The sequence below is a fragment of the Canis lupus genome, chromosome 1 (genome assembly GCF_011100685.1).
Source record: "Canis lupus familiaris isolate Mischka breed German Shepherd chromosome 1, alternate assembly UU_Cfam_GSD_1.0, whole genome shotgun sequence".
Lineage (NCBI taxonomy): Eukaryota > Metazoa > Chordata > Mammalia > Carnivora > Canidae > Canis > Canis lupus.
In genome coordinates, this window is record NC_049222.1 from 103458513 (window position 1) to 103520991 (window position 62479).

General features: G+C 43.0%; 1 protein-coding gene and 1 pseudogene across 1 annotated transcript; one reads left to right on the forward strand and one right to left on the reverse strand.

The window, feature by feature from the left end:
- Positions 1 to 13719: 13719 nt before the first annotated feature.
- On the reverse strand, positions 13720 to 24718 carry FCAR (Fc fragment of IgA receptor). Its single transcript, XM_038525528.1, is given in 5 exon segments — positions 13720 to 13883; positions 16033 to 16065; positions 16068 to 16178; positions 16181 to 16318; positions 24691 to 24718. Coding segments are annotated over 5 exon segments (474 nt in total).
- Positions 24719 to 34997: 10279 nt separating this feature from the next.
- LOC100688493 lies at positions 34998 to 42703 on the forward strand (annotated as a pseudogene).
- The last annotated feature ends 19776 nt before the right edge of the window (positions 42704 to 62479 follow it).

Genomic DNA, 62479 nt, shown 5'->3' on the forward strand with positions numbered 1-62479 from the left:
TGACACGTTCTTTATCTTTCATACATCAATGGATCCTTAGGTTGTCTCCTTATCTTGGTTATTGTGAATAATGCCGTCATGAACATAGGGATGCAGGTATCTCTTCAAGATACTGGTTATGATATGAACCTGGATATGAACCTAAACCTAGGATTGCTGGTAATATGGTAAATCTACTTCCACTTTTTGGAGTAACTGATGACAATTACTGATAACTATTTTCCAAAATGGCTGTCAAAACAGTGTGCAAGTGTTCCTTTTCTTTCACACCCTTGCTAACACTTATTATCTCTGCCTTTTGGATGCAAATCTTCCTAACAGGTGTGAGGTGATATCTCATTGGTTTTTATTTTTTTTTTTGTATATTTTTAAATTGGAGTTCTATTTGCCAATATATAGTATAACACCCAGTGCTCATCCAGTTAAGTGCCCCCCTCAGCGTCCATCATCCAGTCACCCCATTCTCCCGCCCACCTTCCTTTAAATCCACCCCTTGTTCGTTTCTCAGAGTTAGGAATCTCTCATGTTCTGTCACCCTCTCTGATATTTCCCACTCAATTTCTCTCCTTTCCCCTATAATCCCTTTCACTATTTTTTATATTCTCTGTATGAATGAAACTATAAAATGTTTGTCTTTCTCTGATTGATTTACTTCACTCAGCAGAATCCTCCAGTTCTATCCACGTTGAAGCAAATGGCGGGTATTCATCATTTCTAATGGCTAAGTAATATTTCATTATATCACTGGGTTTTGATTTGAATTTCTCCCTGATCACGAGTGATGTTGGGCATGTTTATGTGTACATTGACCATTTGCATGTCTTCTTTGGAAAAATGACCATCAAGGTCCTTTGTCCTTTTTGAAATTGGGTTTTTGTTATTTATTATTTGCTGTCAAGATGCATGAGTTCCTTACACATTTTAGATATTAACCCCTTATCAGATATATGGCTTGCAATTATCTCCCAGTCTATAGGCAGTCCTTTTGTTCTGGTGATTGTTTCCTTTGCTGTACACAATCTATTTAGTTTGATGTAGTCCCACATGTTTATTTTTGCTCTTGTTTCCTTTACTTTTCATGTCATGTCCAAAAACAATCATTGACAAGATCAATGTCAAGGAGCATTTTAGGATTTTAAAATTTTAGGATTTAAGGTATTGCACTTAAGTTGCTAATCCATTTAATTTTTAATTTTGGGGTACAGTGTAAAATAAGGGTCTAATTTTATTCTTTCACAAATATTTTCTCCCAGCCTGAGTCTTTCCCCTAAGATCAGGAACACGACAGGGATGTCCACTCTCACCACTGCTATTCAACATAGTATTAGAAGTCTTAGCCTCAGCAATCAGGCAACAAAAAGAAATAAAAGGCATTCAAATTGGCAAAGAAGGAGTCACATTCTCCTTCTTCACAGATGACATGATACTGTACATAGAAAACCCAAAAGACTCCACTCCAAGATTGCGATAACTCATACAGCAATATGGCAGAGTGGCAGGATACAAAATCAATGCCCAGAAATCAGTGGCATTTCTCTACGCTAACAATGGGGCTGAAGAAAGAGAAATTAAGGAGTCAATCTCATTTACAATTGCACCCAAAAGCATAAGATACCTAGGAATAAACCTAACCAAAGAGGTAAAGGATCTATACCCTAAAAACTACAGAATACTTCTGAAAGAGATTGAGGAAGAGACAAAGAGATGGAAAAATATTCCATGCTTATGGATTGGAAGAATTAATATAGTGAAAATGTCAATGCTACCCAATGTCAATGTGTACCCAATGCTACACATTCAAGGCAATCCCTATCAAAATACCATGGACTTTCTTCAGAGAGTTGGAACAAATCATCTTAAGATTTGTGTGGAATCAGAAAAGACCCCGAATAGCCAGGGGAATTTTAAAAAAGAAAACCATATCTGGGGGCATCACAATGCCAGATTTCAGGTTGTACTACAAAGCTGTGGTCATCAAGACAAGTGTGGTACTGGCACAAAAACAGACACATAGATCAATGGAACAGAATAGAGAACCCAGAAGTGGACCCTCAACTCTATGGTCAACTAATATTCAACAAAGTAGGAAAGACTATCCACTGGAAAAAGGACAGTCTCTTCAATAAAGAGACTGGGAAAATTGGACATCCACATGCAGAAGAATGAAACTAGACCATTCCCTTATACCATACACAAAGATAAACTCAAAATGGATGAAAGATCTAAATGTGAGACAAGATTCCATCAAAATCCTAGAGGAGAACACAGGCAACACCCTTTTTGAACTTGGACACAGCAACTTCTTGCAAGATACACCCATGAAGGCAAAAGAAACAAAAGCAAAAATGAGTTATTGGGACTTCATCAAGATAAAAAGCTTCTGGAGGGGCAAGATGGCGGAAGAGTAGGGTCTCCAAATCACCTGTCTCCACCAAATTACCTAGAAAACCTTCAAATTATCCTGAAAATCTATTAATTCGGCCTGAGATTTAAAGAGAGACCAGCTGGAATGCTACAGTGAGAAGAGTTCGCGCTTCTATCAAGGTAGGAAGACGGGGAAAAAAGAAATAAAGAAACAAAGGCCTCCAAGGGGGAGGGGCCCCGCGAGGAGCCGGGCTGAGGCCGGGGCGAGTGTCCCCAGGACAGGAGAGCCCCGTCCCGAGGACGCAGGAGCTGCACCAACCTTCCAGGGCGGAAAGGGGCTCGCAGGGAGTTGGAGCAGGACCCAGGAGGGCGGGGATGCCCTCGGGTTCCCTGGGACAGTAACAGAGCAACTGCGAGCCCAGGAGACTGCCCCGAGCTCCCTAAGGGCTGCAGCGCGCACGGCGGGACCCAGAGCAGCTCGGGGGTGCTCGGGCGGCAGCTCCGCGGAGGGGGCTGCGCGGCGGCCCGGGAGCGCGAATCCAACAGCGCAGGCCGGGAGCACAGGGTGCCGGGACACAGCCCAGGATCCGGCCTCCCCCAGGACAGGCAGAGGCCGGGAGGGCCCAGGACCGCAAGGACGCTCCTGCCCCGAGCTGAGCAGATCAGCGGCCCCGCCCCGGAGCCTCCAGGCCCTGCAGACAGAGACCTCCGGAGTTCCTGCCGGAGCTGAATCCAGGTTTCCAGAGCTGGCCCCGCCACTGGGGCTGTTCCTCCTGCGGCCTCACGGGGTAAACAACTCACCAGGCAGGTGGCAGAGCAGCTCCTCCAAGTGCTAACACCTGAAAATCAGCACAACAGGCCCCTCCCCCAGAACACCAGCTAGACGGACAAGTTCCAGGGGAAGTCAAGGGACTTAAAGTATACAGAATCAGAAGATACTCCCCCGTGGTTCTTTTGTTTGTTTGTTTGTTTTGTTTTGCTTTTTGATTTGTTTCCTTCCCCCACCCCCTTTTTTTCTCCTTTCTTTTTCTTTCTCTTTTTCTTCTTTTTTTTTCGTTTTTTTCTTCCTTTTTTTTCTCTTTCTCTTTTCTTTCCTTCTTTCTCTCCTCTCTTTTTCTCCTTTTCCCAATACAACTTGCTTTTGGCCACTCTGCACTGAGCAAAATGACTAGAAGGAAAACCTCACCTCAAAAGAAAGAATCAGAAACAGTCCTCTCTCCCACAGAGTTACAAAATCTGGATTACAATTCAATGTCAGAAAACCAATTCAGAAGCACTATTATACAGCTACTGGTGGCTCTAGAAAAAAGCATAAAGGACTCAAGAGACTTCATGACTGCAGAATTTAGAGCTAATCAGGCAGAAATTAAAAATCAATTGAATGAGATGCAATCCAAACTAGAAGTCCTAACGACGAGGGTTAACGAGGTGGAAGAACGAGTGAGTGACATAGAAGACAAGTTGATAGCAAAGAGGGAAACTGAGGAAAAAAGAGACAAACAATTAAAAGACCATGAAGATAGATTAAGGGAAATAAACGACAGCCTGAGGAAGAAAAACCTACGTTTAATTGGTGTTCCCGAGGGCGCCGAAAGAGACAGAGGGCCAGAATATGTATTTGAACAAATTCTAGCTGAAAACTTTCCTAATCTGGGAAGGGAAACAGGCATTCAGATCCAGGAAATAGAGAGATCCCCTCCTAAAATCAATAAAAACCGTTCAACACCTCGACATTTAATAGTGAAGCTTGCAAATTCCAAAGATAAAGAGAAGATCCTTAAAGCAGCAAGAGACAAGAAATCCCTGACTTTTATGGGGAGGAGTATTAGGGTAACAGCAGACCTCTCCACAGAGACCTGGCAGGCCAGAAAGGGCTGGCAGGATATATTCAGGGTCCTAAATGAGAAGAACATGCAACCAAGAATACTTTATCCAGCAAGGCTCTCATTCAAAATGGAAGGAGAGATAAAGAGCTTCCAAGACAGGCAGCAACTAAAAGAATATCTGACCTCCAAACCAGCTCTGCAAGAAATTTTAAGGGGGACTCTTAAAATTCCCCTTTAAGAAGAAGTTCAGTGGAACATTCCACAAAAACAAGGACTGAATAGATATCATGATGACACTAAACTCATATCTCTCAATAGTAACTCTGAATGTGAATGGGCTTAATGACCCCATCAAAAGGCGCAGGGTTTCAGACTGGATAAAAAAGCAGGACCCATCTATTTGCTGTCTACAAGAGACTCATTTTAGACAGAAGGAACCTACAGCCTGAAAATAAAAGGTTGGAGAACCATTTACCATTCGAATGGTCCTCAAAAGAAAGCCATCCTTATATCAGATAAACTAAAATTTACCCCAAAGACTGTAGTGAGAGATGAAGAGGGACACTATATCATACTTAAAGGATCTATTCAACAAGAGGACTTAACAATCCTCAATATATATGCCCCGAATGTGGGAGCTGCCAAATATATAAATCAATTATTAACCAAAGTGAAGAAATACTTAGATAATAATACACTTATACTTGGTGACTTCAATCTAGCTCTTTCTATACTCGATAGGTCTTCTAAGCACAACATCTCCAAAGAAACATGAGCTTTAAATGATACACTGGACCAGATGGATTTCACAGATATCTACAGAACTTTACATCCAAACTCAACTGAATACACATTCTTCTCAAGCGCACATGGAACTTTCTCCAGAATAGACCACATATTGGGTCACAAATCGGGTCTGAACCGATACCAAAAGATTGGGATAGTCCCCTGCATATTCTCAGACCATAATGCCTTGAAATTAGAACTAAATCACAAGAAGTTTGGAAGGACCTCAAACACGTGGAGGTTAAGGACCATCCTGCTAAAAGATGAAAGGGTCAACCAGGAAATTAAGGAAGAATTAAAAAGATTCATGGAAACTAATGAGAATGAAGATACAACTGTTCAAAATCTTTGGGATGCAGCAAAAGCAGTCCTAAGGGGGAAATACATCGCAATACAAGCATCCATTCAAAAACTGGAAAGAACTCAAATACAAAAGCTAACCTTACACATAAAGGAGCTAGAGAAAAAACAGCAAATAGATCCTACACCCAGCAGAAGAAGAGAGTTAATAAAGATTCGAGCAGAACTCAACGAAATCGAGACCAGAAGAACTGTGGAACAGATCAACAGAACAGAGTTGGTTCTTTGAAAGAATTAATAAGATAGATAAACCATTAGCCAGCCTTATTAAAAAGAAGAGAGAGAAGACTCAAATTAATAAAATCATGAATGAGAAAGGAGAGATCACTACCAACACCAAGGAAATACAAACGATTTTAAAAACATATTATGAACAGCTATACGCCAATAAATTAGGCAATCTAGAAGAAATGGACGCATTCCTGGAAAGCCACAAACTACCAAAACTGGATCAGGAAGAAATAGAAAACCTGAACAGGCCAATAACCAGGGAGGAAATTGAAGGAGTCATCAAAAACCTCCCAAGACACAAGAGTCCAGGGCCAGATGGCTTCCCAGGGGAATTTTATCAAACATTTGAAGAAGAAACCATACCTATTCTCCTAAAGCTGTTTGGAAAGATAGAAAGAGATGGAGTACTTCCAAATTCGTTCTATGAGGCCAGCATCACCTTAATTCCAAAACCAGACAAAGACCCCACCAAAAAGGAGAATTACAGTCCAATATCCCTGATGAACATGGATGCAAAAATTCTCAACAAGATACTGGCCAATAGGATCCAACAGTACATTAAGAAAATTATTCACCATGACCAAGTAGGATTTATCCCTGGGACACAAGGCTGGTCCAACACCCGTAAAACAATCAATGTGATTCATCATATCAGCAAGAGAAAAACCAAGAACCATATGATCCTCTCATTGGATGCAGAGAAAGCATTTGACAAAATACAGCATCCATTCCTGATCAAAACTCTTCAGAGTGTAGGGATAGAGGGAACATTCCTCGACATCTTAAAAGCCATCTATGAAAAGCCCACAGCAAATATCATTCTCAATGGGGAAGCACTGGGAGCCTTTCCCCTAAGATCAGGAACAAGACAGGGATGTCCACTCTCACCACTGCTGTTCAACATAGTACTGGAAGTCCTAGCCTCAGCAATCAGACAACAAAAAGAAATAAAAGGCATTCAAATTGGCAAAGAAGAAGTCAAACTCTCCCTCTTTGCCGATGACATGATACTCTACATAGAAAACCCAAAAGTCTCCACCCCAAGATTGCTAGAACTCATACAGCAATTCGGTAGCGTGGCAGGATACAAAATCAATGCCCAGAAATCAGTGGCATTTCTATACACTAACAATGAGACTGAAGAAAGAGAAATTAAGGAGTCAATCCCATTTACAATTGCACCCAAAAGCATAAGATACCTAGGAATAAACCTAACCAAAGATGTAAAGGATCTATACCCTCAAAACTATAGAACACTTCTGAAAGAAATTGAGGAAGACACAAAGAGATGGAAAAATATTCCATGCTCATGGATTGGCAGAATTAATATTGTGAAAATGTCAATGTTACCCAGGGCAATATACACATTTAATGCAATCCCCATCAAAATACCATGGACTTTCTTCAGAGAGTTAGAACAAATTATTTTAATATTTGTGTGGAATCAGAAAAGATCTCGAATAGCCAGGGGAGTTTTAAAAAAGAAAACCATATCTGGGGGCATCACAATGCCAGATTTCAGGTTGTACTACAAAGCTGTGGTCATCAAGACACTGTGGTACTGGCACAAAAACAGACACATAGATCAGTGGAACAGAATAGAGAACCCAGAAGTGGACCCTGAACCTTTTGGTCAACTAATATTTGATAAAGGAGGAAAGACTATCCATTGGAAGAAAGACAGTCTCTTCAATAAATGGTGCTGGGAAAATTGGACATCCACATGCAGAAGAATGAAACTAGACCACTCTCTTTCACCATACACAAAGATAAACTCAAAATGGATGAAAGATCTAAATGTGAGACAAGATTCCATCAAAATCCTAGAGAAGAACACAGGCAACACCCTTTTTGAACCGGCCACAGTAACTTCTTGCAAGATACATCCACGAAGGCAAAAGAAACAAAAGCAAAAATGAATTATTGGGACTTCATCAAGATAAGAAGCTTTTGCACAGCAAAGGATACAGTCAACAAAACTAAAAGACAACCCACAGAATGGGAGAAGATATTTGCAAATGACATATCAGATAAAGGGCTAGTTTCCAAGATCTATAAAGAACTTATTAAATCAACACCAAAGAAACAAACAATCCAATCAAGAAATGGGCAAAAGACATGAAGAGAAATCTCACAGAGGAAGACATAGACATGGCCAACATGCACATGAGAAAATGCTCTGCATCACTTTCCATCAGGGAAATACAAATCAAAACTACAATGAGATACCACCTCACACTGGTGAGAATGGGGCAAATTAACAAGGCAGGAAACAACAAATGTTGGAGGGGATGCAGAGAAAAGGGAACCCTCTTACACTGTTGGTGGGAATGTGAACTGGTGCAGCCACTCTGGAAAACTGTGTGGAGGTTCCTCAAAGAGTTAAAAATAGACCTGCCCTACGACCCAGCAATTGCACTGTTGGGGATTTACCCCAAATATACAGATGCAGTGAAACGCCGGGACACCTGCACCCCGATGTTTATAGCAGCAATGGCCACGATAGCCAAACTGTGGAAGGAGCCTCGGTGTCCAACGAAAGATGAATGGATAAAGAAGATGTGGTTTATGTATACAATGGAATATTACTCAGCTATTAGAAATGACAAATACCCACCATTTGCTTCAACGTGGATGGAACTGGAGGGTATTATGATGAGTGAAGTAGTCAGTCGGAGAAGGACAAACATTATATGTTCTCATTCATTTGGGGAATATAAATAATAGTGAAAGGGAATATAAGGGAAGGGAGAAGAAATGTGTGGGAAATATCAGAAAGGGAGACAGAACGTAAAGACTGCTAACTCTGGGAAACGAACTAGGGGTGGTAGAAGGGGAGGAGGGCGGGGAGTGGGAGTGAATGGGTGACGGGCACTGGGGGTTATTCTGTATGTTAGTAAATTGAACACCAATAAAAAATAAATTAAAAAAAAGGATAAAAAGCTTCTGCACAGCAAAAGAAACAGTCAACAAAACTAAAAGACAACCTACAGAATGGGAGAAGATATTTGCAAATGACCTATCAGATAAAGGGCTAATATCCAAGATCTATAAAGAACTTATTAAACTCAACAGCAAAGAAACAAACAATCCAAACATAAAATGGGCAAAAGACATGAACAGAAGTTTCACAAAGGAAGACATAGACATGGCCAACAAGCACATGAGAAATTGCTCCACATCACTGGCCATCAGGGAAATACAAATCAAAACCACAATCAGATACTACCTCACACCAGTGAGAATGGGGAAAATTAACAAGGCAGGAAACAACAAATGTTGGAGAGGATGTGGAGAAAGGGGGACCCTCCTGCACTGTTGGTGGGAGTGAACTGGTGCAGCCACTCTGGAAAACTGTGTGGAGGTTCCTCAAAGAGTTAAAAATAGATCTGCCCTTCGACCCAGCAAATGCACTGCTGGGAATTTACCCCAAAGATACAAATGCAGTGAAACGCCAGGACACCTGCACCCCGATGTTTATAGCAGCAATGTCCACAATAGCCAAACTGTGGAAGGAGCCTCGGTGCCCATCGAAAGATGAATGGATAAAGAAGATGTGGTCTATGTATACAATGGAATATTCCTCAGCCATTAGAAACGACAAATACCCACCATTTGCTTCGACATGGATGGAACTGGAGGGTATTATGCCGAGTGAAGTAAGTCAATTGGAGAAGGACGAAGACAAACATTATATGGTCTCATCCATTGGGGAATATAAAAATTAGTGAAAGGGAATAAAGGGGAAAGGGGAGAAAATGAGTGAAAATATCAGTGAGGGTGACAAAATATGAGAGACATCTAACTCTGGTAAATGAACAAGAGGTAGTGTAAAGGAAGGTGGGCGAGGGTTTGGGGTGACTGGGTGATAGGCACTGAGGGGGGCACTTGACAGGATAAGCACTGGGTGTCATGCTATATGTTGGCAAATTGAACTCTAATAAAAAATAAAATAAATAAATAAAAAATTTTAAAATAAAAATATTTTTTTTCCAGTCTGTAGTTTGTCTTATAATTCCCTTGACATTGTTTTTTTTATTAGTGTTCTTTTTAAGTTTTTAGTTTTAATAAAGTTCAGCTTATTTCTTGAAGTTTGATTGTTTCATAGTTTGTATCTTTGGTGTTGTATCTGAAAAGACATCACTATGGGGCACCTGGCTGGCTCAGCGGAGTGTGTGACTATTGATCTCAAGGTTGTGAGATTGAGACCCACATTGGGTGTACAGATTATATAAATAAACAAACAAACAAACTTGAGAAAAAATCAGTTGACTATATTTATGTGGGTTCTATTTCTGGGGTCTCTACTCAGTTCCATTGATCTATTTGTCTATTATTTGGCCAATAGCACACTGTTTTGATTATTGTGGCTTAAAAAAAAAGATTATTTATTTATTCATGAGAGACAGAGAGAGAGAGGCAGAGACATAGGCAGAGGGAGAAGCAGGCTCTCCATAGGAAGCCTGATGCAGGACTCCATCCCAGAATCCCGGGATCACACTCTGAGCCAAAGGCAGATGCTCAACCACTGAGCCACTCAGGAGTCCAACAGAATCATCTTTGAAGGTATGGTTTGTGTTATCCAGTCTTGAAATTGTTTACTATGTATCAGGCTTTGTTTTGTGTTGTTTGCAACCATTAACTAACTCTTTGAAACCTCATGATAACCCAGTGAAGTTGGTAGCATTTATCCCCTCAGTTTGCAGACAAGAAACTGAGGTATGGGATGCCTGGGTGGCCCAGTGGTTGAGCATCTGCCTTCAGCCCAGGGCGTGATCCTGGGGTCCCAGGATCAAGTCCCACATCGGGTTCCCTGCAGGGAGCCTGCTTCTCCCTCTGCCTGTGTCTCTGCCTTTCCCTCTCTCTCTCTCTCTCTCTCTCTCTGTCTCATGAATAAATAAATAAAATCTTTTTTTTAAAGAAACTGAGGTATGAAGAAGTTAAGTAAATGGCATGTTTTATCCAGCTAATTAGAGGTGTTGTATGATTGCTTTAGGGGGATATGCCCCTCAACCTTCAGCGTCTTCCTTGGACACCACATACTATGGTAAACCATACCATCCTCTTCACGAAGTTTGTTTCTGGTTTCTCATAAAGTCTTCTTAGGCTCACACTCATACTCCTGGGACAATCTCTGTTTAGAGACTGTAAGCCATGTTGGAGATGATGGATTTCAAACCATCACTCAATCACTTAAAGGGTGAGCAACACCCAGTATGTCACTAACAATTTATTCATTTTTTGGCACTTAAAAAAACTTTTTGAGATATAACTCACACACCATACAATTTACCCACTTAGAGTGTATAATTTAATGATTTTTAGTATATTCACAGAATTGCTCAACCGTTACCACAATGTAATTAAAAATTTTTTTTACTACCACAAAAAGAAACCCCATGCCTGCTGGTCATTGATGCCTATTTTCCCCTCACTCTGCCAGCCCCAGGAAACCAGTAATCTACTTTCAGTCTCTACAGACCACAAAGAACTAAGAGCTTTTCACAAATTGTAGTAAAAAATATATATAATTTTTTTATCATTTTAACTATTTAAAAATTTTTCTTTATTGTAGTAAAAAAATATAACATGAAATTTACCATCTTTACCAATTGTACAGTAGTGTGCAGTACATTCACACTGTTGTGAAGTGAGGCTCCAGAACTTTTTCATCTTTCAATACTTAAACTCTATACCCCCAAGGGGAATTGTTGCTTGACAGATAGGGTTTCATTTTAACCATTTTTTTTTGTATGGTTCAGTGTCATTAAGCACATTCACACTGTTTTGGGACCATCACCACCATCCCAAACTGAAACAGAATCCATATATTTGTATCATTATTCAAATCATAACATTTTAAAGTTTTTGTTTATTTACTCTTAAGTAGTCTCTATACCCAGTGTGGGACTCAAACTCACAACCTCAAGATCAAGAGTCTCATGCTTTACCAACTGATCCAGCAGGTGCTCATCAAATCATATCATTTGTGAGTGTCTGTTTGCTCACATGAGAGGTGGATTGAATAGAATAAAATTCACAGCCTTGAAGTATGCTCCTATAAATGAAGTGACTAGCATAAAGCCTAACATAGAAGTGAAGGTCCTGGTATATAAGTCCCCATACTCTTCCCCTAAGCCAAGCCTTAGGGGTAACCTAAATCAACCCAATATATGAACTATCAGAGGCTAATGCACTCACCATTCAGTCCTTGAAATAAAAAAAAGGCAAAGCAGAATTTATTTTTGCTATGTTGAGGGAGAGTGATGCTGGCCAGACATGGTGTCTGGTGTCTTTGAGCCTCTGAGCAGAGCCTACAGATGACCCTAGACAGGGTTTTTGGGAAATGTGGTTTCTCAGGGCCTCTTGTAGTTTGGTATCATCTGTAAAAATGTTTTTTTGAGGGGGACTCTGATTGGCTGCCATTCAAGGTATGTTTACGGGAGTAAACTTGTTTCTGATTGGCTGATATTTAAATGCAAGGAGCTGATTGGTTGAATTGCCAAGGCATTTTCACTGAGGTGAGTGCTCCTTGACAATGGGTGAAAAATTGGTTCTGGTGGCTCCTTGTCATCATGGCTACAGGATAATATAGTCTTTTCCTAGGATGGGAGGATGCTTTTATTCCCAAGGTTATAGTATGCTTTCCAAACAAGGCTCTTATGTGGAAAAAACCAAGCGTGTGAGGCTAATCTTATCCCTCTGTCAGGATCCAGCCCCATTGCATCCTGGCTCTGCTGTAAAGTCTCTGATTAGCCATCCTCTGAAACTGTGGCACTTACTCATAGTTTTGTCTGGCCCAATCACTAACATTTTCTCATCAACTTATTCATTCATAATCTCACTAAATATTTATAATATTTTATGCCTTGTAGACCTCATGATAAATACTACAAAGGGATGGATCAATAGACTAACCAGTCTATTGAAAATTCACAGAGGAGATGCTTATTGGAGCTATTTTCACTAGTCTATTGACTTTGCATTAGAGACATGAGACATTTTGAAATGTTACATATATACAATGGAATATTGCTCAGCCATTGAAAAGAATGAAATCATATATATCATATATATATGATATATATATATATATATTTATTTATTGGAGTTTGATTTGCCAACACATAGTCTAACACCCAGTGCTCCCATCAAGTACTCCCCTCACTGCCCAGGCACCCACTCAATCCATCCCCTTGCCATTTGCAATGATGTGGATGGAATTAGAGGGTATTATGCTAAGTGAAATAAGTCAATCAGGGAAAGACAAGCATCATGATTTCACTCATAGTGGAAATTAAGAAACAAAACAGATGAACATAGCAGAAGGAGCTATGAAAAGGAACGGAAGGAGCTAGGGAAAAATAAAATAAGATGAAATCAGAGAGAGAGATAAACCACAGAGACTCTTAACTATAGGAGACAAACTGAGGGTTGCTGGAGGGGATGAGGATAGGGAAATAGGGTAACTGAGTGATGGGCATTAAGGAGGGCACTTGATGTGATGAGCACTGGGTGTTACATGCAACTGATAAATCACTAAACTCTACCATTGAAACTAATAACACACTATGTTAATTAATTTATTTTAAACAAATAAATAAAAAGAAAAAATGTTAGTTTCTTAACAATGGGGAAAACATGACTAGGTGATGGGACACCAGAAGCACATATGTCATGGAATATATGGTATGATGAGTGGACAGTGTTAATAATTAATTAGTAGTATTAATAATGAGTGGAATTCTAAGTGTTAAGGTTTTACCTAGAAGGATATGAGGGGATCTGGTTTTGCTGCTAAATTCAAGACAGAATGAAGTTTTGAGCCAGATCTTCTTACAGAGGCTGGGAGAAAAATAGCAATGAGAACTGAGAATTCTTTTTCATGCTTTTTATCACAGGAAATGAGTTAAGCCAAGACTATACCAAGAATTTTCTCACCAACATCTAGAAAGGTGGTGTACAACGATACCAGATATGTATAAGAAAATACCATTGGATTGGTTTGAAAGTGGATCCAAAATTCTTAGTGCCTCATTCTCTTTTGTTCTCCCAGTAGCTCTGCAGGACTCCACAGTGCTGACTCACTTCTGCTTCACTGACAGGTATCTACCTTGTGGGTGTTAGGAGTTTGTCCAAAAGTCCATTCTGTCTAACATTCCTGTTTACTCTGGCTCAGTTCAGGAAAATCTGGCCAGTTTTCCTTGTTTGGAGCGTGATGACTATGCCAATTTTCAACCAGTATGGCCAGGAGAGCCAGCCCAGCTACACTCATTCAGATCAAATTCCCCATCGTGTAATCTTGGTTCACTAGATCTACAGACATAATTCAAAGGAGATGAGCAATCACTGGTCATGTTCCATTTCATCCCAACCCCAGAGCCCTGAAAGGGGAACTCATTTCCCTATTTGTGATTACAGTCAGAACCCCTCCTCAACAAGCTTATGCATTCATGAGCACCATACTTAATCTTTGAGCCTGGGTCCAAGGGGGAGTCTTGTGAACTGCAAAGGAGGTGATCATGTGAATGTTGTATTTGCTTTTCATTCCCTCTTTATGTGGTGATTTCCCTGAAAGTCTAGTCATATCCTTACAACACCTCCACATATTCAGAACCCTAAATTTTCTCCTCTACATTTTCTTCATCTCACATATGACTTGTGTTCCTCTTTCATACGTGAAAAAGGATAGCACTATTCATATCTGGGAAGCAGCTTGGAGAAAATTTTCAGATACTTTTAGGTAAAATGTATCTCCACTATTGTATGACTGTTTACTAGACATTGCTGTTCTCTGAATCTTTAAACACATTTCTTTATTTGTTATATGGACTTTCTGGGCCTATGTCCTTTCAAGGATGTAATAAAATACTGTGAGATGACAATGCTCAGAAATCATAGTAACTCTCTCTTGTTAAAATACAGAAATTAATTTCAAATGGATTTGGAATTTCAAATTAGTTCCTAATTGCAAAGTGCAAAATATTTTGAGTTTAAGAAAATAATACAGGGTGGTAGTATCCTGATACTGGATTAGATGATTTCTAAAACAAAATACGGTGACTATCTGCTCTAAAGAAAAAGACTAATAAATTCACTCCTTCTCCATCAATGCCTAATTATCCATGCATTGTTAAATTAAAAGAGCACTCTAGCCTGTATGATCTTACACTGCCATGACTAGTATTTGTGCTCAGTTTGTTGAGTGACCCAGACAAGGTGGGCATGAGAGATTAATGTGGTTTCCCTGTTCAGTGATTAGCAGTCGCTTCCCTTTGCTGTAACCTGTCTTCTGCTGAGCAGAGAGATGCAAACACTATGATAATGTGGCTTGTGTTAGAGTTTTTAGAATTCTTCTCACAAGCTGTAAGTTACCAGCCGATCACTCAGAGTGGAGCCTAGTACTGAAGATTAGTTTAAGGGTTTCCAGATACAACTAAGCATGTGAAGATGAGAAGTGGGTTAGTTTGAGGTGGGGTCTGGGATCTATTGTCTCAACAATGCTCCTTGATGTGATTCTGAACATTGGTCACTCTATTCTTAACAAACCAAATATATTTTTTAAAGATTTTATTTATTTATTCATGAGAGACACAGAGAGAGGCAGAGACATAGGCAGAAGGAGAAGCAGGATCCCCATGAGGAACCTGATGTGAGACCGATCCCAGGACCCTGGGATCACGACCCGAGCCAAAGGCAGACACTCAACCCCTGAGCACACATGTTCCCTGGACCAAATATTTTTATTTATTTATTTATTATTATTATTATTATTATTTTAAATAAATTTATTTTTTATTGGTGTTCAATTTGCCAACATACAGAATAACACCCAGTGCTCATCCCGTCAAGTGTCCACCTCAGTGCCCATCACCCAGTCACCCACACCCCCCACCCACCTCCCCTTCCACCACCCCTAGTTCGTTTCCCAGAGTTAGGAGTCTTTATGTTGTCTCCCTTTCTGATATTTCCCACTCATTTTTTCTCCTTTCCCCTTTATTCCCTTTCACTATTTTTTATATTCCCCAAATGAATGAGACCATATAATATTTGTCCTTCTCCTATTGACTTATTTCACTCAGCATAATACCCTCCAGTTCCATCCACATCGAAGCAAATGGTGGGTATTTGTCATTTCTAATGGCTAGGTAATATTTCATTGTATACATAAACCACATCTTCTTTATCCATTCATCTTTCGATGGACACCAAGGCTCCTTCCACAGTTTGGCTATTGTGAACATTGCTGCTATAAACATCGGGGTGCAGGTGGACCAAATATTTTTAAAAGGCACTGTCTGGAGAACTCTAGGAGAGGATGTGGAAGTTGAATGGGGTGTGGATGAAAGTCTTTCTTTGCAGTCTCTACTGCCCCACTGTTCTTTCTCAGTGCATCTCTTTGCATTCCTGCTGGATGTGAAGGCCCTGAGGAGAAGGACACAGGGCTGGGTTGGGGTGCACCTACCTGTGACCACAAGCTGCAGGGCATCACTAGGGCTGACCACACATAAGGGCTGCCACTGTGCCAATCATAGCACCTGTAGTTCCCTGAGAAGCTTTGGTTCACAGGACCTAGAATAAAGGTGCCTTGATGTTCCCCATTTTGGGTTATGAAAGGGTGGATCCTCCTTCCCTGGTCAGTGAAAATATATCAAGTGGGATGTGTGCTGAATTTCACTGTAATGAGATCTTCTCCCCTAGCTTCACCAAGGCGCTCTGGGCAGCAGAGAGGAAGGGTTTGTCGTAGAAACCTAAAAGAGAAGAGAGTAAGCTATTAGCAAGGTTTTTCTTCCTTTCCCTGTTATCATCACCCCCACCCTTTTCTTTTTATTTTTTAAATTGAAGTTCGATTTGCCAACATATAGTATAGCACTGGGGAGTCTCTCATGTTCTGTCACCCTCTCTGATTTTTCCCACTCATTTTCTCTCTTTCCCCTTAATCCCTTTCACTATTTTTTATATTTCCCATATGAGTGAAACCATATGATGTTTGTCCTTCTCTGATTGGCTTATTTCACTCAAAATAATACCCTCCAGTTCCATCCATGTTGAAGCAAATGGTGGGTATTCATCATTTCTAATGGTAGAATAATCTTCCATTGTATATATAGACCACATTTTCATTTATCTTTTCATGGACACCAAGGCTCCTTCCACAGTTTGGGTATTGTGGGCATTGCTGCTATAAATATTGGGGTGCAGGTGTTCCAGTGATTCACTGCATCTGTATCTTTGGGGTAAATTCCCAGCAGTTCAATTGCCAGGTCATAGGTAGCTTTATTTTTAACTCTTTGAGGAACCTCCACACAGTTTTCCAGAGTGGCTGCATCAGCTTGCGTTCCCACCAACAGTGCAAGAGGGTTCCCCTTTCCACATCCTCCCCAAAATTTGTTGTTTCCTGTCTTGTTGATTTTTGCCATTATCACTGGTATGAGGTGGTATCTCATTGTGGGTTTGATTTGTATTTCCCTGATGGCAAGTGATGTGGAGCATTTTCTCATGTGCTTGTTGGCCATGTGTATGTCTTCTTTTAAAAAATTTATTTATTTATTTATTTATTTATTTATTTATTTATTTATTGGAGTTCAATTTACCAACATATAGCATATCACCCAGTGATCATCCCATCAAATGCCCCCCTCAGTGCCTGACACCCAGTCACCCCAACTCCTTGCCCACCTACCTTTCCACTACCCTTTGTTCGTTTCCCAGAGTTAAGAGTCTCTCATGTTCTATCATCCTCACTGATATTTTCACTCATTTTCTCTCCTTTCCCCTTTGTTCCCTTTCATATTGCCAAAATGAATGAGACCATATAGTGTTTGTCCTTCTCCAATTGACTTACTTCACTCAGCATAATATCCTCCAGTTCCAATCACATTGAAGAAAATGGTGGGTATTTGTCGTTTCTAATGGCTGAGTAATATTCCATTGTATACGTATACCACATCTTCTTTATCCAGTCATCTTTTGATGCACACTGAGGCTCCTTCCACAGTTTGGCTATTGTGGACATTGCTGCTATAAACATTGGGGTGCAGGTGTTCTGGTGTTTCACTGCATCTGTGTCTTTGGGGTAAAACTCTAGCAGTGCATTTGCTGGGTCATAGGGCAGATATATTTTTAACTCTTTGAGGAACCTCCACACAGTTTTCCAGAGTGGCTGTACCAGTTCACATTCCCACCAACAGTGCAGGAAGGTTCCCCTTTCTCCACATCCTCTCCAAAATTTGTTGTTTCCTGCCTTGTTAATTTTCCCCATTCTCACTGGTGTGAGGTGGTATCTCATTGTGGGTTTGATTTATATTTCCCTGATGGCCAGTGATGCAGAGCATTTTCTCATGTGCTTGTTGGCCATGTCTATGTCTTCCTTTGTGAAACTTCTGTTCATGTCTTTTGCCCATTTCATGATTGGATTGTTTGTTTCTTTGCTGTTGAGTTTAATAAATTCTTTATAGATCTTAGAAACTAGCCCTTTATCTGGTAGGTCATTTGCAAATATCTTCTCCCATTCTGTAGGTTGTCTTTTAGTTTTGTTGACTGTTTCTTTTGCTGTGCAGAAGCTTTTTATCTTGATGAAGTCCCAAGAGTTCATTTCTGCTTTTGTGTCCCTTGCCTTCGTAGATGTATCTTGCAAGAAGTTGCTGTGTCCAAGTTCAAAAAGAGTGTTGCCTGTGTTCTCCTCTAGGACTTTCATTGACACCAGCGTTTTTTTTTTAAATTTATTTATGATAGTCACAGAGAGAGAGAGGCAGAGACATAGGCAGAGGGAGAAGCAGGCTCCATGCACCGGGAGCCCAACGTGGGATTCGAACCCGGGTCTACCAGGATCGCTCCCTGGGCCAAAGGCAGGCGCAAAACCACTGTGCCACCCAGGGATCCCGACACCAGTAGTTTTATAATTGTACTTCTGAATTGAAAATCTGACATTGTACTGAAATCCAAATTCTGTAGCTCTGTGGCAGAGAGTACTTTTTTCATTTCTTTTTTTTTCTGTGGTTATTTCTTCCTCTAGTCTTTTTGTCCAGTGCAGAGTGTATGTATGAGAGGGATGAGTCAAAAATCTCAACCATGACCGAAGCCAAATATACCCTAGATGATTCTGAAGAGGTCAGAGACCAGAAAATAAAAGAAAAAGAAGAACAGAATAAAATAAAATAAAGGTTCACTAAAGTGAAAAAACAATTTTAAAACAAAGAAGTAAAAATTAAAAGCCAAAGCCAAAAACAAAGAAGATGAAAAAAGAAAAAGAAATAGAAATAACATAAAGATAAGAAATAATGAAAAGGATTATAAGGGAAAGGAGGGAAAATGAGTGGGAAAAATTACAGAGGGAGACAAACCATGAGAGCCTCCTAAATCTGGGAAATGAACAAAGGGTTGTGGAAGGGGAAGTGGGTGGGGGGATGAGGTAACTGGGTGACAGGCACTGAGATGGGCACTTGATAGGATGAGCACTGGGTGTTATACTATATGTTCACTAATAGAACTGCAATAAAAAAAGAAAACACAAAAAAGGGGGAATGGTGGTGGTGAGTAAGTGGTAGTAGAGAGAGAATGTAGTCTACCTGAGGGCTTGTAGAGGGTGATCCTCTTGGTTCTAAGTTTATTTTGCTCTGTATGTTAGAAGATGCTCAACCCCAAATTTATATAAATCAGTAATACTTATATAAAGCCCTAACATTGACCACAAAAACATAAAGAAGATAACGGGGGTGGGGGTAAGAATGGGAAGAAAGGGAGAATATAATCACACAGAATGATCCAGCAAGGTGTTCCCCTTTGTTCTGGGTGTATGTTGGTAGTGTTTTAGAAGAAGCTAACTTCCACCATTGTATTTCAAAACGAGGCAGAAACAACAAAAAACAAATACCCATGTCTTGCATATCTACCAAAATTAAATTGACTATGTTGAAGGGAATCCAGAAGTGAAAAATACATCTAAAACATTTAAGTATTATTTATATTATTTATATTCCCCAAATGAATGAGAACATATAGAAGGGAAGGGAGAAGAAATGGGTAGGAAATATCAGAAAGGGAGACAGAACATGAAGACTCCTAACTCTGGGAAACGAACTAGGGGTGGTGGAAGGGGAGGAGGGTGGGGAGTGGGGGTGAATGGGTGATGGGCACTGAGGCGGGCACTTGAAGGGATGAGCACTGAGTGTTATTCTGTATGTTGGCAAATTGAACACCAATAAAAAATAAATTTATTATTAAAAAAATGGAAAAAAATTTATTATTAAAAAAATAAAATAAGTCTCTTGTAGACAGCATAAAGTTGGATACTGTTTTTTAATCCACTCTGACTATCTATGTATTTGATTTGGGTGTTTAATCCATTTATATTTAAAGTAATTACTGACAGGGAAGTATTTGCTTTAGGATTTTGTTGTTTTCTGTATGTTTTATAGCTTTTTTGGTTCCTCATTTCTTCCATTACTATCCTCATTTGTATTTAGTTGATTTTTGTTGTTGTTATATATTTTCATTATCTTCTTTTTCCTTTTGTATATATTCTAGAGATATTTTCTATGTGGCTATGGTGGGGAATACATATAGCATCCTGATATTATAACATAGTAATATAAATTGGAAGTAACTTAATTTCAATCACATATAAAAACTCTACTTTTACAGGTCAACCCCCTAACTTTATGTTATTAATGTCACAGATTACATTTTTATATATTGTGTGCCCATTAAAATATATTCATAATGAATTTTTGTGCATTCATCTTTTAATTCCCATCAAAATAAAGGATGGAGTTACACACCAAAAAATAAAAAATAAAACATGTAAGTGTAGAAATATGAAAGTCAAAAAGGCCAACAGGAAATACAAATCAAAACCACAATGAGATACCACCTCACACCAGTGAGAATGGTGAAAATTAACAAGACAGGAAACAACAAATGTTGGAGAGGATGTGGAGAAAGGGGAACCCTCTTGCACTGCTGGAGAGAATGTGAACTAGTACAGCCTCTCTGGAAAACTGTGTGGAGGTTCCTCAAAGAGTTAAAAATAGAGCAACCCTACAACCCAGCAATTGCACTGCTGGGGATTTACCCCAAAGATACAGATGCAGTGAAAGACCAAGACAACTTCACCCCAATGTTTATAGCAGCAATGTCCACAATAACCAAACTGTGGAAGGAGCCTCAGTGTCCATCAAAAGATGAATGGATAAAGAATTTATGGTATATATATAATATAATATAATATAATATAATATAATATAATGGAATATTACTCAGCCATTAGAAATAACAAATACCCACCATTTGCTTCGATGTGGATGGAACTGGTAGGGTATTATGCTGAGTGAAATAAGTCAATCAGAGGACAAAAATTATATGGTTTCATTCATATGGGGAATATAAAAAATAGTGAAAGGGATTAAAGGGGAAAGGAGAGAAAATGAGTGGGTAATATATGAGAGGGTGACAGAACATGAGAGACTCCTAATTCTGGGAAATGAACAAGGGGTAGTGGAGGGGGTGATGGGTGGGGGGATGGGGTGGCTGGGTGCTGGGCACTGAGGGGGGCAGTTGACGAGATGAGCACTGGGTGTTATGCTATATGTTGGCAAATTGAACTCCAATAAAAAAATACACAAACACACAAAAAAAAAAAACCCAAAAAGGAAAAACTTAAAAATGAAGGATTGGTAAAACATTGTAGTTAAGGTGAGAAAAGAGAAAAAATATTGGAGATTTTTAGTTTGATATAAAAATGAATCATAATGGAAAAAGAAAAAAAAAGAAAAAATGAGAAAAAAATGAGAAAAAGGGACCCTGTAGTTCTACATCCTATTTTCCCTCAGTCCTGGAGGTTCCCAACGCTGCTTGGTCAATAAACCTGCTCTTCCTTTGTCCTTCCAGCTGGTATGGGGGAGGGGTCTTCTGAGAATCAGTTGTTGTGCCTGGGGGGTAAATGCCCTGCCCCTTGCCAGGTGCTGGGCTCAAAGTGAGTTGTTTATCCTGTGAGGCCTTTGTTCTCTAGAGGCCCCACCTCTCCCAGGCACAAGGTGAAACAAAGAGGAAAAACAACAATGGTGTTGGCTAAATTTCCAGGTCTGGAGTCAGCTCCCTGTGAGTAACTAACTGTAGTCTCCCAGTCCACACTGGCCTAGATGCTCCAGGGGGCAGGTGTTGGTGCATTGATCTCCATAGTTTGCGGGGTGCCCAGTTGCAGAAAAGTTCTCGCTTTCTTGTGTCCTCCCCACTTTTGCCTGTCCCAGGGGGGAATGGAGGATGGCTGGCTTTGTCTGCTTGGGCACCCTGGATCTGGGACCCTGTGCTGCTGGACCTGTGCTCCTGGGGACAGCCTCTCTTGAAGGGAATAGGATAAGCCACCTCTGTCCAGAGCCTGGCCACCTAACCTATTGGTTTCTCCCAAATGTCCTGGAGGGCTGTGGCACTCCAGCCCTTTACTGATAATCTGACCACGGTTTGGGGTGAGCTTTACCCTGGTTGCTTCTCCTCTTCTAGTGACTCTGGGAATCTTGAGGCTTCACTGCCCCTCCTGCAATTCTGCCCAACTTCCTTGCTAATCATTTTTCTGTTAGGGAAAACTGTGTGGATTTTTAAAGTTCCTGCTTCTCTAGGGCTCTGGTTCCTGTCCCAGAGCCGTTCACTGCTTTAGCCTGGCTACTTGTGGTTTCTCTCCCTTACTTTATTCTTTTTTATTTTATTTTTCGCTTTTCTACCTTATTGGAAGTGAAATCTTTTCCACTGTAACATTCCAGATCTTCTCTCTTTAAGTCTCAGGTCAAATTCATAGGTGTTCAGGTTGTTTTGAAAGTTATCTAGGGAAGTGTGTGGGTCAGGTGAGTTGAGGACCCCTACTCTTCTGCCATCTTGCCCCCCTCCCTTAATTAAAATTTAAACATTAAGAAAAATTAATCTCAACAGATATAAACCTTTTGATAAAACACATCAATTCCTAATGAAAAGAAAAACTTGTCAGAAATGAAGGGGGTTTCCTTCAATTGATGAAGGTATTGTTGGCAATCAGCACCTAGACATCATCTTTCAAGGGAAGAACTTGAAGTCCTACTCTCTGTGATGGGGAAGGATCCAAGTATCTTTCCTATGACCATCTATTCAGCACAGCATTCTATGCATTTAATTGGAGATGCCAACCAATCCAGTGAAGCAAGACAAAGTGATAAGCATTGAAATAGATAAGAATAATACTTGCATTGCTGTGTGATTACACCATTGTGTGCATAGAAAATTAAAAATATAATATAAAGATGTATTACCAGGGTTTTCCAGAATTACTGGATACGTGGGCAATATTTACAAGTCCATTGCATCAGGCTTCTGGTTCTGGATACAGATGAACTAGGTGAATGTCTCCCTCATGAGACCGGTTTTGCACTTCTGACCTCCAGAATTATAAGAGAATAAATTTATGTTGTTTGAAGACACCAAGTTTGTGGTCATTTGTGATGGCAGCAATTGGAAGCTCTTTCAACCACTTAAATTTTTTAAAATAGTTTCTATAGCACAACTTTTCTTCCTTCTACTTTTTCAATGTGGTTGAATATATATTACACACAATTTACCATGTTAAACATTACTAAGGTATGTAATTCAGTGGCATGAAGTACATGTACCATATTAGACAAACATCACCACTTTCCATTTCCAGAATATTCTTATTACCCCAACAGAGATTCCCTACCCATTACATAGTCACTCCCATGTGCCTTTGTCACCAGCCCCTGTCAATCTCTATTCCAAGGCTTGTCTCTTGAATTTGTATATTTGATTCCTATAAGTGGAATCACACAATATTGACCTTTGTGTCTGGATTTCTTTTTTTTTTTTTTTTGTAAGTTTTTAAATTTAAATTCGATTTGCCAACATATAGTATAACACCCAGTGCTCATCCCAAGTACCCCCATCAGTGCCTGTCACCAAGTCACCCCATCCCCCTGCCCGCCTCCCCTTCCACTACCGCTTGTTCATTTCCCAGAGTTAGGAGTCTCTCATGTTCTGTCACTCTCTCTGATATTTTCCAGTCATTTTGTGTCTGGATTTCTTAGCACAGTGTTTTCAAAGCTCAGTCACGTTGTTCATTCTTTTACTTTTAACCTATTTACATGATTATGTTTGAAGTGAATTTCTTATGCTGAGTAAAATAAGTCAATTGGAGAAGGACAAACATTATATGTTCTCATTCATTTGGGGAATATAAATAATAGTGAAAGGGAATAGAAGAGAAGGGAGAAGAAATGGGTAGGAAATGTCAGAGAGGGAGACAGAACATAAAGACTCCTAACTCTGGGAAATGAACTAGGGGTGGTGGAAGGGGAGGAGGGTGGGCGGTGGGGGTGAATGGGTGATGGGCACTGAGGTGGGCACTTGAAGGGATGAGCACTGGGTGTTATTCTGTATGTTGGCAAATTGAACACCAATAAAAAATAAATTTATTATTTAAAAAAAATGAAGTGAATTTCTTATAGAATGCAAATAGCAGATTCTTGTTTACACTTGTTTTTCTTAAACTCATCTTACAATCTTTGTCTTTTAAGTGTTGTGTTTATATCATTTATATATATATAATGTAATTAGTGAAGAGATTGTAATCAGATTCATTATTTTATTTTTGCTCATCCTCTCTTTTGCTTGTTCTTCTATTTCCATTTTCTGCCTTTTCTTGGCTTCAAGAAATATTTTTGGTATTCCAATTTCATGTCCCTGTTGGGGTTTGGGTGTCTTTAAGTGGCTGTCTAGACATCATATACATACCTAAGTTTACTTGGTCAGGCTAGAAGTAGTATTTTCCCCCTTCCCATGAAATATGGGAACCCTACAAACATCTAAATGACTGTCCTCAACCCTTTACATTGTAGTTGGTACATGTTTTGTAATTAGGACACATCCAGGGCTGTGTTGGAGCTGAAGGATGGAGGATAGGCAGATGAGTCCTCCCCAGACTACCTGCTTCTGCCCAACAACCCCTGGACAGCTGGGGGTGCAGAGAATGTCAGGGCTGATTGTGACTAGTGTGAGAGGGGCCTTGGTGTGACAGGTGGAAAAATGAGGGGAGAAGGGCACCCTTGCAACTCCCTATCTGTTTCCTTTCCAGAGACCCTCCCCAAACCCTCCATCTGGGCTGACCGAGCCCCCATGGTCAGTGAGGAGAGGCCTGTGACCATCTGGTGTCAGGCGTCTCTGCAGGCTGATGTCTACTCTCTGTATAAAGAGAGGGTCTCTGGATCCTTGTCTGTGAAGATCTCACAGGATTCTAGCAACAAGGGCTTACTCCGTTGAATCCATGAACCCACATGATGCAGGGCAATTTGAGTGTGCATATCAGAGCAGGAACAGCTGGTCATAGCAGGGTGACCTCCTGGCCCTGGTGGTGACAGGTAAGGACAGGAGCTGGCTCATCCTCCCTGAGGCATCTCCTCCAGGCAGAAGGGAATGGAGGATGATTTCAGGGGACCCCTCCACATAGTCTACAGTACATGGGGTACCTGGGGTAATGGCCCTCTTTAGCAAAGCTTCTCCTCCAGGACTGTATAGAACAACACATTTTTTTTCATTTCTTATCAATCACCCTATCTATTTTTTATTTAAATTTAATGAGATAACATATACTACATCATTACTTTCAGATGTGGAGTTCAATAATTTATCAGTTGCTTAGAACACACAGTGCTCATCACATCCCGTGCGCTCCTTAATGGCCATCACCCAGCTGCCCAATCCTCAAAACCCTCTGCTCTAGCAATGCTCAGTTTGTTTCCTAAAGTTAAGAGTTTTTCATGTTTTTTTCTCCATTTCTAATACCTTCCCATTCAGTTTCCCTCCCTTCCCCTATGATCCTCTGTGCTGTTTCTCATATTCTCCATTTGAGTGAAAACACATAAGTGTCCTTCTCTGATTGACTAATTTTGCTTAGCATAATACCCTCCACTTCTATCCAAATTGATGTAAATGATAAGAATTCATTCTTTCTGATGGTGGAGTAATATTCCATTGTGTGTGTGTGTGTGTGTGTGTGTGCGTGTGTGTATAATATATCACATCTTCTTTATCCACCCTATCCAGATGACAAACTGAATGAGTAATTGGAATTTATGTTAGCTGTGGTAATCCTTACTCCAGATAGATTGCATGGTGGGTTGCAGAGACTCCATCATGTTATCCCTTAAATAATAGATTGCTAGACTGAAGACTAGAAAGTGCTGAGGAAATATATAATCATAAGTCAGGGAGCAGAAGGAGCTGGCTGGTATGCAGAAATGAAAGACAGACCTGCATTTCACTCCTCCATGTTCCTCATTCTCGGGACAAAATGAAGCCTCAGATGTTTATATTGGCCTCTCAATTAGATGGAAGGTGAGACACCAGAGATGCTCACCTCAAGGGATTGAGATGGCTTTAGTTAGTTTCAGAGACTTCCTGGACATGAGGGATGGGATTATTTAAGCATTCCTATATCTCCTCACCAACAGGCTCTATTTTTGACTCTCAGGAATAGCTGATACCCTCAGACCATCGCAAAAGAAGTTAGAGTCCAAGAGAGATGATTAAGGAGAAATTCTCAGTTTTGTGATGGTCTCACAGGATCACATCTTCTTAATAAATGCAGGAGGATGGACATGCAGGGATCCCAGGGTGAATTCATATTACCCTGACCTCCACAACTTCTTTCTCCACAAACTCTAGCCTCCAAAAGTCACGATTACGCAGTGGAGAATCTCATTGTGTTGTCATGTCTGCTTAGATCTTGAGGGTTCTCAGGATGCAGCTATTTCAAGCTCAGCAAGTCAGAGAAGACTTGCTGGTGCAGCCAGGACATAAATATGAGAGAGAGAAGCCAGCCATTCAGCAAGACAGGTCCTCATGACTGAGTGAGGGAAATTATGCAAGAAAATCTGGAGCTTACCCTGAGGAAACAGTGTGTTGAGAAGGTCCAGAGGAGTAAATGTGGCTTGCATGTAGGAAATGTGTGGAGAGAATATTTCTTGCCTGGAGAGGGCTTTTGTGCAATGAAGCTGGTAATTTACCTCCCTATCAATATTGATTTTCTCTGACTGATTCTCACCTTTCTCATTCCTATGACATGAGACTGCATTCTTGTCCCAGGTGCGAACCCATACCTACATACCCCTTCACGGACTGGTCCACTTTTATGTATATACACATTCTCCCTTATTTTTATTTTTCTAAATATTTGATTTGTTTATTCATGAGAGACAGAGAGAGAGAGAGAGAGGCAGAGACATAGGCAGAGGGAGAAGCAGACTCCCCACAGGGAGCCTGATGCAGCACTCCATCCCAGGACCCCAGGATCACGACCTGAGTCAAAGGTAGACGCCCTACTGCTGAGCCACCCAGGCGCTTCTCTCCTTTATTTTTATTAACCATAATCTTGGAAGTATATTTGTGTTCTGAGTGGAACACAGAATCTGTTTCTGAATATTTGAATGGATGAGGTAAAAATACGGTCTACCTGGAAACAGTGATGGAATACCATTCCTTAAATTTTTTCTGGACGCATAGAGATCTTCTCTACTCATCCAACAGCACATGTATCATTTTCCAGAAATACCATCAGTTTGAGTGAGCTCTGGGGTGTTTGAAGTGACAGCCTGGTATGAGCTTCTACACTGGCTCTAAGAATTCATCATTTTTAAACAGCTGTCATTCATGACATTTGCCCATTTCTTTGGTGTAAACACTCCCATCATGGCCAACATCAAGGAGTCGTGTGAATGCACCGTATGCAGAGGTGGGAGTCCTGGATTCGCAGTCTTTCACAATGGAGTGTGATCGAGATGTGTGTGCACCTCACTGGCGACCCCAACAGGCATGTATGCCTCCTTTTATTCTATTAAGTTTTTCCCTTTCTTTTCTAAATAGGTTCCATGACTGACATGGAGCCCAACAGAGAACCTGAAATCACAATCTCAGGATCAAGACCCGAGTTGAGATCAAGAGTCAGATGCTGGAGGAAGGGGGCAAGATGGTGGAAGAGTAGGGTCCCCAAGTCACCTGTCCCCACCAAATTACCTAGATAACTTTCAAATCATGCTGAAAACCTACGAATTTGGCCTGAGATTTAAAGAGAGAACAGCCAGAATGCTACAGTGAGAAGAGTTCGTGCTTCTATCAAGGTAGGAAGCCGGAAAAAAAAAAAAAGAAATAAAAAAGCATCCAAGGGGGAGGGGCCCCCGTGAGAAGCCAGGCTAAGGCCACAAGGCGAGTGCCCCCAGGACATGAAAGCCCCGGCCCAGAGAAGCAGGAGCTTCACCAATCTTCCCAGATGGAAAGGCGCTTGCAGGGAGTTCGAACAGGATCCCAGGAGGGCGAGGATGCTCTCAGGCTCCCAAGGGCACTAACAGAGGACGGGGCCCTTGGGGGAGAGCACACCACACACCGCGGCAGGCCAAGCTCCCTAAAGGGCTACAGCGCGCGCCAGGCTGGGCCAGGAGCAGCTCCGAGGCGGCTCCAAGCTCACAGCGCCCCGGGAGCGCGATTCCAGTGGCGCAGGCCCCGGAACCTGGGGCGCCGGGGGGACACAGCCCAAGATCCGGCGCTTCCCCCGGGACAGGCAGAGGCCGGGAGGGCCCAGGACAGCCTGGACGCTCCTGCCGCCGGGTGGCCCCGAGCTGTGCAGATCACAGAGGTTGGAGAACCATGTATCATTCAAATGGTCCTCAAAAGAAAGCAGGGGTAGCCATCCTTATATCAGATAAACTAAAGTTTATCTTGAAGACTGTAGTAAGAGATGAAGAGGGACACTATATCATACTTAAAGGATCTATCCAACAAGAGGACCTAACAATGCTGAATATTTATGCCCCTAATGTGGGAGCTGCCAAGTATATCAATCAGTTAATAACCAAAGTTAAGACATACTTAGATAACAATACACTTATCCTTGGTGACTTGAACGTAGCGCTTTCTACAATCGACAGGTATTCTAAGCACAACACCTCCAAAGAAACAAGAGCTTTAAATGATACACTGGACCAGATGGATTTCACAGATATTTACAGAACTATACATCCAAACGCAACTGAATACACATTCTTCTCAAGTGCACATGGAACTTTCTCCAGAATAGACCACATACTGGGTCACAAATCAGGTCTTAACAGATACCAAAGATTGGGATTGTCTCCTGCATATTTTCAGTCCATAATGCTTTGAAATTAGAACTAAATCACAAGAGGAAGTTTGGAAAGATTTCAAACTCGTGGGTTAAGGACCATCCTGCTAAAAGATGAAAGGGTCAACCAGGAGATTAGAGAAGAATTAAAAAGATTCATGGAAACTAATGAGAATGAAAATACAACTGTTCAAAATCTTTGGGATACAGCAAAAGCAGTCCTGAGGGGGAAATACATCGCAATACAAGCCTCCATCCCCAAACGGGAAAGAACTCAAATACAAAAGCTAACCTTGCACCTAAAGGAGCAGGAGAAGGAACAGCAAATAAAACCTTCACCCAGCAGTAGAAGACAGTTAATAAATATTCGAGCAGAACTCAATGAAATAGAAACCAGAAGAACTGTGGAACAGATCAACAAAACCAGGAGTTGGTTCTTTGAAAGAATTAATAAGATAGATAAACCATTAGCCAGCCTTATTAAAAAAGAAGAGAAAAAGACTCAAAATAATAAAATCATGAATGAGAAAGGAGAGATCACCACCAACACCAAGGAAATACAAATGGTTTTAAAAACATATTATGAGCAGCTATAAGCCAATAAATAAGACAATCTAGAAGAAATGGATGTATTTGTGGAAAACCACAAACTACCAAAACTGGAACTGTAAGAAAGAGGAAACCTGAACAGGCCAATAACCAGGGAGGAAATTGAAGCAGTCATCAAAAACCTCCCAAGACACAAAAGTCCAGGGCCAGATGGCTTCCCTGGGGAATTGTATCAAACGTTTAAAGAAGAATCCATACCTATTCTACTAATGCTGTTTGGTAAGATAGAAAGAGATGGAGTACTTCCAAACTCGTTCTATGAGGCCAGCATCACCTTAATTCCAAAACCAGACAAAGACCCCACCAAAAAGGAGACTTATAGATGAATATCCCTGAGAAACATAGATGCAAAAATTCTCAACAAGATACTAGCCAATAGGATCCAACAATACATTAAGAAGATGATGGGCACTTGATGGGATGAGCACGGGGTGTTATTCTATATGTTGGCAAATCGAACACCAATAAAAAATAAATTTATAAAAAAAGATTATTTACCATGAGCAAGTGGGATTTATCCCCGGGATGCAAGGCTAGTTCCACACTCGTAAAGCAATCAATGTGATTGATCATATCAGCAAAAGAAAAAACAAGAACCATATGATCCTCTTATTAGATGTAGAGAAAGCATTTGACAAAATACAGCATCCATTCCTGATCAAAACTCTTCAGAGTGTAGGGATAGAGGGAACATTCCTCAGCATCTTAAAAGCCATCTACAAAAAGCCCACAGCAAATATCATTCTCAATGGGGAAGCACTGGGAGCCTTTCCCCTAAGATCAGGAACAGGACAGGGATGTCCACTCTCACCACTGTTATTCAACATAGTACTAGAATTCCTAGCCTCAGCAATCAGGCAACAAAAAGAAATAAAAGGCATTCAAATTGGCAAAGAAGGAGTCAAACTGTCTCTTTGCAGATGACATGATACTGTACGTAGAAAACCTAAAAGACTCCACCTCAAGATTGCTAGAACTCATACAGCAATTTGGCAGTGTGGAAGGATACAAAATCAATGCCCAGAAGTCAGTGGCATTTCTATACACTAACAATGAGACTGAAGAAAGAGAAATTAAGGAGTTGATCCCATTTACAATTGCACCCAAAAGCATAATATACCTAGGAATAAACCTAACCAAAGAGGTAAAGGATCTATACCCTAAAAAGTACAGAACACTTCTGAAAGAAATTGAGGAAGACACAAAGAGATGGAGACATATTCCATGCTCATGGATTAATTAATATTAATTAAGAATTAATATTGTGAAAATGTCCATGCTACCCAGGGCAATTTACACATTTAATGCAATCCCATCAAATACCAAGGACAAATATTATATGGTCTCATTCATTTGGAGAATATTAAAAATAGTGAAAGGGAAAAAAGGGGAAAGGAGAAAAAATGAGTGGAAATATCAGAAAGGGAGACAGAACATGAAAGACTCCTAACTCTGGGAAACGAACTAGGGGTGGTGGAAGGGGAGGTGGGCAGGGGGTGGGGGTAACTGGGTGACGGGCACTGAGGTGGGCACTTGACGGGATGAGCACTGGCTGTTATTCTATATGTTGGCAAATTGAACACCAATAAAAAATAAATTTATATATAAAAAAACAAAATATCATGGACTTTCTTCGGAGAGTTGGAACAAATCATCTTAAGATGTGTGTGGAATCAGAAAAGATCCCGAGTAGCCAGGGGAATTTTAAAAAAGAAAACCATATCTGGGGGCATCACAATGCCAGATTTCACATTGTACTACAAAGCTGTAGTCATCAAGACAGTGTGGTACTGGCACAAAAACAGACAAATAGATCAATGGAACAGAATAGAGAATCCAGAAGTGGACCCTCAACTAATGGTCAACTAATATTCAATAAAGGAGGAAAGGCTATCCATTGGAAGAAAGACAGTCTCTTCAATAAAGAGACTGGGAAAATTGGACATCCACATGCAGAAGAATGAAACTAGACCATTCTCTTTCACCATACACAAAGATAAACTCAAAATGGATGAAAGATCTTAATGTGAGACAAGATTCCATCAAAATCCTAGAGGAGAACACAGGCAACACCCTTTTGAACTCGGCTACAGTAACTTCTTGCAAGATACATCCACCAAGGCAAAAGAAACAAAAGCAAAAATGAACTATTGGGACTTCATCAAGATAAGAAGCTTTTGCAGAGCAATGGATACAGTCAACAAAACTAAAAGACAACCTACAGAATGGGAGAAGATATTTGCAAATGACCTACTAGATAAAGGGCTAGTTTCCAAGATCTATAAAGAACTTATTAAACTCAACAGCAAAGAAACAAACAATCCAAACATAAAATGGGCAAAAGACATGAACAGAAATCTCACAGAGGAAGACATACACATGGCCAACACGCACATGAGAAAATGCTCCGCATCATTGGCCATCAGGGAAATACAAATCAAAACCACACTGAGATACCACCTCACACCAGTGAGAATGGGGAAATTAACAAGGAAGGAAACCACAAATGTTGGAGAGGATGCGGAGAAAAGGGAACCCTCTTGCACTGTTGGTGGGAATGTGAACTGGTGCAGCCACTCTGGAAAACTGTGTGGAGGGTCCTCAAAGAGTTAAAAATAGACCTGCCCTACGATCCAGCAATTGCACTGCTGGGGATTTACCCCAAAGATACAGATGCAATGAAACGCCGGGACACCTGCACCCCGATGTTTATAGCAGCAATGTCCACAATAGCCAAACAGTGGAAGGAGCCTTGGTGTCCATCGAAAGATGAATGGATAAAGAAGATGTGGTTTATGTATACAATGGAATATTCCTCAGCCATTAGAAACGACTAATACCCACCATTTGCTTCAACGTGGATGGAACTGGAGGGTATTATGATGAGTGAAGTAAGTCAATCGGAGAAGGACAAACAGTGTATGTTCTCATTCATTTGGGGAATATAAATAATAGTGAAAGGGAATAGAAGGGAAAGGAGAAGAAGTGTGAGGGAAATATCAGAAAGGGAGACAGAACATAAAGACTCCTAACTCTGGGAAATGAACTAGGGGTGGTGGAAGGGGAGGAGGGCGGGGGGTGGGGGTGAATGGGTGACGGGCACTGAGGGGGACACTTGACGGAATGAGCACTGGGTGTTATTCTGTATGTTGGTAAATTGAACACCAATAAAAAATTAATTTATTAAAAAAGAAGATGTGGTTTATGTATACAATGGAATATTACTCAGCCATTAGAAACGACAAATACCTGCCATTTGCTTCGACGTGGATGGAACTGGAGGGTATTATGCTGAGTGAAGTAAGTCAATGGGAGAAGGACAAACATTGTATGGTCTCATTCATTTAGGGAATATAGATGATAGTGAAAGGGAATAGAGGGGAAGGGAGAAGAAATGGGTAGGAGATATCAGAAAGGGAGACAGAACATGAGAGACTCCTAACTCTGGAAACGAACTAGGGGTGGTGGAAGGGGAGGAGGGCTGGGGGTGGGGGTGACTGGGTGGCGGGCACTTAGGGGGACACTTGACGGGATGAGCACTGGGTGTTATGTATATGTTGACAAATTTAATTCCATTTAAAAAAAAGAGTCAGATGCTTAGCTGACTGAGCACCAGATGCCCCTCCTTCTATTATAAATATTTATTTTATTTATTTGACAGAGAAAGATAGAGTAGGGGGCGGGGCTGATGGAGAGGCAGAGGAAGAGGGAGAAAATTTCAAATAACTCACCTGTGAGCACAGCCACACAGAGCTCAACCTCATGACCCTGAGACCATGACCTGAGCTATAACGAAAAGTCGGACAATTAACTGACTCGGTCACCCAAGTGGCCCTCACTCTGAAGCCCTGAATCTCTTTGTCTTAGGGATGTGTGACCTGCTGACCCTTTCACCTTTGCCCCTATATTCTCCTTGAAAGTCAACTCCATTAACATCCTTCACCACACCATGAGATATGGAGACATAGATTTCAGGGACATGTCCATGCATACCAGCACCTGCCTGCTCTGGCTGCTCCTCTGTGAACCAGAGATGCAGAAATCAAATTCCACCACTCTGTGCTGATCCCAGGCACTGATGTTCACTCAGGTTTGGCTTCTGTTTCTCTTGTAGTCCGTCTCAATTCCAGAAAATTTCATTTCTCTTTCCTACAATTGGCTGTTGCCAAGAATTTCAGACATATTATAAATAGCATTTCTCAGCTTTCAGGGAACATGAGATGTCTCAAGAGGATGCATTACTGGATCATACTCAGTGTAGGGTCTGACACTTGGACCTCTCTTGTCCCAACCACAACCCTCTTAATCAGGTCGGGCAACTGACAATGATTGATCCTACTCCTGTTCCAGTCCCACCTACCCCAAAGCCAATCTGAGGAGTGGGGATCAGACAGCATGCTACAGGCCTGGTCACTCTGCTCAAGGTCACCTAGGCAGTGGACACTGGCATAAGATTTATTTATTTATTTATTTATTTATTTATTTATTTATTTATTTATTTATGTATTTATTTTAAATAATAAATTTATTTTTTATTGGTGTTCAATTTGCCAACATACAGAATAACACCCAGTGCTCATCCCGTCAAGTGCCCCCCTCAGTGCCCATCACCCATTCATCCCCACCCCCTGCCCTCTCCCCCTTCCACCACCCCTAGTTCGTTTCCCAGAGTTAGGAGTCTTTATGTTCTGTCTCCCTTTCTGATATTTACTTTCTTCTCCCTTCCCTTCTATTCCCTTTCACTATTATTTATATTCCCCAAATGAATGAGAACATATAATGTTTGTCCTTCTCCAATTGACTTATTTCACTCAGCATAATACCCTCCAGTTCCATCCACGTTGAAGCAAATGGTGGGTATTTGTCATTTCTAATGGCTGCGTAATATTCCATTGCATACTTATTTATTTTATTTTGTTTTTTTTTAAGATTTTATTTATTTATTCATGAGACACAGAGGCACAGACACAGGCAGAAGGAGAGGCAGGCTCCATACAGGGAGTCTGACGCGGGACTCCATCCCAGGTCTCCAGGATCACATCCTGGGCCAAAGGCGGCACTAAACCACTGAGCCATCTGGGCTGCCCAATTCTAACATTTGATGACAGCACAATGAATAACTAATTTGTGGTATATACATAAAATGGATCTGTCCACAGACTTGAGAATGAGCACTCTAGAACTACCTATAACAACACATCAGCTAAAAGAAGCCAGACAAAAAAATACATATGGCATAGTATTTATATGAGCATTAGCTTTGTTCCCCAAATCAGAGCATTAACCCACATATTATCTCCTGCATTTTGGAATTAAGACACCAGTGTAGGGAGGTCAGCTCTGTCCAGGACAACGGGCACTGATGAGCCGGGAGTTTTCACAGATGTGTTCTCATGAACCGGATGTGGATGATGTCACAGGAAAACAGAGACATCAGCAGAGGCTGTGACAGAAAGAAAGCCCACACCCAGAGGCCAGAAGAGGGGCTGGATTTCCTTCCCTATTTGCCTGCACTTCTCTTTTGGGCTCATTGCCACAGTGACCTCAACCCGTGCTGAGCAGAGATGTCACGAGTCTTTGCCCTCAGGAACCCATGTTCCCTGCAGAATCTCTGGGTCTGAGGAACCTGTAATGGTGAGGACCCCAGGGATGTGCTGAGAATGAAGGAGACCCCATGGGGGAGGCTCTGGGAGGAAGGATATGTCCTGGTCTCCTCATTTGGTTAGGATTTCTCAGGAAACCTGAGTTCAATTTGCTGCCTCGAATGGACACCTCACTAGGGGCAGGGGAGGGGATGTTCCCCTTCCTTTAGGGATGCTGACAATGTCATCTTGACAGGCAGGACTGGCTTCCGACTGGCCACACTCTGTGTGTATCTTTGTCCTGTGAGCACCATGGTCCCACTATCTGAATAGCTTAGCCAGAGACAGAAGACACCATGACCCCCAACCTCACAGCCCTGCTCTGTCTAGGTGAAGTCTGAAGAGAGGGGGGATGCCCTAGTCTGGGAGGGGCCTGTCACATAGCCAGGCCCTGGTCTGTCAGAGACCCCAGGTTTAGGAGGCTCATGGGGAGGAGGTGTTCTGCTCAGGATTTGAGGCAAACCTCTCACAGGGACTCTCTTCCAGGCCTGACTGTGGACTCCAGGACCCGAGTGCAGGCAGGTGAGTCTGTCTCCAGGGGTCCTAGTCCCACTTCCTCACTGGGGACAGGGACCACCGATCAGGCAGGAGGCATGGAGATCAGCATCTCTGGGCTAACAGAGGGGGACTTCTAGGGGTTTGGGGCTGAGCTGGGAACTGGGGGTGGGGAGGATCTTGTGACACAGCCTCTGTTTCCTTCCAGGGACCTTCCCCAAACTCACCATCTGGGCTGAGCCATGATCTGTGATCCCCATGGGGACAGCTGTGACCCTCTGGTGTCAGGGGAGCCTGAAGGCCCAGGAGTACCTCCTGCATAAACAGGGACACTCAGGGACCTGGAACAGACAGAATCCACTGGAGCCCAAGGACAAGGCCAAGTTCTCCATCACACATTTCACACATGTATATGCAGGATGATATTACTGTGTATATCTCAGTGCCACTGGCTGGTCGGAGCCCAGTGACCAGCTGGAGCTGGTGATGACAGGTGCAAGCCTATTCAGGGCGTCCCCTCCTTTCCCCAGGCTCTTCCCTCAGGAAGGGGGTCTGCTCTCAGGGTGTCGCCCTCTCACAGCCCAGCCCTGGGGATCATGTGGGGGGATCTGAGCCCCATGTAACTCAGCCCCTTTCCCTCTCCTAGGATTCCATGGCAAACCCAGCCTCTCAGCCCAGCCCTATCATGCCCTCAGGAGGAAACATGACCCTCCAGGGTCCTGTTCACGGACAGTATTTGACAGATTCCTCCTGATGAAGGAAGTAGAAGGCCAGCCCTCCTGGACTTGGGACTCCCAGTAGGCCCCCATTGTGGGGGTCCAGGCCCTGTTCCCTGTGGGCCTCATAACCCTCAGCCTCACATGGATGTTCAGATGCTATGGTTATGACTGAAACACCCGCCAGGTGTGGTCACTGCCCAGTGACTCCCTGGAGCTACTGGTTTCGGGTGAGAAAGTCTGGTTTTTGTCCTATGTTTTGAAGTACCAGACAGGTTTCAGGGGCTCTATTCTCAGGTAAGCCCCAGATGTGCGGGTGGAGTGAGGGAACTACAGGGGCTCAGAGGTCAGAGACACAGAGGGTGAGGGACAGTGAGACCCAGGTTCAGGATGGGAGAAGGGAGGTTTTGGGGAGAATCAGCCCCTACAATCCATGGCTGGTCTTCTCCCAGGTGTGTCAGGGAAGCCCTCCCTCCTGACCCATCAGAGCCCTGTTGTGACCTCTGGACAGAGCCTGACTCTCCAATATCAGCTACAACAGACTCACTCTGTCCAAGGAGGGGGAACATGATCTTCAGCTTCATGGCCGGCAGACCCTGGCTAGGTTCTCTGGGCAGAGTTCATCCTGGACCCAGTGAGATCCTCCCATGGGGGCCGGTATACATGCTATGGTGGACACAACCTCTTCTCACAGTGGTCAGCCCACAGTGACCCCCTGGACATCCTGGTTGCAGGTGAGGGGCCAGAAGTGCAGGGAGGGCCCCAGAATCTCACTGGTCCTGACAGAGAACCCGACGAGGTGGTGGCCAAGACCCGGGTTATGAGGTCCCCAGGTAGGGAGGAGACAGAGAGAGAGAGAGGGGATGGGGATGGGAGAGACTCAGAGGACACAGACATCTCAGGTCAGGACAAGGCTAGATCACCACTCACTCATCCTTCCTCTCTCTAGGACAGTTCCCCTATACACCCTCCCTCTGGGTGCAGCCAGGACCTATGGTGGCCCCAGGAGAGAATGTGACCCTGCTATGTCAGTCACAGAGCTCTGTGCACACTTTCCTTCTGTCCAAGGAGGGGGCAGCTGATCACCCCCTGCATATTAGATCAAAGTACAAAGCTGGGCAGCACCAGGCTGAATTCTCCATGAGTCCTGTGACTTCAGCCCATGGGGGGCCTACAGGTGTTACAGCTCATCTAGTGCCTCCCTCTACAACTTGTCACACCCCAGTGACCCCCCTGGAGCTCCTGGTCTCAGGTGAGGAGCCCTGACTGTCCTGTCTGAGCTCCACCATCTCAGGACCCACATCTCAGGAAAGCCTGGGACAGTAACAAATATGGGGGTGTTGGGGGCTCCATAGAGGAGGGTCCAGCCCAGAAGAGGGTGGAAAGAGCCACAGCCTCCACCTGGGGCCCCCCATTCTGCAGTATCAGCAGAGGTAAGGAGTAGGGGGATGCATGAAGGGTGGGTGAGTGATGATGATTCTGAGTAGACACAGGCCTCCCACTCACCTCTTGCTGCCTCAATATCAGAGCCTGAACCATGGTGTCAGCCCCATGGACACTCCCCTAAAGAGAAGCCTCCCTGCCTGTGGGCACTTCTCTGCTGCCCCCTGGGCCCCCCATGCCCCTCGGTCCCCACCTGAGCCTGAGGAGGGGCCGTGCCTGGCTCACAGGAGTCTCTCCAGGGTTGCTGAACCCTGAATCCCTGTGAACTTGGTGTGCACTCTGCATTGTGTGTGGAAACTTGTCCAGCATCCCTGTGCCTGCTTCTCACACCATCTAGAGCAACCCCTGCACACATAATGACAGATGTGACTCATGTGACAGGGATGTCAGACTCAGAAACACTCATCCTTCTCCTGTGTCCATTGGGGTTAGATTAGATTCACATGATCCTTGTGGGGAAGACCACCTGGGAATTACCAAGTCTGAGCCCATTTCAAATGAGTCTAATTTATCTATCTTTCTATGAATCTATCTATCCACCTATCTTAAACTTTTGATAGCAAAAGTTTTTGCTATCAAAAAAAGTTTTTTGATAGTGCATTATTGATTTCTGGTATTAAACTCAGTGATTCTTCACTTATATGCACTTCAGAGCCTTTGAACTTTATTCATAACAGTGATGTCAATTCTTAGCTTGTCTGAAGAACTGCTCACCTACTTTAATACCATATTCTTAAGTTGTCTGAATAAAAGTTAGTATGTCTAAGAGAGCTCAGTCTGGGCATAGTTTATGTGCTGTGAACTCAGTCACACTCTCCCTTTTAACTATTTCTCATACGCTGCTAACTACTATCATAACCACGAACACATGGAATTTCACTTTCTCGTTTCTAAGATGTACACCTATATTTCTCACATCAAGGACAGAGTAAATCGTGCTCACATTTCACCTCAGGGACACAGGTTTATTTATACCCCAAACTTATTTTATTTCTAAGGAAAGTCTTTAAAAGTCCATAGTTATATCTACAACACCATTGATCTATGCATTCCAATTCATTTTACTGTTTCATTAGGCTTTTGTTAAAAATGTGCTCTTTTCCTGAAAGATGTACATCTCTTGAACAACTGTATTTTTTCTCCTTGGTTGATAACTATATGAGGCTCTTTACAAAGGCTTCCTGGTTTCAAGCACTTGGATGTTAATCCTACAGCATTACATATACAGTTCATTGTATTTTCTGATTTGTAGAAGCTAATATTACTTAGACTATTTGTATGAATCCTTATAATTAGGTTCGGTCCATATTTTGTTTTTCCTTTCCTTTTATTTTGTTTGCTAATTTTGATTTTCTGTTTTTTTAATTTAAATTCAATTTGCCAGCATAATCCACATCGTTATTCTCAGATGTAGTTTTCATAATTCATCAGTTGCATATAACACCTAGTGCTCATCCCATCACATGCCCTCCTAATGCCCATCACCCAGTCACCCTATATCCCACCCTATCCCCACTATCAACCCTGTTTGTTTCCCAGAGTTAAGGGTCTCTCATGGTTTGTCCTCCTCTCACACCCATACCTCCAGGACATTCTCCCTCTCTCCATGACATTTCCTTATTCACTGACCCTCTCAACCACCAATTCCCTTTCTGTTATTCCACCCCTAACTCTGCTGTCTGCAATGTCACCCTGTCAAATGTTACCTCGCATCATGCCCCTATTGGCGGTTTCTTTTGGTACAATGGCACCGTTTCTAAATCTCTCAATACCTCTGCCTCTCTCCTCTGTCTGCCTGACTCTCTGGTTCCACGATTAACTATCTATAGTCAAGCAGAAGTAGCTCTCCTCGCCAGCCCCCTGGAAAAGCAGAAACGAGTAATCTTTCTCCCACTAGTTATCAGGGTCTCCCTGGCCTCAACCCTGGTGGCCACGGGATTGGGGACAGGGGCCTTAATCCACTCTGTAGATTCCACCAGGGGCCTATCTGAAAGGCTTCAAATGGCCATCGAGGCCTCGGCAGAGTCTCTGGCTTCCCTACAATGCCAGATAACCTCATGGCCCAGATAGCTCTCCAGAACTGACGTGCCTTAGACCTCTTCACCACAGACAAGGGCGGAGCCTACATGTTTCTCAACGAAGAATGCTGTTACTAGATGTAATATCAATGAAACAGGTGTAATTGAGACCAATCTCCACACCCTAGCCAAAGTTCGTGAGTCTCTCCAAAACCGGTACCACCCCAGCAGCCCAACTACACCCCAATGGTGGCAGACCCCACTAACCACATGGCTCTTCCCCCTTCTAAGCCCACTCCTAATCATTGGCATATTATTAATGGTGGCCCCTTGCATTCTCCAATTCATCCAGAACAAATTCGCGAAATGTCTTGAGTATCTGCCAACCAACTCCTCCTACATCCCTACTCCTGTTTGCCCACTTCCGAGGGACCCCACGATGCCCCTTACTCAGCAGGAAGCAGCCAGATCTGAACTGACTCCCTATAACAACAAAAGGATCAGAATGTTGGGCCAGCGGGATCAAGGGGGATCAGGAGGCACCAACAAAATGGCAGTGGACCCCCACACCTTATTGCCCCCACCTCAGAACTTTCCCATCACCAGAAGACTGCCGGGGGACACATCATCAGGGGGAGACTGGACCTATGCAGGAAACCTGAACCATACTTTACCCACACCCCATAAGGGCATGGGCAGTTGTTGCCCCATGCCAATTTCAGCAGTAATATGCCTAATACCTATTATTCTGTACAGACATACAACCCCTTACCCCTCCCCCCTTAAAAAGCCCATTTGCACTGCCCTGGGCACAATTTCCCCAGCCCATGACTTCTCCGCTCTCTCCCTCCTCTGCGGGCCACAGAACTCACCTGGAGCGCATCCCATTAAAAGCCTGATTAGACCAACTTTTGCCTGGCCTCTTTCATTTCATTACCATTTGGATTAAACCTGACACTATGGATCTATGACTATAGGTATTTCTAACTATATGAAGAATGAATTAATGCACATATCCTAGGATAAATAGGTATTGATTAAACTCCCGACTCTGAAGGAAGGATGCTGGTTGACACAGAGCGACAGGGACCCAGCCCCAGATATTGTCCCCTCTGTGCTCCGGACAGGAGCCCCTGACACCAGGTCTTCATCCAGGGATGCTGGGTCCTTGGATCCTGCATAAATGGGAACTCTCATCTAAAGGGATAGGAGCACATGAGGTCTTGTGCTGACTGAACAGAGAACATACAAGGACATGATGATTTCTGTGTTGTAAGGATATTTTCCTCTGTAACCCTGAGCTCTTAGAGCACAGCCAGAATCTATCCAGACTGACTCAGAAGCAAAGTCTGAAATCAAGGAAAACAAGGAGGCTGAGGGAATCCACTGAGGAGAGCAGAAGAACCCCTCTAATGCAGAGAAAGGCTAGTTCAGGAACTGTAGAGAAATGACCTGATGACAAGTGGAGGGATATAGAACATAGAGCAGAGGGCAGGCTGGATGGGAGTCTCCAGCTGCTCACCATGTGCTTCCTTTCCCCCCAGGAGTAGCTGACACCGTGAGTCCACCCCACAACATGTCAGACTCCAACAGTGGTGAGTAAGATAAAGTCTCAATTATGCGACTGATGTGGAGGGTGAAGTCCTGTCAGGGGAGTGGGGGGTAAGTGTGTGTGTACCCTTGGAAGACATCCTATATCCCTTGAGATCTGGGACAACCATGACCTCTGCAACCTCTCGTGTCCTCAGCCTCTGACTCCAATGATTACACAGTAGAGCATCTCATCTCCATGGATGTGGCTGCCTTCATCGTCATGGTCCTTGGCATTCTGCAACTAGAGGCTCAGCACAGCCAGAGAAGGAACCCAAGTGCAGCCAGGAGATAAACACAGGGAACAAACCCACCTTTCCTGCGGCAGAACTTTGGACATGAAAGTAGTGTGCCCAGGGGGATCTGGAAGAGAGCATGAAGCTCCTGCTAGCTGAGCTCTCTGCTGAGAACACAGAGAGGGAAACATGGTTTAGAAGCCAGGAAGTGTCTGGGCTGTTCCCTGTCCAGGACTCATCTTCCATGATGTGTGATGCTGTCCCTCCTGCAATTGTTGGACGTTCTTGACTTCCCCCAGTCTTTCCTCATCCCTGTGACATGAGGGTATGTCCCACACAGCAGCTTTTGGTTCATACCTTCCTATAGCAGCATCTTCTGTTCCTATGCGTGGCATACATTTTCCTTTCCTTCCCATTTCCACATTCCCTGATGGGTGCTATTGACTTCCATCCCTGCAGCCCAAATAACAAAATCTGTCTTCAGAAGTAAATACTTGGGTGAATATTATGTCCACATTGGAAAAAAGAATCCAAAACCACTCCCTAAATCCTCTCTGGATTCATAGAACTCTTCTCTCCTCATCAGGTGATACCTGGAAGTTTTTCCAGAAATACCATCAGTTTGAGTGAATTCAGGGGCATTTGAAGTGATACCCTGGTAGTGAGCTTCTATACTGGCTCTAAGAATTCATCATTTTTAAACAGATATCATTCATGACATTTGCCTATTTCTTTGATGTAAACACTCCCGTCATGACCAACATCAACGTGTCAAGTGAAGGCACTGTGTGCCCAGGAGGGATGTCATGGATTCATCATCTTTCATGAGTGTGTTCCATCGGCTGGCACATCTCACCTGTGATCTCAACCTGTACTTGTGCTTCCTTCTATTTTAAAGATCGTTTCCATTTGAGTGTAATGACACAGGTTCAGGGAAGTTGTGATGCTGAAAACATAGTACAACTACCTGAGTGGCAAGAAAATACAATGGCAATATTGATTGTTGGAAAAAAAACTATTGTGTACTTAGACCCACAATACATTACTGATAGGAGTATAAATTGCTCCAGTGAATAAGGGGAGTAGATCAAAATTGCCTGATTAAAAGAAGGGACACAGCTCTGGCCCATGACTCCATACCTAGAGGAAATAGTGTGCATTTGCATGGTGACCCTGTGTGAGGATCATGACAAGGAGCTCACTCAATGTAGACAAAACCAACAAATAAAATGACAATTAAAGAATGCTTTGTTATGTGTATATAATGGGATATTTTATGCCAGAAAAAAACACAAACTAAAACCAAAAGCCATCATACAGATCAAATTGGGACATCCCAGTGGTAAAATAAAGGGAAATTTTAAGAACCATGAGTGTATATTTATTCCATCACATAGGCAAAGTTCAAAAATAGAACCATTTCCTGCTTACAGAGGTGAAGTTATATTTAAGCCTCAAAGTAAAGCAAGGAAAGAATCCCATGGCCTCCCTTAGATGGCAGACTGCAAAGTGATGTTGGGAGGATTTGTTCAGGATGGAAACCACCCTGTGGAGCCCTGGCAATGTTCTCAGTGATGCTCCTCTGTCCATGCAGGGTCCAAGTGTAGTTCCTGGTAAAGAACACATTTCTGTTGTAACCTCCACCTATTCTGCAGATACCTTAGTGAGATGGGGCTGTAGGGGCTGGAACAAACAGTCTGCACTGGACCCTGAGTATCAACCCAAGTCGCCCTGGTGCTGACACAGCCCCTACCTCACATGTTGGCACTGAGGTCCCCCCAACATAGGATCACCATCTACCTGCTGAGCCTCACCCAAGTCTCCTTAGACATTGAGCCACATCCCAGGGGAGAAGCTGGGTCTCTGAACAGACACTTCAGTGTCCGGGGTGTGTGATTAGGAAATAAAACTGGGTTCCTGCGTCTGGACCCATCAATCCCCAGGATCTAAACTGGGATGTAGGTCCTTAGTGCAGAGGTGAGGCTACTTCCGAGTTGAGGCACAGGCATCTCCGATTTTCTTTGTCAACATGGATGATCAGGACCATGACGGCAGGGACTCTTATTCTGACATCCTGCTATCTGCATTTGTTTGAATTCTAACATTCCCCATGTGTTCCTATGATCTACTTTCATCTTCCCTTTTTTCTTAATATTTCTTAAATTGAAACCAATATTGCATGTCTTACTATTTTGACCCCTTCGTGCAATCATCAGATTCCTTCATGATATATTCCTATTGCTCATTGCTAATTACATTGCTGCTTCCTCAGGGGACACACTGCGTAGGAGAGCAATTGGGAAGTAATTGGAGGTTCTTCTATTTTTGCTTAATAAATGATTAACATTTCAGGAACAATATGAGCCATAAGATGTGCATTCCCTCCTGGTTGCTACCTGTGTGACACCATATTATTTGCATGGTCCCTCATTTTATATATAAGTATCACATATTATTACTCTGTGCATATTTATGTAACATAATTAATGAAAAGCTTTCTGATATTTGTACACATTCAATTAAGCATTTACTGTATAAAAATCAATTTCTGTACACTTACCCTGTTATTAATAGATTTGTAAATCTTATAATCTTATGGAAATATCAGTTTGAATCTCCACTTATGTACAACCTGATGCTTTGTGTATTTCAAGGACATGTGATTGCACAAATTCATGTATGTGAATACTGTATCTTCAAAGATATGAAGGGGATGATCCCAATCTTTTGGAATCTGTTAAGACCTGATTTGTGACCCAGTATGTGATCTATTCTGGAGAAAGTTCCATGTGCACTTGAGAAGAATGTGTATTCAGTTGCGTTTGGATGTATAGTTCTGTAAATATCTGTGAAATCCATCTGGTCCAGTGTATCATTTAAAGCTCTTGTTTCTTTGGAGGTATTGTGCTTAGAATACCTGTCGACTGTAGAAAGTGCTACGTTCAAGTCACCAAGGATAAGTGTATTATTATCTAAGTATGTCTTAACTTTGGTTATTAATTGATTGATATACTTGGCAGCTCCCACATTAGGGGCATAAATATTCAGCATTGTTAGGTCCTCTTGTTGGATAGATCCTTTAAGTATGATATAGTGTCCCTCTTCATCTCTTACTACAGTCTTCAAGATAAACTTTAGTTTATCTGATATAAGGATGGCTACCCCTGCTTTCTTTTGAAGACCATTTTAATGGTACATGGTTCTCCAACCTTTTATTTTCAGGCTGTAGGTGTCCTTATGTCTAAAATGAGTCTCTTGTAGGCAGCAAATAGATGGGTCTTGCTTTTTTATCCAATCTGAAACCCTGCACCTTTTGATGGGGTCATTAAGCCCATTCACGTTCAGAGTTACTATTGAAAGATATGTATTTAGTGTCATCATGATACCTATTCAGACCGTTTTTGTGGATTGTTCCCTTGGACTTCCTCTTTCTATTACAGAATCCCCCTTAGTATTTCTTGCAGAGCTGGCTTCATGGTTACATATTCTTTCAGTTTCTGCCTATCTTGGAAGCTCTTTATCTCTCCTTCTAGTCTGAATGAGAGCCTTGCTGGATAAAGTATTCTTGACTGCAGGTTCTTCTCATTTAGGACCCTGAATATAGCCTGCCAGCTCTTTCTGGCCTGCCAGGTCTCTGTGGAGAGGTCTGCTGTTAATCTAATATTTCTCCCCATAAAAGTTAGAGATTTCTTGTCTCTTGCTGCTTTAAGGATCCTCTCTTTATCTTTGGAATTTGCAAGCTTCACTATTAAATGTCGAGGTGTTGAGCGGTTTTTATTGATTTTAGTGGGGGATCTCTCTATTTCCTGGATCTGAATGCCTGTTTCCTTTCCCAGATTAGGAAAGTTTTCAGTTATGATTTGTTCAAATGCATATTCTGGACCTCTGTCCTTTTTGGCACCCTCAGGAACCCCAATTAAACGTAGATTTTTCCTTCTGAGGCTGTCATTTATTTCCCTTAACCTATCCTTATGATCTTTTAATTTTTTTTCTCCTTTTTCCTCAGTTTCCCTCCTTGCCATCAACTTGTCTTCTATGTCACTCACTTGTTCTTCTACCTTGTTAACCCTCGTCATTAGGACCTCTAGTTTGGATTGCATCTCATTTAATTGAGTTTTAATTTCTGCCTGATTGGATCTAAATTCTGCAGTCATGAAGTCCCTTGAGTCCTCTATGCTTTTTTCTAGAGCCACCAGTAGCTTTATAATTGTGCTTCTGAACTGGCTTTCTGACATTGAATTGTAATCCAAATTTTGTAACTCTATGGGAGAGAGGACTGTTTCTGATTCTTTCTTTTGAGGTGAGTTTTTCCTTCTAGTCATTTTGCTCAGTGCAGAGTGGCCAAAAACAAGTTGTACTAGGAAAAGGAGAAAAAGAGAGAAGAGAAAAAAGAAAAGAAGAAGAAAAAAAAAGTGGAAAAAAAAAGGGGGGGAGCAATCAGAAAACAAAGAATAAGGGGGAGTATCCTCTGATTCTATATACTGTATTCTATACACTCGACTTCCCCTGGAGCTTTCCAGTGCTGCTTGGTCAATAATTTGTTTTCCCCCTGTCTGTCTAGCTGGTCTTCTGGGGGAGGGGCTTGCTGTGCTGAGTCTCAGGTGTGAGCACCTGAGGGAGTTGCTCAGCCCCCTGCCTGGTGCCCAGCTCAGTGGGAGTTGTTTATCCTGTTTATCCTGTGAGGCCACTGTGAGGCTCAGTGGAGGTTGTTTATCCTGTGAGGCCCCAGGAGGAACAACAACAGTGGCGGCGGCCAGCTCTCCAGCCCTGGAGTCAGCTCCCGCAGGAACTACCGCAGCTCTCAGTCTGCAGGGGCCTGGAGGCTCCGGGGCGGGGCCGCTGATCTGCACAACTCGGGGCCACCCAGCGGCAGGAGCGTCCTGGCTGTCCTGGGCCCTCCCGGCCTCTGCCTGTCCCGGGGGGAGTGCCGGATCCTGGGCTGTGTCCCCCAGCGCCCTGGCTCCAGAGCCTGCGCCACTGGAATGACACTCCCGGGGCTGCACAGCCCCCTCGGTGCAGAGCCGCTGCCGGAGCCGCTGCCGGAGCTGCTCCCGGGGCCCCGCCGGGCGCTGCAGCCCTTTAGGGAGCTGGGCCTCGGGGTGTGGCACACTCTCCCCCGGGCGCAGGTCCTCTGTTAGTGCCCCTGGGAGCCTGAGGGCATCCCCGCCCCTCCTGGGATCCTGCTCCAACTCCCTGCGAGCGCCTTTCCATCCCGGAAGATTGGTGAAGCTCCTGCTTCTCTGAGACGGGGCTTTCCTGTCCTGGGGACACTCACCACAGGGCCTTAGTCTGGCTCCTCACGGGGCCCCTCCCCCTTGGATGCTTTTTATTTCTTTCTTTCTTTCTTTCTTTTTTTTGTCTTCCTACCTTGATAGAAGAGCGAACTCTTCTCACTGTAGCATTCCAGCTGTTCTCTCTTAATCTCAGGCCGAATTCCAAGATTTGTGTAATTTTGGTATGTGTATATGTGTGTGTTTATGCATGTGTGTTTGAGTGTATGCATGGTGTGTATGCATGTGTGCATAATGTGTGTATGCATTGGGAAGAATGTGTGTGTGTGTTTCTAAGTGCACAAGTGTTTAGAGGAAACTGTCAGTGAAGCCTCCTCAACAGACACATTTATGTATTACAAAATGATTGTCCCCATGGCCTTAGCACACACTTCCATCCCACAACATAGTTGTCTTTCTTGTATGTGATAAGAACACTTAAGATCTCCTTTCATTGCAACATTCAAGAATATGATACAGTGTTATGAGCTGTGGTCACCATGCTATAGATACATCAGATCCCCAGAACTTGTGCTCTTGTAACAGTTTAAAACTTGTTCATCTATGTATAATCTTGACCATGGCCTCCCATTTCCACATCCCCAGCCCTGGCAGCAATTCTGTTCTCTGTTTCTGTTTCTACATCCTTCAGTTTTTGATCAGAGAGGGCATTTTTTTTATCAGAGTCAATGCATTTAATGTATGCGTGAAGTGACACATATTTTCTACTTCTTCATCACTTTGACAGCTTCTATTTTAGGATTTTGACTGTTTAATCTACATATTCTCATATTTCAACATAAAATTGTTCACAATGTTCTCTTAAAAATTTAAGTACTGTAGAATGTGATGAATTCCTGATAATGGCGAAATGTGTCCTCACTCTTCACTGTTATGACTATGATTTATAAAAGTAACCAGGGTTTAAAAAAATGAACATCCTTTTTCATTGATTTTTCTCAATTTTTTTTATCCTCGTGGTAGCTATCTCATTATTTTCTTCCTTCTACCTTCATTTGAAGTAATTTGATATTTTTGTCTAAATTTATGATATAATGGGATATGTCATTAATACTTTAGGCTTTTTCTTTTCTAATAATTTTGTTCTTGGTTCTTAATTTTCCCATTTTACAGGTATGATGTGTAACATTTACATTATCCTTCAGTGTAAACATTCTCTCATTTCCATTTTGGTTTTCTCATTTCATTCCTGGATTATTGAGAAGTCCATTGCTTTAATTTCCAAAGTGCAGGGATATTAGCTATCTTTAAGGGCAGAATAGAGTGACTCCCAGAGGACCCCAGGAGTTCCTACTGGTCTGTGTGAGGAGTCCAGGTTGCCTGGGGTCATCAGGTAGCACCCACTGTGGGCAGGTCCTGTGCCTTCCTTGGGTCTGTGGGGTCTCCCTCCCTGGAGTATGGAGTCTGGATTCTTCCTGAGCTAGCAGATGGGCAGAGCAGCATACACTCTGGGCTGTGTTGGGGGCTCCCCTGATTGGGAAGGAGTGGATGCACTTGTCTTCTGTCTGTATCAGAGCTAGGGTGTCTTGGGTTAATACTGAGAGTCTAGTGCAGACTGTCTGCTCCATCCCCCTGCAGCTCCATCTCACTAAGGTGTCTGCAGAATAGATGGAGGTTACAGACAGAAACGTGTTCTTTATCAGGAACTACACCTCTTACCCTGTGTTGACAGAGGAGCTTCACTGAGAACATTGCCAGTGCTCCAGTGGGGGGTTTCCATCCTGAACAATACCTCCCAACAACACCTTATGGTCTGCCATCAAAGGGATGCCATGGGACTCTTTCCTTGCTTTATTTAGAGGCTTAATATAACTTCACCTGCTTAAACTGAAAATGTTTCTATTTTTGAACTTACCTATGTGATGGAATAACTCTACACCCATGTTTCACAAAATTTCCCTTCATTTTTTCACTGTGATGTCCCAATTTGATCTGTATGATGGCTTGTAGTTTTAGTTTGTACTATTTCTGCCATAAAATATTGTATTACATACACATAACACAAGCATTCATTAATTTTCATATTATTCGTTGGTTTTGCCTACACAAAGTGAGCCATTGTCAGAATCCTCATGCAGGTGTCAGCATGAACATGCACACAGTTTCCTGTAGGTATGGAGTCATGGGCCAGAGCTGTATCCTTTCCTTTAATCAGGTGATTCTGATCTACTTCCTGAATTCACTGGAATAATTTATACTCCTGTAAGTAATGTCCTGTGAGTCAAAGTACACAATATTTTCTCCAATAATTGATTTTGCCATTATATACTTTTGCCTATCTTGTGGTTACTGTAGGAATTCAGCAGTACAGTGGTCATGAAACTGTAACATTACACTGAGGTGGAAAATACCAGGGCCTTTATTTATTTTTTTTTTGGGGGGGGAGGCAGAGATATGTTTATTGTATGCATGGGTCATCCTGGGTCATTGAACAGCCAGGATGAGGTTTCCTCAAGTGACCCTTGGCAGGGAAGAGAGGTGACCCGGCTGAGGGAAGATCTGTGACAGGCTGACAGCTAAAATCTGTTGCTTCCTGAATAGCCAGGGACCATTAAGAGTCCAGGGGCCTGCTGATGGGTCCCACAGAAGGAAAACACACGCACATGAACACACGCACACACGTGGCTGAGGTTCTGGGATGTACCTGAGTGGGACCAACTCACACTGACCGCCCCGAGTGGCCGTGGCTGCCCCTCCGTCTGCCATTTGTGGACCGTTGGCAGTGCTCCGGGTGAGATGCCAGGCCGAGGCCCCAGAGGATTCCAGCCATAGCCTGGGACAGGAGGCCGACAGGGGGGAGACCACAGGCTTTGCCCCTTAGGCCAGTTCCCTCCCTGACAGCCTAGATGCATCCGTGTCCCTATACCAGGGCCTTTAAAACAGAAGGAAGCATACGTGCACATCGAGGTCACCAATGAGGTGTGCAGCAGCTGGATCACACTTACTTGTGAAAGATGGTAAATCTATGACATCCCCCTGGGCACATGGCACATTCACATGACACCTTGTGTTGGTCATGAATGGAGTGTTTATACCAAAGAAGTGGGCAAATCCATGAGTGACAACTTGAAAAAAAATCAGTATTTTCTTGGAGCCAGTGTAGAAGCTCACCACCTGCTTCTCAGTTCAAACATGCCTGAGCTCACTCAATCTGATGATATTTCTGGAAAACCCTACCAGGTATCAACTGATGAGGAGAGAAGAGCTCTATGAGTGCAGAGAGGATTTAGGGAATAGTTTGGATTCTTCTTTTCCTTTTTTTAAAATAAATTTATTTTTTGTTGGTGTTCAATTTGCCAACATATAGAATAACACCCAGTGCTCATCCCATCAAGTGCCCCCCTCAGTGCCCATCACCCAGTCACCCCCACCCCACCCCCACCCACCTCCCCTTCCACCACCCCTAGTTCATTTCCCAGAGTTAGGAGTCTCTCATGTTCTGTTTCCCTTTCTGATATTTCCCACTCATTTTTTCTCCTTTCCCCTTTATTCCCTTTCACTATTTTTTATATTCCCCAAATGAGCGAGTTTCTTTTGAATGAAGATCCAGCCTTTTCCTCCGGTTATTCCTCCCATTCTTTTTAGTGTCTGAGTTTCCTCGTCTGTGCAGAAAGGGGAATGTGGTGTGTTGAGGAAGAGGAGGGGAGCTGGTGAGGAGCCTAAGGCAGTGGCTTGGGCAGTGGAGTTGGCTTTGTTGTTGCCCTGGGACACTGGGTCCTTGGAGGATTGGTGTCCACGACAGTGGACAATGGCTACTTCAGTGGGAACACTGAGGGCCTCTAGTAGTTTTGAAATGAGAGGCCCATTGATTATGGGGGTTCCCTTGGTTGTAAGAAACCCTCACTCTTGCCAGAGGAAAGAATGTGTATGTGTGATGAGGGAGGCATATTTGGAGTCAGTGTATATGGTAACTCATTGCCCTTTGGACAGGTGAAGAGCCCTGGTGAGAGCTGTAAGTTCTGCCTTATGATAGCTTGTCCCGAGGGGAGGGGAACTGCCTCTAGGATGGCGTCTAGGGTAACGACGGCATATGCTGCATGTCTTTGGCCATCTGGGGCGATGATAGAACTACCATCCACAAAGACTATTCGGTCAGAGTTAGGGAGGGGTTGATCAGAAAGTCCTGGATGTGGAGGAGTCAGCTCCTCCAGGAGTTGAGGACAGGAATGGGAGGGTTCTGAGTTAGTAGAAGGGGTAGGTAGGAGGGTAGCAGGATTTAGATGAGAAGAAGTTGATAGATGTCAGGATTTTCAATGAAGAGGAGGTGAGTAGAAACAGTGGGTGACGGAGAAAGATGAAATGATGGCCTTGAGTTTGTGTAGGATATCCCGGCTGAGGAGAGGAGCTGGGCAGGAAGGAATTATAAGGAAGGAATGTGAGAAGGGGAACCCATCCAGGCTGGAAGAGAGGAGTGGTGTAGTCTGTGGAATAGAGGAGGTGCCATCAATTCACATCACTGCTACTGGAGAGGTAGCCCCCATGTCCAACAGGAAAGATATGGACTTATCTGCTATCTGAAGCATGACCTGGGGCTCAGCCTAGTTAGGGGAGTGTCCGAGTCTGGGCCCCATCAGTCATCGTTCAATCCAAGTAATTGGAAGGCTGGACTTATCAGCTCGGGGTTTCCTCCACATGGAGGCACCGAGGATCCTCGGACACCGGGGCAGTCGGATTTCCAGTGGCCCATCATTTGACATTGAGGACATGGCTGTGTTGGCTCCTTGGGATTGGGACATTGACAGGCCCAGTGTCCCTTGGTTCCGCATTTGAAGCAAGCCCCAGGCAGAGTGCGGTTGATTTCCCCTTTCTCTTGGCTCCTGGAGACAGCCAGCCCCAGGGCTGCTACCAAGGCTTGTGTTTGGAGTAGGACCTTCTGCTGGAGTCTAGCCTGCCTCTTAAGTTTAGCCATTTCCTCTCGGGTGTTAAAAACTTTATTTTTTAAAGATCTTATTTATTTATTCATAGACACACACACACACACAGAGAGAGAGAGAGAGAGAGAGAGAGAGAGAGAGAGAGAGAGAGGCAGAGATACAGGCAGAGGGAGGAGCAGGCTCCATGCAGGGAGCCTGACATGGGACTCGATCCCAGTTCTCCGGGATCAGGCTCTGGACTGAAGGCAGTGCTAAACCTCTGAGCCACCCGGCTGCCCTGTTAAAGATTTTAAATGCCATTTTCACCAGGTCAGGAATGGGAGTTTGAGGACCCTCCTTGGCCTTCTTTAATTTTTTATGGATATCGGGGGAGGACTGAGAGATAAAATGTGTTGCAAGACGGTAGCCCCAGCTGGGGAGGTAGAGTCCAGGTGAGTATATTGTCTTAAAGCCTCAGTGAGCCTATTAAGGAAAACTGCAGGGTTTTCATCTGGGTTCTGAATGACTTCCCAGAGTTTATCATAGTTGACGGCCTTGTTAGAGGCCCCCTGTATGCCAGCAATGAGACAATGGACCATGTGGTCGTGGCGCCGGTGGCCATCCTGGCCAGCCTGATAATCCCATCCAGGATCCACAGCGGGAACTGCCTGAGCACCAGCCGGCATAGCGCATAGCAGCATCAGTTAAATGGACCTGGTCAGCGTGTTCTCAGGCAGCAGCCTGAATATGTTTCCTCTCCTCTGGTGTAAGGGTTGTGGTCTGGACGACGTGCAAATCATGCCAAGTCAAGTCATATGCCTGGGCCAAATATTGGAATTCCTTGATACAGTTTCCTGGGTTAGTAACATAAGAGCCCAGCAGTTTTTCAATTTGGGAAAGGTCCTGGAGTGAGAAAGGAGTGTGGACCTGAGCAACCCCTTCAGCTCCCACCACGACACCTCTCACAGGGGGCAGACCACGTCAGGGGAAGAGGAGACCTTGTGAGATCTTGCGCACATGGAGATTGGAGGAGAGGTAAGGGATGAAGGTTGGGGGTCAGAAACGGGTAAAGAGATGTGTGGTTGGGAGGCAGGAGGAGAAGGAGAGGGGGCGGAGGTTTCGGATAGGGAGGGGGGAGGACTGGCATTCCCTTAGTAGGTGGACAGACCAAGGTCTCAGGAGACTCCGAGAGAGGGGAAGGGGGAAAGGTTTCAGGGGCTTTTGGAGCTGAGGCAATAGGTAGAAGGGAGGGAGGGAACAACGCCCGCGCCAAAAGGACCTGGGTGGTAGAACAATGGGAGCAGAGGGAGGGGTGAGAGCGGAGGTCCCAGAAAGCCTGCATGTATGGGACCTCGGTCCACTTGCCGTGGCGTCTACAGAGATTGTCCAAGTCTGTGAGAATTTGGTAGTCAAAAGTACCCCAGGGGGCCATTGAGACTGATTGTCTAGGCAATATTGGGGCCAGGCCACCATACAGTAATGAATAAGGTGGCACCTTTTTAAGTCCTGGGAAAGACCCAGAGTTTTGAAATTGGCCGGTAGACAACCCAACGGAGTTTCGGGGTCGAATTTGGATTAGGCAGTTCCCATGATTCCTGCCGGGTAACCCAGAGACTGAAAACAGGCATCCCCATTTGCAGCTCAGGGTCACAGACAGAAGTGGAGATCACCATGAGGATGAGGACTTCCTGATCCCCAGGGACCGATAGAGAGCCACCCAGTGGCTCCGTGTGGCCGTGGCTTCAGGCAGGACCACCCAGATGGAGGCACAGAATCAGGGAACTTACCCAGCATTTCCAGGTGCTGGGTTCAGTTAAGGTCCTGATGATGAGAGGAGAGAGGCTCCCCACCAGTGTGGGGCCTCCATCTCCTTCCAGGTTTTGGCACCAAATGTCAGGTTTAATACGATCGGTAGTGAAATGAAATAAAGAGGTCAGGCAAAAGTTGGTCTAATCAGGCTTTTAATGGGATGAGCTCCTGGGTGAGGTTCTGCAGCCTGCAGAGGAGGGAGAGAGCGGGGAAGTCGTGGGCTGGGGAAGTCCCACCCAGGGAAGTGCAAATGGGCTTCTTAAGGGGGGAGGGGTAAGGGGTTGTATGTCTATATGGGATGATGGGCATTAGGCATATTACTGGTGAAATTGGCATGGGGCAACAACTGCCCATGCCCTTATATGGGGTGTGGGTAAGGGTAAAGTATGGTTCAGGTTTCCTGCATAGGTCCAGTCTCCCCCGATGACGTGTCCTTGGGCAGTCTGCTGGTGATGGGAAAGTTCTGAGGTGGGGGCAACAAGGTGGGGGGGTCCACTGCTATTTTGTCGGTGCCTCCTGATCTGCCTTGATCCCATCGGCCCAAAACATAGATCCATGGATACAATGATACATAGATAGGTACATAGATCTGTATACATACATCTATATCAAATATTTTCAAATGTATCCCCTAAGGTGATATGCAGTAATTGGATCATGTAAACATCATTATTGGGATGCCTGGGTGGCTCAGTGGTTGAGTGTCTGCCTTTGGCTCCGGGCGTGATCCCGGGATCCTGGGATCAAGTCCCACATCTGGCTTCCTGTGTGGAGCCTGCTTCTCCCTCTGCCTATGTCTCTGCCTCTCTCTCTCTCTCTCTCTGTGTCTTCCATGAATGAATGAATGAATGAATGAATGAATGAATGAATAAATAAAATCTTTAAAAAAAACCATGATTCATTGCTTATAATGTGGATCTAGGCAAGTAGAGCAGTTACAAACATGTGAAAACCTGTGGGATGAGGCTTATGAACATGAGGAGGAATGGCTGTAGATACATACGCACACACACACACACACACACACACGGATATATATGTATATGTATTATGCATTCATAGATTATATATGGACATATATAACCATGAATATTTCTAAAATTGCTGATATAATAAATATACACTCTTAATCAGGTGTATATGGAAGGATATCTACATCTTTCTGAGTAGAGAGAGAGGCAGAGAGAGGCGTGGTCTGTCTGTACCTCAATAGGAGTGCAGCTGTTTTTGTGGCATGTGGGTAGGCAGGTGACAGGAGGGTCTGGGCACAGCTTGGGGGCTTCATCATCATCTCAATGTTTGAACACAAATGCTAGCAATATGGTGAGGGTTCAGGTAGGGATAGCTAATCATTTTATTTTTTATGAAAAGACAACCTCTGTCTCCACTATATGACTGAGCCTGAACTGAGGGGGTCTATATGTGTGGATTTGAAACCTCCAGGAACAGAGAAGTTCGGTAGAATTATACATGGAGAGAACACACAAACTAGGAAAGCATGAACGCTTGTTACCTCATTTTTTTATATGAAAATCTAAGTTATGCTAAGTGAAATAAGTCATTTGGAGAAAGACAATTATTATATGGTTTCACTCATTTGCAGAATATAAGAAATAGTGCAAGGACCAAAATGGAAGGAGGAAAAATTGAAAGGGAAAAAATTATAGAGAGGAAGATAAACTGTTATAGACCTTTCATTCTGGGAAACATATTAAGGGTTGCTGGAGGGGAGGGGATGGGGGTATGCAGTGACCGGGTGATGGGCATTAATAAGGGCACACAATGTGATGAGCACTGGGAGTTATATGCATCTGATGAATTATGAAATCTACATTTGAAACGAATGATGTAATATATGTGACAAATTAAATTTAAAATAAAAAAGAATATCAAAAAGGCAAACAAAATAAAAGGGAAGGAAAAACAAAATATGGACCAAAGCTAATTATAAGGTTTCATACAAATAATCTAAGTAGTATTAGCTTCTACAATTCAGAAAATACAATGAATAGTAAATGTTATGCAGTTGGGTTAATATCCATATGTTTGAAACCAGGAAGCCTTTGTAAAGAACCTCATAGTGTTATAAAAAAAAAAAAGTTGTTCAGGAGATGAACATCTTTCAGGAATAGAATACATTTTTAACAAAGCCTAATGAAACAAGGAAATGGATTGAAGTGGATAGATCAATGGTGATGTAGATATAAAAACAGATTTTAATTAACTTGTTTTTTTTAAGACTCCTAACTCTGGATTGGGGCAAGATGGTGGAAGAGTAGGGGTCCTCAACTCACCTGGTCCCACCAACTTACCTAGATAACTTTCAAAACATCCTGAACACCTACTAATTTGACCTGAGATTTAAAGAAAGAACAGCCCGAACACTACAGAGAGAAGGGTTTTCACTTCTAGCAAGGTAGGAAGGCAGAAAAAAATAAAATAAAAAAGAATCAAAGGGGGAGGGGCACCACAGGGAGCCAGGCAAAAGCCACTGTCAGTCCAGGACAGGAAAGCCCAGCCCCAGAGAAGTGGGAACTTTAAAAATCTGCACCGGATTTTTCTCCAGAAGGAAAAGTGCTTAGCAGGGAAATCAGGCAGACAGATTAGGGGCAGTGAAGGCTCCAGTTTCCCAGAGTCACTAATAGAGGAAGTGCACCCCGGGGGGAAAGTGCACCACGTTCGGTGGACCGATCTCCCTAAAGGGCTGGAGCGCACAGCCAGCGGGGCATTTGGGAGAAGCCAGTTGGTTAGGTGGGTAACTCCATATGGAGGTGTCTGTGCCCTGCTGCTTTCGGGAGCCATGTGTCCCAGGGATGTGATTCCAAAAGCACAGGACCCTGGATCCCAGGGTGACAAGCAGACAAAGCCCACAATCCTGCACTCCACCTGGGACAGGTGGAAGTGAGGAGGGCACCGGACAGAGAGAACTCTCCTGCTGCTAGGCGCCCCCAAGCTGTGCAGATCAGCACACCCAAGCCAGCCTCTGGAGCATCTAGGTCATTGGAGACTGGGAGATTGCATTAGTTACTAGTGGGGAGCTGAGTCTAGAGCTGGAAATCTGGCTGCCACTATTGTTGTTTTTCCTCCTTGTTTCACCTTGTTTCACCTGTGCAGGGTCACCAGGAAACAAAGACCTCACAGGATGAAGCTCACACTGAGCCAGGTACCCGGCAGGGGGCGGGGCATCTCCACCCAGGCAAAGACACCTGAGAATCAGCACAGCAGACCCCTCTCCCAGAAGACCAGCTAGAAGAACAGGGGAAGAGCAATTTCTTGACCAAGTAGCACTGGAAAGCTCCAGGGGAACTCCAGGGGTTTATACTATTTAGAACTAGAGGGTACCCCCCACTTTAAAATTTTTTTCCCTTTTCCAGTACAACTTGTTTTTATATCAGACTAAAAATTTCCAATATTTTTTCTTTTTCCACCTTAACTACAATATTTTACCACCTCTTCTTTTTTTTAAGATTTTATTTATTTATTCATGGGAGAGAAAGAGAGAGAGAGAGAGAGAGGCAGAGACCCAGGCAGAGGGAAAAGCAGACTCCATGCCGGGAGCCCAATGCGGGACTCGATTCCGGGTCTCCAGGATCACGCCCTGGGCCAAAGGCAGGCACTAAACTACTGAGCCACCCAGGGATCCCCACCACCTCTTCATTTTTAAGTTTCTTCCTTTTTGACTTTCATATTTCTACAATTACATGTCTTACATATATTTTCCACTTCTAGATTCCCTTCAACATATTCAATTTAATTTTGGGAGATATACAAGATATGGTTTTTTGTTTTCTCTGCCTCATTTTGTTCTATAATGGCAGAAAACATGACCAGCATGCACCCATAACCAAGTGGTATGCCATGCTGGTTCATTCTGTGAGATTATATTCTCTCTTCATTCCTATTCTGCCCCCTTCTTTTGTTTCATTTATGTTTTGGTGGCCAATGTTAGGACTTTCTACAAGTATTGCTGATTTATATAAATTTGGGACTGAGTATCTTCTAACATACAGAACGTAGTACACTCAGAACCAAGAGGATCACCCTCTATGACCCCTCAGGTATACTACATTCTCCCTGCACTACAACTTTCACCACCATCATCTCCCAGTCCCCCCTTTTTTCTTTTTCTTTTTTTCTTCTTCTTTGGGATTTTTGGCCTTTTATTTTTTACTACTTGTTTTAAAATTTGTTTTTCACCTTCGTGGTCCTTTTGTTTTATTTGGTTCTGATCTTCATTTTTATTTTCTGGTCTCTGACCTCGTAAGAATAATCTAGGGTGAAATTTACTTAGGTCGTGGTTCATATTCTTGACTCAGCCCACTTATATAGCCACTCTGCACTGAGAAAAATGACTAGAAGGAAGAATTCACCACAAAAGAAAGAATCAGAAACAGTACTCCCTGCCACACAATTACAGAATTTGGATTACAATTCAATGTCAGAAAGCCAATTCAGAAGCACAGTTTTAAAGCTACAGTGGCTCTGGAAAAAAGCATAACACTCTAGAGACTTTGCTACTGCAGAATTGAGATCTAACCAGACTGAAATTAAAAATCAATTAAATGAGATGCAATCCAAACTGGATGTCCTAATGATTAGGGCTAATGAGGTGGAAGAGTGAGCAACATAGAAGACAAGTTGATGGCAAGGAAGGAAGCTGAGGAAAAAAGAGAAAAACAATTAAAAGACCATGAGGAAAGGTTAAGGGAAATAAATGACAGCTTCAAAAGGAAAAACCTAGGTTTAATTGGGGTTCCAGAGGGTGCCGAAAGGGACAGAAGAACAGAAAGTGTATTTGAACAAATCATAGCTGAGAACTTCCCTGATTTGGGGGAGGGAAACAGGCATTCAGATCCAAGAGATAGGACACCCCAAGAAATCAACAAAAACTGTTCAACACCTCGACATTTAATAGTGAAACTTATAAATTCCAAAGATAAAGAAAAATCTTTAAAGCAGCGAGAGACAAGAAATTCTTAACTTATATGGGGGGATTATCAGATTAACAGCAGACCTCTCTGCAGACACCTGGCAGGCCAGAAAGGCCTGGCAGGATATATTCAGGGTACTAAATGAGAACATGCAGCCAAGAATACCGTATCCAGCAAGGCTGTCATTTGGAATAGAAGAAGAGATAAAGAGCTTCCAAGATAGGCAGAAACTGAAAGAATTTTGACAACAAACCTGCTCTGCAAGATATATTAATGGGGATCCTATAAAATAAAGAGAAGCCCAAAGAAATAATCCTCAAAACAGGGACTGAATAGGTACACAAATTACCAAACAGGAAACAGGAAGAAATAGAAAACCTGAACAGGCCTATAACCATGGAGGAAAATAAAATACTCATCAAAAACCTTCCAAGACACTAAAGTCCAGGGCAGATGGCTTCTCAAGGGAATCCTATCAAATGTTTAAAGAAGAAACCATACCTATTCTACTAACTCTTCCAAAAGACAGAAGGACATGGAATACTTCCAAGTTCATTTTATGAGGCCAGCATCACATTAACTCCAAAACCAGACAAAGACCCCACCGAAAAGGAGAATTATAGATCAAAATTCCTGATGAACACAAATACAAAAATTCTTAACAAGACACTAGCCGATACAATCCAACAGTACATTAAGAAGATTATTCACCATCACCAAGTGAGATTTTTCCCCGGGATGCAAGGCTGGTTCCACACTCGTAAAGCAATCAATATGATTGATCATATCAACAAGAGATAAAACAAGAACCATATGATCCTCTCAATAAATGCACAGAAAGCATTTGACAAAATACAGCATCCATTCCTGATCAAAACTCTTCAGAGTGTAGGATAGAGGGAACATTTCTCAGCATCTTAAAAGCCATCTACAAAAAGCTCACAGCAAATATCATTCTCAATGGGGAAACACTGGGAACCTTTCCCCTAAGATCAGGAACAAGACAGGGATGTCCACTCTCACCACTGCTATTCAACGTAGTACTAGAAGTCCTAGCCTCAGTAATCAGGCAACAAAAAGAAATAAAAGGCATTCAAATTGACAAAGAAGAAGTCAAACTCTCCCTCTTCGCCCATGACATGATACTCTACATAGAAAACCCAAAAGCCTCCACCCCAAGATCTCTAGAATTCATACAGCAATTTGGCAGTGTGGCAGGATACAAAAGCAATGCCCTGAAATCAGTGGCACTTCTCTACACTAACAATGAGACTGAAGAAAGAGAAATTAAGGAGCCGATCCCATTTACAATTGCAACCAAAAGCATAAGATACCTAGGAATAAACCTAACCAAAGATATAAAGGATCTATACCCTAAAAACTACAGAACACTTCTGAAAGAAATTGAGGAAGACACAAAGAGATGGAGAAATATTCCATGCTCATGGATTGGAAGAATTAATATTGTGAAAATGTCCATGCTACCCAGGGCAATTTATACATTCAAGGCAATCCCTATCAAAATACCATGGACTTTCTCCAGAGAGTTGGAACAAATCATCTTAAGATTTGTGTGGAATCAGAAAAAACCCCGAATAGCCAGGGGAATATTAAAAAAGAAACCAGAGTAGGAGGCATCACAATGCCGGATTTCAGGTTGTACTACAAAGCTGCGGTCATCAAGACAGTGTGGTACTGGCACAAAAACAGACACATAGATCAATGGAACAGAAAAGAGAATACAGAAATGGGCCCTCAACTCAATGGTCAACTAATATTCGAGAAAGCAGGAAAGACTACCCACTGGAAAAAGGACAGTCTCTTCAATAAACGGTGCTAGGAAAATTGGACAGCCACGTGCAGAAGAGTGAAACTAGACCATTCTCTTCCACCATACACAAAGATAAACTCAGAATGGATGAAAGACCAAAATGTGAGACAAGAATCCATCAAAATCCTGGAGGAGAACACAGGCAACACCCTTTTTGAACTTGGACACAGCAACTTCTTGCAAGATACATCTATGAAGGCAAGGAAAGCAAAACCAAAAATGAACTATTGGACTTAATCAAGATAAAAAGCTTCTGTACAGCAAAAGAAACAGTCAACAAAACTAAAAGACAACCTATGGAACAGGAGAAGATATTTGCAAATCAGATAAAGGGCTAGTATCCAAGATCTAGAAAGAACTTAAGAAACTCAACAGTGAAGAAACAAACAATCCAATCATGAAATGGGCAAAAGACATGAACAGAAGTGTCACAGAAGATGACATAAACATGTCCAACAAGCACATGGAAAATGTTCTGCATCACTTGCCATCAGGGAAATGCAAATCAAAACCACACTGAGATACCACCTCACACCAGTGAGAATGGGGAAAATTAACAAGACTAGAAACAGCAAATGTTGAAGAGAATGCAGAGAAAGGGGAACCCTCTTGCACTGTTGGTGGGAATGTGACCTGGTACAGCCACTGGAAAACTGTGGAGTTTCCTCAAAGAGTTAAAAATAGATCTTCCCTATGACCCAGCAATTGTACTGCTGGGGATTTACCCCAAAGATACAGATGCAACGAAAGGCCGGGACACCTGCACCCCGATGTTTATAGCAGCAATGTCCACGATAGCCAAACTGTGGAAGGAGCCTCAGTGTCTGTCGAAAGATGAATGGATAAGGAAGATGTGGTCTATGTATACAATGGAATATTACCCAGAGATTAGAAACGACAAATACTCACCATTTGCTTCGAATTATATGGTCTCATTCATTTGGGGAATATAAAAAATAGTGAAAGGGAATAAAGGGGAAAGGAGAAAGAAATGAGTGGGAAATATCAGAAAGGGAGACAGAAAATGAGAGACTCCTAACTCTGGGAAACGAACTAGGGGTGGTAGAAAGGGAGGTGGGCGGGGGGTGGGGGTGACTGGGTGATGGGCACTGAGGTGGGCGCTTGATGGGATGAGCACTCGGTGTTATTTTATATGTTGGCAAAATGAACACCAATAAAAAATAAATTCATATAAAAATAATAAAATATAATAAAAATAGAAATGACAAATACCCACCATTTTCTTCAACGTGGATGGAACTGGAGGGTATTATGCTGAGTGAAATAAGTCAATCGGAAAAGGACAAACAATATATGGTCTCATTCATTTGGGGAATATAAGAAATAGTGAAAGGGAATAAAGGGGAAAGGAGAGAAAATGACTGGGAAATATCAGAGAGGGTGAGAGAACATGAGAGACACCTAACTCTGGGAAATGAACAAGTGGTGGTGGAAAGGGAGGTGGGTGGGAGGTTGGGGTGACTGGGTGACGGGCACTGAGGTGGGCACTTGTCTGGATGAAAACTGGGTGATATGCTGTATGTTGGCAAATTGAATTCCAAGGTGTTATTCTATATATTGGCAAATTGAACACCTATAAAAAATAAATTTATTAAAAAAATAAAATAAATAAAAATAAAAATAAATAAACTCAACAACAAAGAAACAAACTATCCAGTCATGAAATGGGCAAGAGACATGAACAGAAATCTCACAGAGGAAGACATAGACATGGCCAACAGGCACATGGGAATATGCTCCGCATCACACTGTGAATGAGGTAGTGATGCCATTTAACTGAGTGTGTACTGTGTTCCAGGCACCTACTGGGCTATGTGCAGTCACCTCTGACTCTGACTATGATCAGGAAGCAGGAGATTGCTGCTCCTCCCACCCACTCCACAGATGAGAAACTGAGGCACAGAGAGGTCAATCACATGTCTCATCTTGTCGAGTTTAGAAGTGGCAGGGCTAGGTTTGGAACCACAGATGAGGGTTCCCTGACCTCTGTCCCCTGTGGAGTCACCACTTGGGGCTCTGGGCTCCTCATCTGGGGGTGGGACCTGTCCCAGCATCTTCATCCTGAGGGAGGGTCCTTCCAGATCATTTTTCTCCTGAATGCTCCCATCCATTATCCTCCCTTCATTCCTCCTACAATGTCAGTCACTGCTGCAAAGGGACAGGCACCCCCATAGAATCTGACTTGAGTGGCTTCCCCATGAGTTCTCCTCTCCCAGGAGGTCAGAGCCATGATCAGAACTGAGGAGAAATCTAATCTGGGCCAGGACTCTCACCTTTATAC